Raw genomic sequence first — 72089 nt, forward strand, 5'->3', positions numbered from 1 at the left:
CTTTGTAACAGGTATATTACTAACCAGTAAGGTAGCCATTCCTCTACAGTTCTAAGTAGCAAGAAGACCCCCACTAGTAAAACTTGTAACTATTGCATAAATTGTCACTGTTCTAGCAGGTTTTGTATATGTAACTTTTCTTGTTCCAATATCTCTTCCAGGTACTAACCAGTATTATCGACTTCTTTTTCTCTGATAAATCCTTGCAGTAACCTTGGATTTCAGAATGCCACGGAACATTATTTGCGTAACCTGCTCCGGTAGTTTCACTGGATCCTTTTATATGGACTGCACCTTTGTTTGCAGGATGTGCAAACTACGTCAGAGCCTGGAAGACAAGCTGACCGAGGCTACAAACAAAATCAACAGCCTGACCTGAAAACTTGATGTACATTGTGAGTAATGTCGGACACACTGCAGAGGATATTGTCACTGCTAGGCCAACTGCAGTCCAGGTTGACCAGCCTCCCCCCACTGTAGTTACTTCTCCCCCCACTGTACAGAATGAGTTCCAGCCAGTGTGGAATGGTGCAAGGCTTACAAGGTAAAGGAGCATCAGTCCAGTAACAACATACTGGTTTCAGATTCTTGCAGAAGCAGAGAAAGAGCCCCATGAGGCACGGGCTGTGGAGGACTCTATCATCCATGGTCAGTTGGTTGAATTTTGTGGCAGGGCACCCTCTAAACGAAAGCATTTTTGTATCCCAGGCGCAGGAGTAAATGACGTAACGAAGGCTGTGGATGATGTTTTTGAGAGTGTGAAAAATGATAGCCTAGTTATCATTCATACAGGTACAAATGATGTCGTACAGACCCGATCAGAGTAGCTGACAGAGAAGTACAGGACGAGGATTCGATGCTACAAGGAGAAAACTAACATCTTAATTTCAGAAATACTTCCAAGGATTGGTACAGGGAATGCCTTCTTCAGTAAAGCATTTAATATAAATAATAGGGTCAGGTCACTTTGCCTGCAGGAAGGAGTTGAGTTCATTGACACATGGAACCAGTTTTACGAGCGGTGAACACTACTTACGAATGATGGACTACACTTGAATGCCATTGGTTCTGCCCGCCTCGGTTGTTTGCTTAGTGATGCTGTAAGTTTCTTCTGGAGAAAAAACAAGAATCAAGGGAGGCAAACGCAGATGTCATACGATCCGATGAATCGGTAAGTAATGGAAGCTTCATACACTGAAGAGGAAAACACATTAAAGCTCTTCTTGTAAATCCTCATAGTCTACGTAATAAATTTTCTGATTTAGAGACCCTTGTCTTTACTGAAGATTATGACGTAATTGGTATAACAGAATCGTGGCTAAATACTGAGCAAAGTGATTTTCTAGCAGAGTTTAATTTATCAGGCTATCACATTTTCAGTAGTGAAATGAAGAGTTGAGCAGGGGACGGTGTGTTGTTATATATTAAAGCAGGATTTCATCTAGTTGTAATTACCAAGCCAATTATTGAAAACATTGACACTATATATATTCAGCTTAGAAATGAATCTTCTCATAAAATCACACTTGGGTTAATTTATTGTCCACCCGGTCAGCCACTCAACATCGATAATGAAATCTACAATCAAATTGCCGAAGTATCTTGTTTGCAAAGCACTGTAATATCTGGTGATTTTAATTTACCAGTTCTAAAATGGGGAGAAGCACTATCCTCACACACAGGGTTAGACCTATATACAAACTTACAGGAAAGTTCTTTGTATCAATTTGTAAATGATCCAACACGTGGAGCTAACATCCTAGATCTTGTCTTAGCCACATCAGAAAATGTAGTGACTAATGTTACTGTAGGAGAATTTAGTATAAGTGATCATCACACAGTTACATTTAACATTAAAAACTGTGAAGACAAGGTCAGGCCCAGTTGCAAGGAAGTGCTTGACTTTAAGAGGGCAAATTTTAAGAAATTAAAGTCAATTGTTGGTGCAGGTAACTGGCATACTATTGCCGAAACTTTAGATATCAATGACACATGGAATTATTTTACAGAAACTTTCAACAGTGCTGTCAGGTTATGTATTCCAATGCACAACAGAAGGCCTGCCAAAAATTCTAAACCCTAATGGTGTAACTCCGACATTAAACATTGTCTGGACGCAAAAAATCTTGCATATAAAAAGTACAGTACCACAAAGAGTCAAAGTGATAAACGTAAATACGATGCCCTTCGATGAAAAGCCAAAAAATCAATTAAGTGCAGTAAGAAAAACCTTGAGGCATTTATTGCAAGTATCAGTAAAACGAATTCCGAAGAATATTTCGTTACATAAGAAGCAAAAAGGTAATAACTCCATCAGTCGGTCCCTTAATCACAGATAACGGTGAGCACACTGATGAAACTATGATGGCGAAAATTCTTAATACTTCCTTTGCTTCAGTATTTACATCAGAAAATATACATACGATTCCTGCTGTTTCCCCCATTCCTATAGAAGAGGACAACATAATCACTGACATTACAGTTAGTGATTGCGAAGTCATACTTGCAATTAACATTTTAAAAGAGAATAAAACACCGGGACCGGACAAAATATCTTCACGTGTTTCGAAGGAAGTACAGAATGAAATATCAAAACCTTTTTCTGAACTTTTTAACATATCACTTAAGAGCAGTAAGGTGCCACGTGAATGGAAACTTGCTAACGTAACCCGAATATTTAAAAAAGGCAACAAAGCCCAACCAGAAAAATACCGCCCAATTAGTTTAACATCGGTGATTTGCAAATTGCTTGAAACTATTATCAGAGACAAGTTTGTGAAACACTTATAATCAAACAATCTCATCAAAGATACCCAACATGGTTTTCGTAATAATCGCTCTTGCTTCACGAATCTGCTGGACTTTTTCAATGACATACTGAGCATGTATGACGACACTAAAGCAGTTGATGTTTACCTTGCAGTTGATGTTTACCTTGATTTTCAAAAGGCTTTTGACAAAGTTTGACACAAAAGACTCCTTAAAAATCTACAGACACATGGTTTCAGTAGCAGGGTCCTTGGGTGGGTTGAAGATTGGCTCACCGGACGAAAGCAAAGAGTTGTAATAAACGGAAAAGAGTCAGACTGGATAAACGTTACAGGTGGAGTGCCGCAGGGTTCAGGGTTAGGTCCTATTCTTTTCTTAACATATATCAGTGATATTGATGAAGTATTATGTTGTAAAATTTCAAAATTTGCTGACGATACTAAAATAGGTAACAGAGCAGATACAGCACTGCATAGACAGGCAATTCAGCGAGATCTTGATCGACTGTTCAACTGGGCCCAAGTTTGGCAAATGGATTTCAGTACTGATAAATGCAAAGTGCTAAACATTGGCAGTAAAAATATAATAGCTAGTTATAGCATGAATAATGTCCAACTTGATAAGGTAAACCATGAAAAAGACTTAGGAGTTATAATAACAAACGATTCGGAACCAAGCAAACAATGCACAGAAGCTGTGAAAATAGCCAATATATTGATTGGATTCCCTCTCTCATATACCTCTCCACCCCATCCCTCCATCTCATCCTCGGCCTCCTCCTTCCTCTTCCCCCCTCCACCTCACTCACATACACTCTCTTCGTCAGTCTTTCATCCTCCATCCTCTCCACATGGCCAAACCACCTCAGTGTGTTCCTCATAATGCTTCCTATCACATCCACATCCACACCACAACGCTCCTTTATATCCTCATTCGTCAGCCTGTCTCTCCATGTGACTCCACAGGCTCCTCTTAAATAACTCATTTCCACTGCTCTCACTCTTGACTTGTGTCCTTCCAACAATGTCCAAGCTTCACTTCCGTACATTAAAGTTGGTATCACAATACTGTCATGTAGTAACTTTTTCACTTCCATGCTCACTTCCCTGTTTCTTATCACTGCTTTCAAAGAACCAGCAACCTTTCTTCCTTGCTGTACCCTTTCAAGCACTTCACCCTCCAAACTTCCATCCTTACTCATCACACTACCCAAGTACTTAAACGTACTCACATTTTCCAATTCCTCACCATCCAACCTCGCTGTACATTCACTGACTTCACCTCTCTCAAAGACCATCACTTTACTCTTCCCAACATTCACCTTTAGATTCCGTTTCTTACACACTCTCACCGTATTATAAAAAGGATATGGAAAAACTTGAAAAATAAACTTGAGAAATAAACCGTATGAGGAACGTTTAGAAGCCCTGAATTTATTTACCCTAACTAAACGGAGGTTACGAGGAGACCTAATTCAAGTATTCAAAAAATTCAAAGGACATGATAACATGGCTGTTGATAAATACTTCACAGTTGATCACTTGAATTATACTAGAAGCAATGGGTATAATATAATTGGCAAACGATTCCAGTCGCATGAAACTAAGCATTTCTTCTTCAATAGAGTTGTAAATTTATGGAATAAATTGCCCTCCAATATAGTAAATTCTAATACAATACAAAACTTTAAAGGTCACCTGTATAAGTATTTGTCGACTAACTCCCAGCTTAATATGTTTACTCCTGAATAAAACACTTGTGTATGTGTATATATATATATATATATATATATAGAGAGAGAGAGAGAGAGAGAGAGAGAGAGAGAGAGAGAGAGAGAGAGAGAGAGAGAGAGAGCCTGAATCAATTTATGAATCAAATATAGTATATGCACAGACTAGGATATGCACAGATAGCCCTGAGTTAACAGTCACTACTCATACCTTCGACCTGTGATGGGCTGTGGATCACTGAGGGTCCCTGTTAGTTAAGTGACCATCATTGGGATTTTTTTAATGTACCGGGGGTCACTGCTTCAGGAGGTGACTTGTGTGCTTGTCACTCATGGGAAAGCTCCTAGTCTCAGTGGAATGAACGCAGCTGGGGCCTGGTTGATTGCTGCCTACCTTAATAGTGCCAGGTAAGGCTGCCACACCACCACAGAACATCCACATTGTGCACTGTGCAATTTCCACGTTGTGTCCGCAGATGCCCCGTCAACTCAACGTACCTGTACATGTTGTCATACGTTATTTATTATTCGATTAATCATTTTACTTTACTACTTTCTCTTTCAGGTTATTCATACATGCAGCTTATAGATAAAGTGTTCTAGAAAGTAACTTTTCCATTTCAGTCTTTCCTATGAAAATTCCCTGTCAGTTTTTCCATGCTGCATGGTGATTATTCTCACTTTTTCTTACCAATTTTAACTGAAGGGTTTGGATGTGGGGGGAGCCTTCTTGCTTTACTATCCTTATCCTTCAGCATGTAGAGTTAAATCTCATAGTCTACACTGTAACAAACAGCCTCGAAAGGACCATAAGGTCTGTTGCTGTTTTGCTTTCCTTTGTACTCCTTTGTGACCTATCTTGAGTTTAGTGAGGGATATCCTTACAGGGAGTATCGGTTACCAATTCCAGTTTGCCTGAGGCCTGGCTCATGATTCCCCAGTGCTCAAGCCATTCAAAGCTGCCGGCCACTCACCCAGTTCTTGTGTGGCACACTTACAAACCCCATAGATCCCCATTCCTTCAGCTTAATAAATTTAAAATTTTCCTTCCATTCTTCCTCCTCATCCACTTACCCTCCCGTTTTGGCTTCTGCCTTCTTCTATACTCTTTCCATTGTTTCCTCGCTTGTCCTTAATCTCTTCTCCCTTCAGATACTCTTTGCTCCCTTTTTCTTAAACGCGTCTTTTCATTCTTTACTGAGAGTTCTTTTTGCACTGGTGTCCAGTTTGCTGTTGTGTTCTCAAACTCTTTCCAAAGTACTCTTTCCCTCAGTACAGGGTATTCTCACTGCAGAACCTTATTCTCTTCTCATGAAGTCTCATCCTAGATTCTCCTCCTTCTCCTTTGTTATCATCTCTCATTCTCTCAGTGTGCACACTTCCTTACCTGATCTCACTCTCATCCCCTGATCACCCAACATCAGAAAGGGCTGTTCCACTTTTCTCCAGAAAAAGTCAGTTCCCTTCTTTTCGTCCCCTAGACATAACCATATAGCGATTAATGGATATGAACAAGCTGATTCGCTGGCACATTCAGATACTCTTTCATCTAGGACTTCTCTCCAATATTCCTAGTTCGACTCTTTCCCTGCTCTATCTTCTCTTTTGCATGAACACTGGCAATCCCCATGAGACCTACAGGTAAATAAGAAACTTTAGGACAGTCACTATTCTGCTACTGGTGACGTGTAAACCAGTACTACCTGTCCCATGGTCATTTCGTTGGCATCTAGTCCAGCACAGGCCAATTAGGAGGGTGGCTGGACACTCCACAGAACTAAAAACAAAAGGATGGATGAGCTATGTAAGCCAACTACCATCTATCAGGGTGGGTGGAGCTTGTTAGCCTTGATTGGCAATCTGCCTAGGAAAAGGAAAAGTTTGAATCAAAACCAGGCAGCCCTGGTAAGGGTATCCACGAACCTACCCATAGGCTAGTGGTCAGTCCTCCCCTGACTTCGGAGGTATGGGTGGGGTTTGCATCCCCTCCTTGGAAAACTTACATCACATATGATTTACTTAGAGGAAAAGGGATCAGGCTCAGCATGGACTCTCTGAGCCTGACCCGGTGTTGCCAGGGTTCCCTGCTCAGGTAATAGCCTGATGGAGCTTTTGGGGGTCCTGTCATGCTGAGTAAAGCGTACAGGACACCAACAGCTGCATGATGGGAGGAAGGACCCCCAGCCCCTATCCTGTTTTTGACTCGTGTGTTGGCGCTAAGGACACACGAACCTGTAGAACCAGGTGCAGGTTTAACCTTCAGAAGCCATTCCGAGTGTGGACATGGACCCTTCTAAGTATTTTGAGGGATGATCAACTGCCTTTGTTGTCACGAGAGTTAGAGCTGTTGGGGGTTGGCATAGATGCACTGTCTGAAATGAGGCACCTCAGCCATGGTGAGATCAGTAGCAAAGGTTATACACACTATTCTTCTGGCTGCGACGATAGTGGCCAGCTTAGGAGTGTAACTGCATCAATTGCTGCCCGCTTTGTCTGTTGTGCTGATAAGGTTACTCAAGTTGATGTATGTATAATGCTGGTGAGGTAGAAGAATTTGATGAGCTTCATCTCAATTTTTGCCATGTATGTTCCAACTGTGATGAGTGATCTGCAACAGAAGAAGCTGTTCTATGTTAATCTTGACTCAGTTGTGGAAAAGTGCCCCTTGCAGAAGACACTCTTGTTCCTGGGTGACTCCTGTGCAGTTACTGAGACTGATAGGGAAGGTTTCGATGAATCTGTGCACCTAGGTCCCCATGGCTCTGGAACGAGGAATTCCAATACCTCTTACCTTTTGGATTTCGCAAAGTCCCATTAACTGAGAATTGTTGGATCCTGGTGTCAGCGAACAGACCTTCACCACCGGACTTGGTGTCCCAGTAATCTAGAGGTTGAAAAAGAGATTGGTCACATCCTTATTAGTGTTCATTTGGAGATCCTTTAGAACTGCAGTTTTTTTTTAAGAGCTCAGAGTTCTTTGCTACTGATCACAGACTTGTTGTTGCCCCTCTAAAGCCACAATTCAAAACTGACAGAACCTCAAGATGCTACCCAACAGTTTCATCTTGAGAAACTCAGGGATGAGGAGGGTGCTTTTGAATATGCAGTTTCTGTCACAGACCGATTCAAAGTGCTCAATATTGTCAAAGACCCTGTTGAACAATGGCATACTTTTAAACGTGATACCTAGGAGGAATTCATCCGAGATCAAGGAGGGCTTTTGTCTTATTGGGGACATTGGGCACAATTGATTAGAGTTGTGCTGCCAGAATGGCTGGGGATGAGAGCAACAAAAACTTCTGTCTCAACAGCTGAATTGGGCACTGCAAACGAAAATTCACATCCACAACGCAAATCCACAAACTCAAGACATTGCTTTCTGCAACAACAAATCCTCAAAAATTTTTAAATTAGCAGTTCTGGAGATGCAAAAATGCATTACTCGGCATCAGTTTCATTTTATTCTGTATACCATTAGAGGATTATTACCCGTCCCCACCCTGAAGGGACCTGGGGACAGGTATTGTTTTCGCTCAGTTTGTCTGTTTGTTTATTTGTTCGTCTGTTTGGCTGTCTGTCAACAATTTTACGCTAAAATTACTGGTGCGATTTTGACTAAAATTACAGGGATGATGAGCTGTGACCTTCTCATCACCTGATTAAATATTAGGCGAAATTGGGCTGAGGCTCAGGCAGTAGGCCTGAAAAATGAAATATATATATTTTTTTTCACCATAACTCCTTTCAAATTCATCATATCAACATGAAACCAAAACCTAAAGGTCCATCTTTTTAATCTGTACCCGATAACATGCCTCATTACATCAGGGGTGTCATCCCTTAGTTAGTGGTAGGGAGGTCAGTGTCAGGAGAGTTGGACCTAAAATTTCAAATGGGCATAATATCGTCAATTTTCATACGATTCACTCCAAATCTGATATGTGACATCTTTGACTTGATATCATGCTGTGTTTATATGTCAGCACTAAAATGACTGCCGGAGACGGGTTTTCTGTGACATGGGCAGGAATGTTCAATGGTTTAAACATTTAAACACTTAAAATGTTTTTTCAGAAAGTTTGAATGGAAAACGATATCGTTTTATTAAACTGGTATTTGATTCTGGAAGTTTAAAATTTTCATCAGTTTTTAAACTTTTTTGCTGTGTGTGTGTGTGTGTGTGTGTGTGTGTGTGTGTGTGAACTATTGTTGCTCCTGAAACTCAACAACTTTTCGTCGTCAGATTATATTCTCCTTGGTCCAGTTCAAGACAATACCTGTTTTTGTGCATGTATAGTGCTTGTAATTTGCTATGAACCAGCGAGGCAAAGAAATGTAAAGAATGCAAGCATGATAAAGTGTAAGAATATATTTATACACTAAAATATGGTATTATATATCCTCTATTCGATATATGATATAGTTCAAAAGTTTAAGCTTAAGAAAACATTTAAAAGGGTACAAAACAATAGTTTGAAAATATTATTAAACTTTGGTTAAAAGGGTGCTTGAAAAAGTTTGACTGAAAAGGATTAAAATGGGTCAGAAAAAATGATTGAACATTGCTGGACATGGGTCTGCTTCTTGTATTAAGTTTAGGAAGATATTGTTCATAATCAAGAGGATAAAAATAATCTCTAGTTACTCATCCACTACAATTGTATCTTTATTTACTCTGTTATGACTAATAATAGGTGACTTTATGAAGTCTGGAAATTGTCTCAAGTAATGAATGGGATATATAAAATTATAGTTACAGTAAAAGTAAATTATGTATTTCATTTATTATTATTAGTATATTAGTATGTTTTTTACTGCAAAACAAGGGTAAACCCTTCACTGTTGTATATATATATGAAAAAAATTATTACACTTCACAGCTCACACTTGACAAGTTGACACAATAGTCCTTCTCTGTTCCTGGGCTCTAACCTCCTCAGTCCTCACTCCTTAGTCACAGTCCGACTCCTCCAACAACTGAGATAACTCAACATATAGTATTGGGGTTATAATTCTGTGAATGTTATACTTCCGAGTCTTAAAATGTGCCTTGCCTGAATACAATCATTGTCATGAAACTATTCGGATCTATGAACTGTCTTTACGCCCTGTACATACCTCTTGAAGTATGAGATGTTCACCTATAATTCATTCAGGCAGGTGTATGCCAAAAAGGTGGTACGTAGCACGGTTCCATTGTTATTATACACATCTGAGTTAATTTTTGATGTTACTTCAAGTTTTGGTTGAATAGTGTTGTTTTTCTCAAAATGAGGGAAATCAGATTTATGACAAAGAAGATGCTGAACGACCAAATCCACCGAGAATGTCATGAATTCGATCCAGGCCTGCTGCCCACTGAGAAAGACATCATAAAACTAATGATCTTCCATGTTCGCCCTCACGGTGCTGGTCATGTTCAACTTAGTCGTGAACAAGCTGCTGCGCTGGTTACTGAGTCATAGACCATTACATTTGGTGCAACATCTACACCAAAATCAAGAACAACGTGAAAATGATGATCCTGAAGTTATACAGAGAGGGTTTTTTCTCTCCTTCAAACCAAGAAGAACAGAATAACTGAATACTGGCGCCAGAATTGTGTTAAGCCATTGAACAACTGTGTGAGGGGCACTCTTTTCGAGGTAGCGACAGAGGACAAATCTTCCATCAAGAAGCAAGAGATGCTATATGGTGTCAAAATGACCAAAGATGAAGCAGTGTATCTGCAAGATCAGAGGACAGAAAGTAATATGTTTTGCGAAACGTTCGTGGACAGGAGTTGGAAGCAAATGGCACTGAGGAGGCAGAAGAGTGAAGAAGGGATGGCCAAACTGATGAGGAGGGAAGCGATTGATTTTGCATGACTGGATAAATTAGTCTGAGTAACCTCACATCAGATGACCAAGAAGACGAGTGTCCAGAAGTTTGCAATGATGAGGAATACCAACCAGTAGAAGAGAAAACGTCGTCCAAAAGCGGAAATTTGTGACAGACTCCTCATCCTTATCAATTGAGATGACTGTTCCTGAAGACTTGAATCATATACAGCACAGCCCACAAAAAGTTAGGCTGGAATACTACTGAGCCATTGACAAGTTGATGTCCAGCTTGCACATGTCAATGGCACAGGCTTCATCAGCTGTAGTAGAATATGGGAGGTGTATGTTCAACCTCAACTGGAAGGACCATGACAAAGATACCCATATCATTGATTTCGACACTGTTACTCACAAGAAAACCAACATTACAATGGGCAAAGCTATTGAAGCATTCACGCTTTCCCAGATTGTGCACGAGATGTTGGACAGTGATGAGAAGGTTTCGATCACCTACACGAAGATGGCAGCAGAACACATGGGACTGGAGAGTAATCCGTCCAAGGTGTCACGATCAAGGGGAAGTACTATCTTTTTCCAATGCTCAGCATTGCATCTGAGACAAAGGAGAAAATAGCTGATATGAAAGTGGCTGTCCTCTCAATATTGGTGGTGTGTGGAGGCAAACTCCACAAAGACTGTGGAGCAAGATCGACTTCATCATGACGGACAGTGTCAGCCACAACATTGGAGTCGAGTGAATGGTAGCTGAAAAGCTGGAAGTCAACCACATGCCTGACCATCTGCTCTGCCAAGATCATCCGAGTCTGATGTTCAACAGGGAGGTGCACAAGCTCTGGAGTGAGGTCGACAGGACTATTGGGCCAGAGAAGATAGACGCACGATTTCTTATCATGATGGCAGTCCCCAAGTATCTGTCACTGAGAACTGGCTCGAATGTCTTCTGAGACCGGTCTCCTATGACTTCGACCACAAACCATAGAACAAGGCAGACATGTTCGATGTGTTTCTCAGACTAAAGAAGAACGTGGCCAAGAGACTGCAGAAGGAGAGCCTCAACTCTCTTGTGTACAGCCTTGTGGTGGCTCTCGTCTTGGACCAAGATGTGACGAGTTTCTTGTTCAAGTTCCATTCGATCACCAATCAGCTGGCCTGCATAGTCATGTGTTTTGAGAAACTGGAATACATGTGTATCTTGGCCTCAGTGGGAGTGGCAATTGACATTCATCTGGTGGAACCTTTCATGTTCCTCACCTCTAGTAGGTCAACCACATATGACCAGATCATGGAGGCCTTCCCTCAGCTGTACCTGGATCTAACAACGACCTCTGCGGAGAGATTGCTCAACCCGTTTCAACCTGCCTTCTCCCTCGTGAGTGAAGAGAGGTTTCGACACATTCTCTACCAAGAGGAATTACTGAAACCAGCTGAGGCTGTGTTCCAGATGTACAGGGATGAATGCTGCCAGGTTCTGGATATCCTGCTTTCACGATCTGCGACTGGGTGGTCGAGGCAGAGAGGAGACATGTTTCAGTTTGGACTGAACGCCGACTCTGAAGCTCCCCATCAGCTGAATGAGATGGACCAGATGAAGCTTGATTCTGTGCTTATCAACAATCTGAACCCTGAAAGATCTGTAGGTGCCATCAACTATGGGTTGAAGTTGAAAGGGGCTACGCAGCTAAATGTAGTGAGCGGAGCCAACATCAATCCAGTTGGGTCCTGGCTGATTGAGGACAAAGAGATGGACATCAAACGGTTCAAGAAAATGACAGGCAGCTAAGGATAGCTCCCGCAAATCATGAAGGAGTGGGATGAGCAACAGCAGAAGTTGAACGAGGAAGGAATGGACAAGAGACAAGTAGCTAATATCTCCATAGACAGACAGATAAATGCTGATTTAGCTCATCTCATGGGCCTTGGTGGTCCATTCACCAATGCAGAAGAGGTGGACCGATACATGGTCAGCAACATCAGTGAGCAGAACAAGAATGATCAACTGTATCTTGAAATCAGGCATGCGAGGAACAGCTGCATGATATACCCGAAGCTGGCATATATCTTTGACCTTAAGAAAAGCCACAGAAACCTCTCCAACGAGACATACGCAAGTAACATCAAAGTGTACCTGAGGAAACTTACTTTCCACGTTGACATGGACATCAGTGATTTCAGCTGTGCCCTGAATAAGCTATTCTAGATACCTACAGACGAGAACCTCTTCATTATTGTGATGTATGTAGATTTTTAAAAATAAAATGTGATGCAGTGCTTATTTTTGATGACAAAATGACTTAAAACAACGATCAACTCCTCCCCACCCAAAAAAAAAGAAAAAATCAGAGTCTTGGAACTTCTCTAGTCTCGAAATTTACGATGATTTATAGAGAAATTGACGATTTTAGAGCACACACTGATATTCACGGATATTCAGGTGATTATTGCACGTGTTCCCAACTCAGTCTGCCTAAATGGCCTGCAGCTAGACATGCCCTATGTTCAGACCCCATGTACAGGGGGTCGAACGACATTTTAGGTGAAAAATAAGAACACTAGATTCGTGACGTGATGGAGCATCTTTTGAAATGCAGAGATTATGTAAAATTGGAAAAATCGCTAATCTGTCACCCCCCCTAATAGTATAAATGTCTGTTAGGATTATAACTTTTTATTTTTTTTAAAATAAAAGGTAGCCTATAGCAAAAATTGATGAACTTTTGTTTAAAAACAAAGAAAAAGCCCTTACTCCTCTCAGTTTTAAAAAAGGTCACCCCCCAAATAAAAAAAATGGATTACCATATATTTAACGTTCCCACATGCAAGTTTTATCACTTTCTTAACAACCTTTATATAGATATTTATAACTATATAGACTTGCACAGAAGATTTTAGATTTGTTTAGAACTTTCTAGAACAGTTTCTAACATTCTAGTATGGTTAAATATTGTTTAGAACAGTCTAGATTAATCTATTTATTATAAAACGGGATGGACTTCTTTGCATCTAACAGTTACTTTCGGAGTCTGCAGGTGAACAGTCAGCAAAATAATTGCTTAGTGTATTACTGTTACATGTTAAATATTTTTGTTTTTTCAGATAAGCATGATGTCACACAAAAGAAGTGATACTATCATACAGAAGAACAAAGATGTCTGAACCAATAATCTGGTGCGGTTCCAGCAGTCACATAGAAGAAGAGGAATTGTGAATTCAGAAGAATCTTCATTAGGAGAAAAATACAGAATGCCAAACCAAATGCAAGTTGTTAGACGTTACCAGTTTCTTGGAGCAAATATCAAATTAAGAAAAGAACAAACAGTCGAAATTTCCAAAGAAGTTACAAAATTGTGGGAGAATAAATTGAACTTTCCACATGTGTCAGATCAAGTAATACATGCATAGCTTGACAAGGTGCTAAAATCTTACAATGAATGTGTCAAAAGTGGAAAATATGATGCCCTAAATAAACTACTTGATATCATAAAAGTAAATGGTTAGTGGTTATCCACTGAAGATGAACAATTCTACCACCTGCATGTGCAAAGCAAAGGAGAAGTGGGGTACTCAACAGGTCAGGTTGCAAGTAAGGAAACCATTCACCCTTCAAAAAGACGAAAACTGGCTGATGAACCTATATTACCATCAACATCTTACGATCTTTCATCTAGTGGTAGTTGCACTGAATCTGATGACAGCGAATATAAGGATGATGATGAGACTAATCATCCACCAACCAGAAAACACAACAGAAGTAAAGTTGGAACTAACTTAATGACAGCTGCTGTAGTACTGTCAAATAAATCTGTTGAAATATGCAAACAATTGTCACATGATTGTACTGACATTCCAGCTCCAAGTCTATCTATTTATCTATTGTCAGACGCCATAATCCCGCAAGGGGTGGCCATATGACTTTGAGTTATTTGTTTTACAGGAAGGGGCACTAACCCTCCACCAACCCACTTGTTGACACGTAAGGAGCACGTATGGTCTGGTTATATGGTTACCGCCCAGCATTGTAAATGGTTTCTTGGCTTACAGGAAACCATTTGGCTTTTCACTCAATGTAAAGCCACCTATAAAGGAAAGAAAAGCAATAAGAATTGACAGGAAAGATGGGAGAAATACGAAGAGAGGAGGGCAGGCACAGAGCAAGAATGATAAAGGCTAAGCAAGAAGTAGGCGCACTACATCAAGTGAGTGGGTGATGGTCACCACCACCTACCACAAGCTCCAAGTCAAGCAGCAATTTACAAGTCAATATACAAAGAGGATACTACACTGAAAAAGGAAATGATAGAAAAGTTACAGTTGGAAACATGGTCTTTACATTTCAATGGAAAGCGGACTGATGAAAATGAGTACCAGGTAGTACTACTTAAAAATGAAAGGACTGAAATAAAATTGGATGCATTGCATTTGGAAAATTCAAGGCTGAAACTATTGCTGAAGGAATTGCAAAAGTTATTGATGAATACAACTTATGGCATCCAATAAAAATGATCATTGCTGATACAACTTGCGTCAACACTGGGAAAAAGAGTGGAGTTGTTGTCAGATTACAACAAATATTCTCGGACAAGACTTTCAGCAAACCACAATTTATCGGTTGTCAGCATCACATTCTGGACAGGATTCTCCGTTTGGTGATGGACGAAGAATTTGGTGCTAACGCCAATTTTCCAAACATCAAATATCCATTTGTGTCTCAGCTAATAAAGAATTATGAAAAACTAAAATCACAGTTTGTTAATGGAACAGAAGAGACCCTTGATCAGTCAGGATGGAGAGATGACATGAAGTTTTTATACCATTTAACACGTGTGTTTAGATTCTTTGAAGAAATAGGGCATTTTCCTTTTATAAACTTTCACAAAATTCCAAGTATCAGTAATGCGAGGTGGAATTCAAGAGCAATTTCTGCTAGCCTTGCATTCATTCTTCTACCTACAACAAGGAAGACTTTGGGGAAGATATGTAGTTTCATTTCGTACGAATGGGCAATGAAAATGACTTCAAGAACTTGTCAGAAATATTGAAACCATACAAAATAGCACTAAACTCACTTCAGAATCACTGGAAGCAGGAGCCATCCTTACTCAAGGTACCAAGAAGTAATCAGTGTGCAGAACGTGCAATCAAAGTGATGCAATAACGTTTTGTGCCAGCAGAAACAAAGCCAAACTGCGACTTAGATTTATTCTAGGTAATAAACAGTGATTAAAGTATTAATGCATTTGTAAAAGCTCTATTGTTGTTTGTTATTATTATACATGGAAATATACACTTGCAAAAATCGATTTTTTTTTCGGGGTGACCTTTTTTCAAAACTGAGAGGAATAATGGCTTTTTTTCTTTGTTTTTAAGCAAAAGTTCATTGACTTGAGTTACAGGAACATAAGGCTGTAAAAAAGTTATAATCCTAGGTCTAACTGTCTATCTATCTGTATTGATACCGCATGGGCAAAGTTGGTTGTCTCGAAAGGAAAATGCTAAAACTGTGTTCAGTTTCATTTCGTATGCTTCTTGTTTAATCTGTTATTTATCTACCTAATGATTTTTGTTGAGACTGAAATACTGGCACTGACAATGCTGTAAGTTTGACAAATTTGCAATTTATACTAAGGGTCATATTCTAGGTGGACTGCGAGTTTTCATAGCACATCTTGTACTTTTCATCTTGTTATTGGCTTGTATGCTAAACAAGTCTTTCTAGTATCGATGTAGTTTACATCAGTAGCAATCATCATAACATCTAAGAATCTGGAAGATAAACTGATCTTGAATTTGGCTTCATATTTTTCTTTATTTAATGGGGGAAAACATCTTCGCTGGTTTTTATTCATAGATTCTTATTTCTCACCCTCTCCCCAGAAAGCACATACAGTACATCATTATGATAATGTAGTGATGAACCCTCCAAAGTAAAGAATATTACTACATGCTCTGACGATGTTACGTTTTATTATTTAATCACGAGTACGAACGTTGTCCCCTCTTAGTTAGAACCCATTTCATTCCTGAGAGCTTGGTAAAAAGCCAGTGAATATCGAAAAAAGATGAATCTGATATTCAGCCCCTCTCTCTCTCTCTCTCTCTCTCTCTCTTTTATATATACCATCAAATGGGGCAATGTGCATTAAATTTCTACTCTTTTTTATACACTAAGGTTTGATATGAAAATTACAGAACATGTCAGGTGCTTTATTTAGTACTGTTTTAAACTTTAATCTTTAAGCTATATTTGTAAATTTTTTTTCGAAATCAAAAGGTAATTAAATGAGCTGTAAAGAGAAATGTGACAATAGGTGAAACATACATGTACTGGGGTGAAGTGAATCACCGATCTGCGGAAGATCTGCAGTTTCCCTTGTGGGTCGTCTGTAATGTTTGTCTCATCATAATTAATGATGTTGGAAGGTGGAACAGCTTCTAATTTCTTCTCAAGGTTGTTGAAGTACTCCAAGACAACTGCCTTGGATACTGCTGCCCGCTTCCTCGATATATTCTGGCACATGCGAGATGACAAGAGTTTAGAGTGCCTCTTCAAAAAAACCTGCACCCAGTCGGGGCGAGGAGGATTGTCTCTGATCTGATCAATCTTTCAGAAATGGCTATCGAGGAAAAACTTAATGAAATCCCGTAGCTCTTGCGAGTCAAACGCTGGCCAAAATTACCCAATACTGCCAAGTTCCTGGCCAACGTGAACACTTCATTTTGGAGGAGTTCTGTCTTATGTCCTGCTTTGCCAGGGGATTTGACAAACCCCAGGTAACGGCGTCCTAGCATGGCTGGGAAATGCCACAGTGACGAGCAGCCTGTCGCTATAGTAATCCACTGGTGATGTCAACAATAGCATGGGCAATCGCCTCTTCCAAATATTTTCAGGAGTCAGCCGACTTCCTTTTGTATGTCCTGACCGTCCTAGAAGAGAAAGAAAAGCCTTATTGGCCAAAACCTGATGTGAAAAGGCACGAAAAAACATAAAATATTGCCTCATATGGGTGATTCACATTGCCCCGTATGATTATTTGTAGTACCCCGAAGAATTTAACTTGTAATATTTTATCAAATGCTTTGTTGATAATAAAGTTTTTCTGTCCAAAACGTTATTTATACTTAATTTGTTCATATATTAGTTAGCTGTCTTCCAACTTGTATTGTCCTCTTCTCAGGAAACCTTATTGGCTACAGGTTAAAAAAAACTGAAGTTTATATAGAAACTTGAAGTCAGTCTGGCTTGTTTATTTTCATCATCATGGACAAAACATGATTGCAAATGACAGAACAGTAAAAAAGGAACAAAATGAAAGGCAATTATTAAAAATTCAATAAAAAAATAAGCCTCCCAGAGCTTTCGATTCGATTTGCCCCGTAATTATTCGTTTTGCCCCATGTGATTCACATTACCCCATTTGACGGATATATATATATATATATATATATATATATATATATATATATATATATATATATATATATATATATATATATATATTGTTACGGAACAGAGAAAGATAATGTACACTTTAAGTGAGAGTACTAAAAATCACTACAGTCCCGTAAAGTTCCAGGTTCAAAACAAAAGAGTTAGGTAAAATTACAAGTTAAAGTTTAATGCACAAACTAACAACAAAACATTCAGGACTCATAAAGATAATGTAATGGCAAATAAACAGGTTAAATATATGGTTAACTGCAATAGCCTCTATTAACACGAAATTAGCAAGAGTAAATTTATCTAAGTCAGCCCTGATAAAATGAGATACCAGATAATACTCAGTGAATGCCAGATAAATAATTACAGATACAAACTATTATCAAAAATGACTGACATAAAGAACCCTACACAAATTACAAAAACTTCACTAGGCCTACAAATTAAACTTATGCTATACAGTACAAGAAAAAATGCAACAACAGTTATACTCAAATTACACACAGCTGCTAGATGGTTGGAGACTTCTTGAGCACTCACAATAATAATATCTGTACAGGGGAGGACAGAGATGTGAACAAAATGAGGAGCAGATCTAAGTGGCCATGATGCAGAGACTGAGCTCATTATATAGGGGCCAGCAGAGCCTGATACAACTTGTAATAAGGACGCGCAAATGAAGCGATGGGGACAAACGGTCGACAATCCCGCACTGAATAACAGAAAGGACGACTTACTCTACTATAACGGTAGAAGGGGGGGACTGAGGCAGAACACGCTCGTGATCAAACATGCAGCATACTGTGCGTTAAAATTACACAAAGGATGATGAAATCATAGGCTATGTAACACCTCCCCACAAAGAAAAAAGAAATTTACAAAGGAAATTTCTTATTACTCTAAAACAATCTGTCTAAAGTCTAGATAAGCAATCTGCAATAACATTTTCTTTCCCCTTGACATGTTGTATGTCTAATGAATACTCCTGAAGAAGTAGACTCCATCTTGTCAATCTCTGATTTTTATCTTTAAACTTACTAAGGAATTTCAGTGGGTTGTGATCGGTATAAATGACTATGGGGTCAAAACCAGAACACAAATAAAATGAAAACTGCTGTAAACCCAAAATCAAGGCCAAAAGCTCTTTCTCAATAGTGGAGTAGTTCTTTTGAGGTGGAGTGAACTTCTTACTGTAATAAGATACAGGATGTTCAATACCCTGATCATCCTCTTGCAGCAAAACAGCCCCAGCTCCTGTATCACTTGCATCAACAGCCATCTTAAAAGGCTTAGCAAAATTTGGAGTAGCGAGCACTGGCTGACTTAATAGAATAGCTTTAAGTTTGTTGAAAGAGGATTCACAGTTATCGGTCCAGACAAATTTAACTCCCTTTTTCAGTAGGTCTGTAAGTGGTGATACAAGAATAGAAAAGTTAAGAACAAATCTCCTGTAATAACCTACCATTCCCAAAAATCTTTGTAGCTCTTTCCTACTTTTAGGACTGGGAAGATCAATTATAACCTGAACCTTAGCTCCTGGTGGTGCAACATGTCCATCACCAATTACATACCCAAGGTACTGAACTTTAGCTTGACCAAACTCACACTTTGATAAATTAGCTACAAGATTAGCCTGAACTAAACGGTCAAGAAATTTACTGACATGGCATAGATGATCTTTCCAGTTGTCACTGAAGATTAATACATCATCAATATAAACAACACACCCTGCCAAACCCTCTGTTACAACATTCATGAGCTTCTGAAATGTGGCTGGTGCATTCTTCATACCATACGGCATTACTGAACATGCAAAAGCCTTTCCTAATGTTACAAAACATGAGATCTCCCTAGCACGTTCAGTCATAGGTACTTGCCAGTATCCCTTTAACAAATCAAACTTACTTATGTACCTAGCCTTTCCGATCTTGTCTATGCAATCTTCTACACGAGGGAGAGGGTAAGTGTCTGTTTTAGTTATCTGATTAACACGTCTGTAGTCGATGCAAAGCCTATGTGACCCACCTGGCTTAGGGACTAGAGTGACAGGAGAACTCCACTCGCTCTGACAGGGCTCAATCATCTTGTGGTCCAACAGGTAGCCAAGCTCCTTCTGGATGAGAGGAACTTTCACTGGGTTCACACGGTAAGGAGGCAGTTTAATTGGCTTTGCGTCTCCAACCTCGACATCATGCATCAACACAGTATTTCTTCCTGGAGTGGCACGGAACACTTGCGGGTACTCCTGCAGTAATGCCGAAAACTCCTGCCTTTCCTTGGGAGGTAGATGAGAAAGCTTAGTCTGGAGATCATTCATGATATCAGGATTCTTCCCCAAACTATCACTCAGGCTCATACTGCATGGGAGAGCTTCACTTGCAGACTCGGGTGGAACAGCTACAGTGCAGACTGGATTATTTTCGTCCCGCCTGTGATATAACTTTAGCATGTTGATGTGACATAGTTGCTTGCTCTTTCTACGATCTGGTGTGGCGATGACATAGTTGACATCACTGAGTTTCTTCTCCACGAAATAAGGACCACTAAACTTGGCTTGAAGAGGTTGCCCATGAACTGGTAGCAGAATCAAAACCTGATCTCCTGGCTGAAAGTGGCGTAACCTGGACTTCTTATCATACCAAGTCTTCATCTTCTCCTGAGCAGCTCCTAAATTCTCTCTCGCCAGCTGTAAAGCAGTGGACAGCCGTTCTTTGAAATTCATCACATACTCCAGCAGGTTGACGTCATCTTCCTCCGACAGCCAGCATTCCTTGAGTAGCTTAAGGGGTCCTCTTACTTCATGGCCAAACAGTAGTTCAAAAGGTGAGAAGCCCAGTGATTCATTTGGAGATTCTCTTGCAGCAAACACAACGAATGGAAGACCTTTATCCCAGTCTTTCTGATGTTCCAAACAGTATTTCTTGAGCATCGATTTGAGTGTTTGATGATATCTCTCCAACGCTCCTTGGGTCTGGGGATGGTAAGCTGAAGACGTGATCTGGGAGATGCCCAACTCTTTCAGAGACTGCTTGAAAACATTTGACATGAAATTACTTCCTCGGTCTGACTGTACCTCCTTGGGCAGACCAAACTTTGTGAAGAACCCTAGCATTTCCTTAACCACGTTCTTTGCTGAGATATTTCTAAGTGGAATGGCTTCAGGATAACGAGTAGCCATATCAATCATGGTCAACACATAAGAAAATCCTGAAGAAGTCTTAGGAAGAGGGCCCACAATATCCACCAACACACGGGTGAAAGGCGCCTCAAAAGGAGGAATGGGAACTAGAGGTGCAACCTTTTCAGTCTGATTACACTTCCCCACAACTTGACAGGTGTGACAAGACTTACAATACCAGGAAACATCCCTGAAGATACCTGGCCAGTAGAAGTGTTTCAAAATGCGTGCCACAGTCTTCCTCACTCCAAGGTGTCCTGCCAAACTGGAATCATGAGCCACTCTAATGATATCCTGCCTACAAACACGAGGGATGACAACTTGATGTACAACCTCCCATTCACAGTCGGCTGATGCTGTTGGGGGTCTCCACTTCCTCATAAGTACTCCTGACTTTACATAATAACAAGTAGAAGCACCGGCTGACTCTTCCTCACTGCAAGCAGAGTTAGCTAGACCTTTCAACTCAGGGTCAGCAACCTGCAACTCAACCAACTCTTGACGAGACAAATTATCAACACTACGGGGTACTGCCTCATCTGGTGAGTGGTCCAAATTAGCAAGAAAAGTGTCAGCTAGGATAACATCATCATCATCATTATCCTCTAAATCACCAGTAACTTTAGACTTAGCCCTAGTGACAGCACATGCAGGGAACACATCAGGGACATCACAATCCTGGGTCGCAGCCACTGGCTCACTAGACAACTGAGGAGCTGGACACTCTTGACTTCCACCAATATCATTTCCAAGTAAGAAAGTTACACCTGACATTGGGAGTGTCTCAACCAACCCAACCATAACAGAACCATTAACAAAACCAGACTCTAAATTCACTCTGCACAGAGGAACAGAGAAGTAATTATTCCCTACACCTTGTAAGATTGCAGTTTCATCAGAGGAATTAAAATTAGAGCCTAGAACACTGGTCAGCATAAGGGATTGGCAAGCACCTGTATCACGATATATTTTAACTGATTTCCTGTCATTACTGTCCAGAGGACTGACAAAACCATCAGACAGGAAATTAGCACATGAACTCTTGAGAGTGTCACCCACGTTACTGCTCAAAAGAGGAGCTCCATCATGAGAATTTAAGTTACCCCTCAAAGCAGGTTCAGTTAACTCAGTTAAAGAATTCTGGGAACTCTCAAGAGTGGACACTAGACCAATTGACTGAATATTTCAAGACTCCTTTTTGTTCACATCACGCTGTCTCCTGAAACATCTCTCCGTAGTATGACCAAGCTTACTACAATAAGTACATTTACTTTTCTGAAATCTAGAGGTGGAGCTGGTATTTACTTCCTGAGAAACATCATCTTTATTCTCTTTCCTGTTACCTGTACGCTGAGTAGAGGCAACGTACTTACTCTCAGCTTTCCCTTTTTCTCTAGAATATCTCTTGTGAGTGAGAACATACTCATCAGCTAAAACTGCAGCATCAGACAAATTATCTATTCTTTTCTCATCAAGATATAGGCTTACATCTTTATAAATACACCTTTTGAAATCCTCCAGCAAAATCATCTGCTTAAATTTACCAAAATCAGATTCCACCTTCTTAGAATTTAACCACTGCTCTAACAGATCTTCTTTGATTTTTGCATACTCAACATGGGATTGCTTATCTTGCTTGTAAGTTGTCCTAAATTTTACTCTATAGGCTTCAGGAACAAGCTCATAGGCCTTAAGAATCAAGCTCTTAACTACATCATAATTATCAGACTGATCCTGAGGCAAAGATGCATAAGTTACTTGAGCTTTACCGGTGAGAACAGTTTGAAGGAGTACTGTCCAATACTCCTTAGGCCAATTAAAACCTGTAGCTACCCTCTCAAACAACTGAAAAATACTTTGTTAAATCAGATTCATTAAAAGGAGGGACAAGTTTAACATTTTTAGCCACATCAAAATCATCAGAGCTAGATGATCCAGTTCCACCTTGTTTCATGCGATACTCATGGTCTGCCTGAATCCTGGCAAGTTCAATTTGTGCCTGTATCTGTGCCTCCTGAATCCGAACCTGAGATTCCGCCTCCTTAGCCTGAGACTCAGCCTCCTTGGCACGTGCTTGAAATTCAGCCTCCTTTACACGAGACTCCGCCTCCTTAGCACAAGCCTCCTGCAGGGCTAGCTGTAACTTAGCTAATTCAATCTGCGTTTGCTCATTTGGAGGAGTTACATTAAACAAGCTTTTATTAATCATACCAACAATTTGATCTTTAGAATGATGAGAGTGAACTGCAATTCCCAATTGTTGAGCAACAAGCTTAAGTTCATTCTTTGTTCTGTTTTCTATATCACACACTGTTTGCACATTTGACAAAAAATCTTTGGCTTCATCAAGTGTAGAAATAGTAGCCATCGTGAATATATCACAGTCACAAAATATCAAACAATATCCTTATGATAATATCCTGAATATCCTGATATGAGGTCGCCAAATTTATGTTACGGAACAGAGAAAGATAATGTACACTTTAAGTGAGAATACTAAAAATCACTACAGTCCCGTAAAGTTCCAGGTTCAAAACAAAAGAGTTAGGTAAAATTACAAGTTAAAGTTTAATGCACAAACTAACAACAAAACATTCAGGACTCATAAAGATAATGTAATGGCAAATAAACAGGTTAAATATATGGTTAACTGCAATAGCCTCTATTAACACGAAATTAGCAAGAGTAAATTTATCTAAGTCAGCCCTGATAAAATGAGATACCAGATAATACTCAGTGAATGCCAGATAAATAATTACAGATACAAACTATTATCAAAAATGACTGACATAAAGAACCCTACACAAATTACAAAAACTTCACTAGGCCTACAAATTAAACTTATGCTATACAGTACAAGAAAAAATGCAACAACAGTTATACTCAAATTACACACAGCTGCTAGATGGTTGGAGACTTCTTGAGCACTCACAATAATAATATCTGTACAGGGGAGGACAGAGACGTGAACAAAATGAGGAGCAGATCTAAGTGGCCATGATGCAGAGACTGAGCTCATTATATAGGGGCCAGCAGAGCCTGATACAACTTGTAATAAGGACGCGCAAATGAAGCGATGGGGACAAACGGTCGACAATCCCGCACTGAATAACAGAAAGGACGACTTACTCTACTATAACGGTAGAAGGGGGGGACTGAGGCAGAACACGCTCGTGATCAAACATGCAGCATACTGTGCGTTAAAATTACACAAAGGATGATGAAATCATAGGCTATCTAAAAATATATATATATATATATAAATATATATACATATATATATATATATATATATATATATATATAGCCCGACGCCCTAATCCCGCAAAGGGTGACCGCAGACAAAACGCCTCCAAGTCACTCTGTCACCCACCATTTGACTCCCCTCCCCCCAACTCACCCCCCCTCCCTCATATACCTCTCAACTCCATCCCTCCACCTCATCCTCGGTCTACCTCTCCCTCTCCCTCCCTCCACCTCACCTACATACACCCTCTTAGTCAGTCTTTCATTCTCCATTCTCTCCACATGTCCAAACCACCTCAGTGTATTTCTCCTAATCTTTTCAACCACATCCACATCTACCCCACAACGTTCCTTCACTTCTTCATTCGTCAACCTGTCCCTCCACGTCACTCCACATGCTCCTCTCAAGTAACTCATTTCCACTGCTCTCACTCTTGACTTGTTCCCCTCTTGTAAGGTCCACGCCTCGCTTCCATACGTTAGGGTAGGGATCACAATACCATCATGCAGTGACTTCTTAACTTCCATACTCACCTCCCTATTTCTCATCACTGCTTTCAGTGTACCAACAACCTTTCTTCCCTGCTGTACCCTTTCACGTACTTCATCCCCCAAAGTTCCATCCTTACTCATCTCACTACCCAAGTACTTGAATGCACTCACATTCTCCATATCCTCACCATCCAATCTCACTGCACACTCTGTGACTTCATTCCTCTCAAACACCATAACTTTACTTTTGTTTACATTAACTTTCAGCTTCCTCCTCCTACACACTGTCCCAAAATCATTCACCAAACCTTGCAACTCCCATTCATCTTCACTCAACAATACTGTATCATCAGCAAACAGCAACACCGGAAGCTTCCAAATCTCACCCTCATTCATTAGGGCCACCCCCACATCCACTGCCCTACCTTGCACCTCCCTTACAACCCCATCCATATATATATTAAACAGCCACGGAGACATCACACACCCCTGTTTCAGTCCCACATTGAGATCAAAGAAATCACTCAGCTCACCATCCACTCGCACCATAGCCCTAGCTCCCTCGTACATACTCTTCACGGCACTTAACAATTTCCCCTCCACTCAATACCTTCCACATACCTTGCCTATCTATTCTGTCATAAGCTTTCTCCAAGTCCATGAAGGCAGCATACACTTTCCTTCCCTTCTCTAGATACTTCTCCACTAAACATCTTAGAACAAATATCTGATCTACACACCCTTTTCCCTTCCTAAATCCCCCTTGTTCTTCTCCAACTAGCTCCTCTGTCATATGCCTAACCCTATCAATGAGTATTCTACCATATATTTTACCAGTCACACTAAGAAGGCAAATACCCCTATGGTTACCACATACTTCTCCCTCCCCTTTTCCTTTGTACAGAGGAACAATCATACCTGATTTCCAGTCCTCTGGAACCCTTCCCTCTTCCCAAGCCAATCTACACAACTTCCATATCCACTCCACAACAATCTCACCCCCATACCTAAGCATTTCACCACACACTCCATCAATTTCTGGGGCCTTTCCCAGCTTAATCTTCTTCATCGCTTCCACTACTTCCGACCTACTGATCTCTTCCTCCCTCCTCTCATCTCTTCTTCTCCCAGCCATTCCCCAACCACTTATACTCACACTGCTCTCACTCTCTACATTCAACAAATCCTCAAAGTGCTCCTTCCATCTCCTCAATTTCTCTCTCTTCTCCACCAACAATCTATTATTCCTATCTTTCACTCCCCTACTATTTCCCCTTTCACACTGCCTTACTTTCTTTACCTCCTTCCAAAACAATTTCTTACTCTCCCTCCATTTCACACTCAGATTCCTCCCAAACTCTTCATCCACTTTCTTCTTACTCTCCTTCACCAGTCTCTTAACCTCCCTTCTCCTGCTCACATATACCTCTCTCTCTCTCTCATCTTCTCCCCTACCTCTACTCGCCAACCATTCACCATATGCCTTCTTCTTTTGTTCCACAGCTCGTTTCACCTCATCATTCCACCATGCTGTCCCTTCCACACCCTTGCATCTCCTCCTCACTCCACAAACAACCTCACACGCTGCGCTTATCTCTTCCGTGAATATCTTACATACGTCTTCCACCCCTTCCATCTGCTCTAGCTCATGCCTTCCCAATCTTTCTTCCACTATGCTCTTGTACTCTGTCCTTTTCTCACTATCTTGCAATTTCTCCACTCTTCTCACAGGAGCTGCTTCCTCCTGTCTTCCCCTTCGTCTCCTCAACCACTTCCTTTGCAGCTCTACCTTGGCCATCACTAAGTGATGGTCCGAGACTCCATTCCCCCACCCTCTCCAAACCCTTGCATCCAACACTTGTCTTCTCATTCGCTCATCCACACACACGTAGTCTATCATTGCCTTTCGTTCAACAAGTTCACCATCCATCCTCCTCATTACTCTCCATGTATACCGGTGGATCATCTTATGACGAAAGTAGGTGTTGGCTATTGCCAACCCCTTACCAGGACAGATGTCCACCAAAGCACTACCATTCCCATCTACTTCAGCTGGCACACCCCACTGACCAACCACTCCATCTACTCGTACATTCCCAACTTTGCCATTCATGTCTCCAATCAACAGCACTCTCTCGCTCCTCTCAAACTTGTCCATACATGCTTCTACTCTCGCCCAAAACTCATCTTTCACTCTTGCCACTCGATCCTCTGTCGGGGCATACACACATACAATCGCCCACGCTTGTATACCTACTTTCATCCTCACTCATACAATCCTTGCACCCACTGTTCCATACTCTCTTATATTCTCCTTCCACTTCTTGCTTATCATCAGACATACTCCCTCTCTTGCCCTCTCATTCTCACTGACTCCCGCACATATACCTACACCGTGTTCCCATTCTCTCATCCTTTCACCTCTCCATTTAGTTTCAGTCAATCCACATATATATATATATATATATATATATATATATATATATATATATATATATATATATATTGTTTTTGAAGGAATCACAAAATTATCATACAAAAAGTACTATAATGAAAAATGCTATTGTTCATCATACAGAAGGTGAATTATTGTATACCTACAGTATTTATAGTACAGAAGGTAACAGTGCGGGAGTGGTGGCTGGCGCCGGCGAACCGGCAACTCACCTAGGCGCGCCTGATGGGCTGGGCCATGTACATGTTTGTGGCCAGATTTGCATTTGCAGAAGTGATTCTGCAAGCGCAAAACCATAAATTTGCGTAGAATTTTTGGCAAATGCAAGTCCACAAACAAAAACATACTTCTGCAAATGCAAAATTTGCGATTTATGGAAGTGATTGCAGAAATGCTCCACTCTGCTCAACAGGTATAAGTTTTGTTGAAAATGGACAATAAGAAGTATGGCAGGGAAATCGCTGAGGAGATGGACGGTTGATTTCATGCTAATGAGCTTCAACCTGCTTACTGAGTTCGGAAAATCCCCCCCTCTAGACCTGCCTCTCAGGTTAGCTCTGGACAGAAGATGAACGGCTCGTGTCTGGGGTGAGTAAGGTTAGGGCTCGTCAGGCTGAGTAATTTGAGAAGCTGTTTTGGCTGAACCTCCCACTGAAGAGCATTCATCGGCGGGTGTACAATCATTCTCTGCTCTCCCACCAATTGATGATACCATGCCTTTTCTAGAGGAAGTCAAGAAGACAGTGGATTGGTTGAAAAGTTGTAGAGCACCTAATGTTTGTTGCATCCTGGTGGAACCAATCAAAGCTGTGTGATAAACAGGGCATTATATGCAGTCATAGAAGCCATTTGGCAGTCTAATGTCATACCCCGTGAGTGGATAAGGGATTTGGTTACTCCTTTCTAGAAAGGGAATGAAGACCAACGCAATTGTAGTAACTATCACTTTTTTACGGTTCTCGGTGTACTGGACAAGTTCTTGCCCAGATTCTCCTGATATATATTCGGGACCACTTACTAAAATTTTAAAGGCCTCAGCAAATTGGATTCATGCCCAAGAAGTCTACAGTTGACCGCATCCTAGCTCCCTGAGCACCAGCAAGGTCTGTTTGTAGCCTAGGTAGATCTCAAGAAAACGTTTCGAGCGGTATCATGGGAGGCATTTTCGATCCCTTGTTACTCCATGGGATCCTCACAGGGATAATCCCGCTGACTGCCGGCCTGTCTTCAAATCCTACTGTCAAGTGCAGAGGAGGAACATCTGATTTCTTCCCAGTAAATACTCGTACTGGAGTAAGACCATTATGTGACCTTGTTTCCATGCTTTTCAACACAAGTATGTATTGGGTACTTGGCCGAACTGTCAGTCAAAGTCACTGTGGAGTAACAATTGAGAGTTTAAGAGTTACTGACCTTGACTTGGGTGACGATGCAATTTTCCTAGCAAATCTGCAGGAGGTACTTTTGAGTGCCCTCAAAAAATTTCACCATAATGTAAAGACATTGGAATTAAAAGTCTCTTTGGTCAAGACCAAGTTCCAGGCATGTAGTAGGTTGTTGGATGGTGCAGTTCAGTCTGTCCAAGCAATTGGTGCGAATGTAGAGATCTTGGCAAGATTTGCTTGTCGGGATAGTGTGGTAAATACCAACGGTAGGTCAGAGGATGGGATTTCTCGTTTCATCAACCTGGCCTATGGGGTTATGTATGCATTCAGCTCAGGTATCTAACAGTGCCATTAGCTGTACAGAGGGAGGAAAATTTGCATTTTCAAGACCCCGGTGCTCCCTGTCTTACTTTAGGACTATGAGGCGTGGACACTAAACAATGACTTGAATTGGCGACTTGGCTCCTTTTGTGTTAGGTGTCTTCGTTGGATCATGGGATATCGATGGAACGATCGTGTACGTAATTAGTGACTACTTCGGTAGACTGAGACGAACATCATTACCTACATAATACATCAGTGCCAACTGTTTTCCTTCGGCTTACCCTACCCACAGGGTGATCTTTAAGAGAGTTTGCCTTGGGTGGAGGAGATGAAGAGAAAGGCCACGGAACTCTTGGCTGGAGCAGGTTTACATGCATGTCGAGAGATAGTTAGAGGGGGACGTGTTGCTGCCTGGAGGGCTGCACAAATGTACCCTTGTAGGTGGAGTAACAGGTTGAGTGAGGATATGCGCCCCACGGTGTTTGCCTACTCCCCCAACCCATGACGAACAAACATCATCGCATTAAACCCCCCCTTTTTTTCCTTGACACACTTCGACCAACCTCAGTCGTTGCTGAGAAACTTTTTTAGTTCGTCTTCACTTGGTCATATCCATATCACTCAGCGTCACTTAATGAGCAATGACCTTCAGCCGCTCTGCTCGCACTGTAACTGCCCAATGTCTATGTGTCACTTTCTCTTGATTGGTCGACAGAACTCCAACACCGTCATCTCAGCTTTTCCCTTCCTCTTCCCACTACTTCGGTCCCCGACTGATTACTGATTTTCCTAGATGACTCTTCCACCACTTCTCTTTCCAGTATTACCACTTTTCTTTTTGCTCTTCACATATTACATTTAATTTGATTTATCCCTGGTACCTTCCATATTAGTTCCATATAACCATGTTATTTCTGGCCGATACTTCTTCATTGTTCTTTCCTTCCTCCTCAACCTTTTATGCATGAGAGAGAGAGAGAGAGAGAGAGAGAGAGAGAGAGAGAGAGAGAGATTCTTCCAACCTCCTCATATGAATAATAATGTTTTGTCATATAATGTCTTCATCTAGCTGTCAAATTCATAGACTTAGGTACAAACCAATACAAACCTCATATAACGCATAATATACATATAGACCATATACTTTTAACAGGATGCTAAATAACGTGGGATTTTATGTACTCTTCCACAACGACATTTTTATCATAATGTCAAATAAAGTGAACTTTGCTAACTCCCTGTAAAAAAAAAAAAATCCTTGTGATCTTGTAGAAATATTCAAAGGACTATGATTTAAACATTGCATTGTACGTTTAGAATCGATATGTAAATGTTTGGTAATCTATTGTTTTATCTTGTTTGCCCATTTAGCTTTTATTTCAGTAAGTGTTTGTGTTATATTGTCTTGTTAACCGGTTATTATATGTCGCCGTATGGTATTGCTTTGAATCGAGAATAGATGCAGTTTGGAAAAGAGACACAATTATTAGGGAAAAAATAAATCTCTCAACCCGTTCTGGTAAGGAATAGAAAATAATACACCAGAGTATATGCCAAACATACTATCCCAAATGACCATATCCGAAGGAAAAAGATATCATGCACTAAATATATATATCTAACAAAGGCGTCCCCTACACCAGAGATATAATCAGGTATTTTCAGGAATTAAGCAATTAAAAACCCCATATTACTAAAGGGGAATGGCTATATTTTTGGCCGTATGTTTGTTCAGATGTGTTCAAATTGTACTCATATAAAGGTGATTTTTATTAATTTTTGCATTCCTTGTATATTGTGGGCATCCGTTAACAATTTACTATTCTAGATTATTTCGGAGGAGAGATAAGCTTTGCCCACTGACGCTAAGTCTCCGCTCTAACATAACCAGTATTCACTGATGGAGAATGTTGGCTAACTTCTTGAGCAGAATGGTCTTCTGTATATTATACACAGTAATGCATTCAGTTGGTGATAAATTTCTTATCTATTGTTTTTTCTAGAGAACATTTTCATTTATGTCTTCTGTTACAACGCTGCTGAAAATGGATTGAAAGTGCTTGCAATAATGTGAAGTAAAAGAAATGGATTCATCATTATTAAGTGCGTGTTTTATTGTCTGCCTACTGTGTTAATTCATAATGTTTCACTGGAGGACCTAAGTAATCAGATTTTCTTTAGATACGCGGTCAAAATTCTGTTACTCTGTGTCATGGTTGTTGCAGAATGGCAACATGTACAAATAATATTTTAATAGTTCAAGTAACTGAAAATTTTGTTGGGTTACATCACTTTGATCTAGCTAATTCAACTTGAACAGTTTTTAACCACTTTATACCAATCCTGATGGGAGGGTTGAGGATAAGGCAAGAACATGTCAAAATCACAGGGCAAGGTCAAAGTTCGAGCCACTTGCCTGCATGTTAATAAAATAACTAAAACAATTTTGTTCTTTTTTGTTCCAAAATTAGGGGATAGGTTGAATATAAACATTTTTTTTTTTTTTTTTGACGTTCAAACGTCAACTAATCATTACTGAAATTATAATTTTACTGCAATGGTTCTTTACAAATTGTATTCACCGTTCATGACTAACAGTAGCAGTATTACTAGTGGATGTATAAACATTGTAATCAAATCATTCCACCGAACATTTCGTTCTGATGTAATGAGCTATCGACATAAAATCCTGTGGCTAAACTAGTTAAAACGTGATGTAAAAAACTTTCCTAATGTGGCTCATTACTTCAGTAAATTTTGTTGGAGAAGATGGCTAATAAATATGTTAATTTAGAAAATAAAACTTTATTAAAACTGACTGTGACATAATCATGGCAAGAATATTTCTTTGAGAGCAGTGAGTTCCTATAATTTCGTATACTATAAGGGCTCACAATCACATAGATTTCAGTGCATGAGACACCTAACTTTTACGTTCATTACATTTCATACCAATAATTTTCTGCACTTTTCAGCTTTCAAACTGTCATGGGATCGCCGACTCGTTGGGCACCTGCATTAATGATTAGTCTTCTTATAGTCAAATCATCATCGGGGAAACGAATTCTCTCAGGTACTGTGTCTGCGGAGTTGGGTACATTTGGATATATAGATGACATCCAGGCATCAACTTTAATGAACCTTCTTGCTGAACGGTACACCCCAAAGTGTCTCAAAGCTGTGATATTGCTTGAACACGGTAATAAATCAAAGTCATGGTCAAATAGTGGGAGAAGCACATATCGAGAAAAAACACTACGCCACCTACTGGTCAACCCTCACGCAAAAAATTCAATGGAAAACATAGTTGTGGACCAAACAAAAACAGATGTGAAAATTATTCTCAGTCAGAAAGTTTCTCACCAAAATCAAGAAACACTGGATCACATAAAGAAATATACAGCAAGAGTGACTCCGTATTCCTGCATAACGTACATGATGCCAGAACCACCCGACTCCCAACTGCTGGCTTTACTAACAGATGCCTCCTCCAACAAGCTAACACAATATTTCCTCATCCATGCCAAAGACACCGTTGAGGCAAAATGTTTTCTACTGGATCAACGCCTGGGGAAGGAGCAAAACATGGCAGCTATTATCCCACAGACGAATCAGAACAATACCAACTGGCGTGTATTAATCCGCCAGCTATTGCACCCTTCAGGCTCCCCAAAAGTTCTCAGTGTAAACAACTGGTCCAGTGGTACAGGACTTCCAAACACCAATGACTTATTCCCAGACCAGATGGCTAATTTCTACAACACCAAACTTATAGGCTCCGCTTTGCAATACAGGCCATTTGTGGATTATGAGATTGTTGAAGGATGCAGGGTAGTGATACCTAAACCATCCATTGACATCAACATTCTGGATGCAATGGCTTATAAACTGAACTTCACCTACGACATCGTCATCCCCACTGACGGTGAATATGGTGTTCTCAAAGATGATGTGAGTATTGGAAAGTCTATCTTTCTCTCTCTCTCTCTCTCTCTTTCTCTTTGTATATATATATATATATATATATATATATATATATATATATATATATATATATATATATATTTGTGTGTGTGTGTGTGTGTGTGTGTAGTAGTAGATTCCTGTTTCATTAATCTTTTTCTGATATCTCTTTTAACTTGTAAACTCTAATGTCATTAGATTTTAGCATTTTGCAGTACTCAATCTTCGTTTAAGTTTATTACTTTAACTAGAATAGAGAAAGTGTCGAAATGTTGATAAATTTATGTATAATATTTTCATTCCTTCGGTTTTACTCTTCACTTCTTTTACATTCTGTCTCCCAAAGGAAGGGTCCTTTGTATATACAGTATGTGCAGTTTTGAAGAGGTAGTTGCGTATAAGTCTTGTAGTATCTTCGTAGCTTCTTGTAGTGTGTTTTGTCGATCAATAATGTATATATTGTACTCGTGGACGAGCAGTAGTTACACGCGAGTAGATTTGTAAGTAGATATAGTTCCCTTTGTCATGCAATGACAGAAGAGGTAAAGATGAGTATGGAACTATTTATAATTTTATTGTCTTGAACAACTAAAGTCTCTCACACACGGGTGAAGTATAAACTAGAGTCCCGCTGTTACCTTCCAGACTGTCTCGCTAGACCACACTTCTCTCTCCCTCTCTCTACCACCTCTCGCTTCTGTAGCTAGCCCCCTTCTGACCTCTAATTCCTCCTTCTTGTCTAGGAGGGCTTGTGTCACGTGTACTGGCCGTGTGTGAAGTTTCTAGAAGCCTGTATGTCTGTGTGTATGTAGTGCTTCCGGTGCACCTCTAGCATTCCTTCAGTAAAATTTTGCAAGCTCATTTTCTTTTCCCACACCTAGCTTGACTGGTGTTCCTATCTATTATGCTATGTATCATGAGTTGTATTATGATAATGTAGATTCTTACATCTACATATCATGCTATCTATTATGATTTGTATTATTATAATATTGAGTCCTGACATCGCTCGGTCACAGCAGCTGGAGAACCTACGACAGCATACAGTACATCAGTGACACACTCTAGTCTATTAATACATAATACTGATTATAATACTGTATATACATAACATTGATGATAATATTGTACTAACCTAATAATATTCTAGAAACATAATACACTGTAAACATATTGTATACATAATGGAGCAAATGCACAATAGTTAACCCCTTAACCGTGGGGCGTCACTTTCGTGATGCTTGGGAGCAAGGGATCATACCGCGGGGCATCACTTTTGTGATTCTGTGTTATTTTGAATTCGTCCGGGCTTTCAAGTGGTGGTCTGTATCATCTATCAGCACTGCCAATGTCCAACACTAGTCAGCACTCCTAATCTCATCTGTACTCCCATCCATTGTTGACAATTTAGCCATTTCTCCCCATTCTTGACTCCCTTCCCTACCTCCCCTCCATTACCCTATCCTCTCACCTGCCCGGCCGTGCTACGCTAAGTAAATCTTCCCTGGAATTTTTCACTGATTTCATCCATTGAAATAAGCCCTATGCCCTATTCTTATACCAAATAATATATACAAGAAAGAAATAAGGTAAGTGAGAGTGCCATACACCTAGAATTGACTAATTATCACCTGACAACACCTCACGTGCACTCGTTCGCTAAATTTCGCTGCTTATTTCCCCTTGAAATATGCCGTATAATCTATTTTCGTAATAAAAATATATAAAAGAAAGTAAGGGAGAAGCCTAAGTGATATTTACATTCACCTGGAACTACCCAATTTATTATGTATTGTCTTGGTTTCCTGCCAACCATTTCATTGCTATATATTAGCAGGTCTCACAAGGCTGAAGTTGGCAGTATTGCACTCACCATAGCCAGGCAGCAGGAGGCCACCACTATCAGTTCACTGTCGTCTTTCAAGGTGAAAGTATGTTGGATTAGGTCCTGCTAACTTCCGCCGCTTTTTAGCCCCATGCAAAGGGCCCTGTGACCTTTACCCACTATTAAACCTCGTGTGGAAAGAGGTAAAGACCTGACAATTGAAAGAGAGTGACTACGATCTTTCTGTTGAGTAAAACAGTGCAAGTGGAATTGTAAATAATGTGTAAACACCAAGTGAAAGAATGAATGTAAATATAAGTGAACAGTGGAAAATAGTTTTATAAGTTACTTCAAGTGACAATGCATTACACAGTGTAAATAAAACAGAAAAGTAAATAATGTAAATAAAATAGAGAACGTAAATAGAAATGTAAATGAGCAGTATTATAAGAATACGAGTATATATACTAGGAGTAATGAAAGTGAAAGTTTCACTCTAGCATGTATGAATACTATGAGTTATGAGAGTGAAGGTGAAAGTGACATTCACTCTCAATGCTAGTATACAGGACGAGAAAGTGAATGCTATGTGTTTTATTGAAAGAAATTGAATCCCTACAGTGACAATAAACTACTATTACTGAAGAAAACTTATGGATAAAGACTGTAGATATATATAAGTGTTATATAGTAATAGAAATATAAACTGTGAGTGTTTTTATGAATAATAGACAACACTAGCGGCGAACGATCGGAAGTGGGATGGTCATATGCCCTAGTAATTTTCATTGCTTTCACAGTGTTTTTTTTGGGGGAGGATGGATTCCAAACTTTTTGAGAATCATAGAATAGTGTTTCTAGTGATAATATCAGGCTGTGATAATCATATTACGAGTTGTCGGGAAGTGTAAAGTGGAGACTTCGTTACCCAACTTCAGAGGTCTCCACAAGTCCTACGGTACTCAACGAAGGCTCAACAAACACCCCAGGAGAAAGCTGAAGGTGTGTGCCATAAGTATATGTGATTTTAATATTCTAGGACTAATAACTGATTTTTGGCAAATATTTTTAGAGAGTCTGTCGGAGCGCGAATATGCCCGCGGGAGCCCCAAGTCAAAGCAAAACAAGCCCTCGGTTTAAGGGTTAAATTGATTATAGAATATTGTATAACATATTGTAAAATGTGTATGTATAACAGACATATGCATATAACTGTGCAATGGTTTTACTGCTAGGTCATTACATTACATACGGAGCTATCCCTTTAGTAATGCCTAATATTTCACCTTATATGATGATTCTGGGGAATACAATTGTAGTTACATTGTATGAAATGTTACATAATGGTTCTGTTACATAATTGTCTTTTTATTGTACATAATTGTATGGTATTGTAATTGTTACATATCGTTTGTAGTTACATAATTGTAGCAACTGTAAGATAATTGTAGTAAGATTGTAGTAATATTGCAGTAATATTGTAATAACATTGTAGTAATACAGAATTGTAGTAACATTGTATGAATTGTAGTGCCACAAATTTAGTATTCATGTATGTGTTTAGGGGTACTGTAATTTCTAAGTTAGATAGGGTGTAATCTGAATATTAGTCTATAAATTCCTGTCCTAAGTAGTAGTTCATATGTTAATGATTGATGTATGGTTAACTTTATTTTTATATGTATACATCTCTGTATCTATGCATGGGTGATGTAATTGTGATGGTTGAGCTATGGGAATTCCTCCATCTGATAGTGATGAATAACAGATGCGTGCAGCCTTTCCCCTTGTTTATGCGTCGTTGTTGGGCGCCAAGTTTAAACTTTAAACAGAATAATAATGGGTATGCAATTCTTTCCGTATCATAGTTGTGAAATGCTTACTAATGAAGCTGCTAGAACCCAAATATGTAAGATTAATAGTCAGAAAAGGCCAAAATAATGTCATTTGTGAGGATCAAATAGTCCCGCTTGCCTTAGCCGTCACTAGATGGCATAAGCTACCCCAAACTCAAGGCGGAATTGTGGTAAATTCAGTATTCAAATTAAGTAAGGATTGAATCCCAAATTTTCCCCAATTCAATCAAAAGTCCTAACGTCATGTGTACACTACTATATAAATAGTGAAGAGAATTAAAACCCACAATATTGCAAAAACACAATCTCATTTGATCTAGCAGTGGTGTCCCTTGGTGCCCGAGAGGCCCCACTCGCTGCTCAGACATCGTGTATAAAAGACGTTGGTTCAGGTGAGCTGTCCACATTCCTCCTTTCCCCCCCCCTTTTTCTTGTTTAATCCTTACTTGTCGTGAACTATATGAAGTAATGTTGTTAAAAGCTTAAAGTAGAGACTCGCTGCTCAGACATCGTGTATAACAGACGTTGGTTCAGTCCACAGACACCGTGACGTCGGGGTGTGCACGAGGCCATCTCGTGGTATTGCCCATAGACTCGTCTCACATACACACTTACACTACCCATGAATTATTTATAAACTGAATGGAGTAGAAATGGTATTATTGATCTATCAGGTGAACTTTATTATTTTTTTTGTAGATAAGGTATAGAAATTTGAAAAGTGATGTGATCATGTAACGGAAAGGCGAAGTTCAAACTCATCAACCGTTTTCTTTTTCTTATATTAATATGTTAGAAAATTGGGAGCGTTGAAGGGAACTTAGTGATTGTGAGCAAAAATGTGATTTTTGAGTTGTTCCTCGAGGCTAAACAAGCCCGAGTGATTATGTATTTTTGGTGATTATGCATTAACGATGATTATTTCATTCATTCATTCATTGCCAGACGCCATGTATCCCAAACGGGGTGGCCAAGGGCTTAGAGTTAATTGTTTTACAGGGAGGGGCACTAATCCTCCACCAACCCCACTTGACACGTAGGGATGCCAACAGCATCTGGTGTTCCCAGGCGGTCACCCATCCAAGTACTAACCAGACCCAACTATGAATTGTTAATAATTATGAATTGATAGTGATTGTGAATTATTAGTAAATTGCTTGATGAGATTATAGTACACGGACGAAATAGAACACGAGTGATAATTTTTCTTGGTTCTAGGCTATGCCAGCCCGAAAAGACAACTCAAATCAATAAATGTCCCAGTCTTGAGGCTATTGACGAGCCCAAGAATAACCGACAATAAAGAGTGAGGTATTTTGACCTTAGAAATCACTTGAATATTCCATTTGTTTCGCTTGGTGACAATATTGTATGATGTTCGTCCAAACCATGGTTTTATTTTACAACCCTTTTCCATATGACTGAAGGTCATGTAATTAAAAATGTCTGTTGAAAACCAGAATAGAATTATTAAAGTAGACTAAAGTATATGTCATTTTTATACCCAATCAAGGGAATTATGTCCTCTCATGCATAACTCACTCCCCTTCCAATTCAAGATTCCTCCGCTTTGGGAACGACGACCACACGTGGTACTGACTTAATCTCGACTCGGCCAAAACTATAAACGCTACCAAAACTATTGTAAACAATTAACCATTATCATATCAAGTCCAAACACCCCCCCCCCCTTTGTTTTACTGAAGTAAATATACTATAAATCATTAAGGGGAGACTAAGTCGAGTACCATTTGAATTATCAACGAGTAAGTTGAACAGAACCAACAACCGGTGGGAAATCCATAAATTCCCAACCATTACACTTGTAACACCGGTAAGATTATAAATCCTAACATTACCCTGATGAACAATAGTGGTGGGATTGTAAATCCTGTCATTACAGAATTGTTACATAATTGTAATGTTACATAATTGTATTTTTATTATACATAATTGTATTGTATTGTAATTGTTACATATAATTTGTAGTTACATAATTGTAGGAACTGTAACATAACTGCAGTAATGCAATCGTTTGTCGTTACATAACTGTAGTAATTGCAGTAATATTATAGTAACTGCAGTCCTGACATTGCTAATCCGGTCATGCTGCTGTCGGTGATAGTGATGATGTGCCTTGCCACTTGCTCATGGAGAACAATAACTTGCTCTTTGTTTCACTTATAGAAGGAGTTTATGCTGTATTGTTCCATTTGTATTAACAGTTACACCTATTATCATTTGTTTGTTATGCGATCTTACTGTATTTTGGTATGTATTAATTTTCTATAGTTTTCTTTTCTTCGTTTGCGTACGCTTTTTTGGTGTTGTCCGAGGTTGCATAACTGCTGGCTAATCCTTGAAACCCTTTTTAAAAGGCTTAGTTTATATTGCACAGATATTATTGAAAATATTATATAGCCCCATATTTTGTTATTCTACATAAAAATATATATACACTATATACAATATACACTCATTTGTTGTTCATTTGTACCTATCGTGGGCAATGCATGTGTCAGCACTGTGTGGAAATCTTTGTCTTCACGAATGTGTGGAAGATGTTCATTCTTGCTAACGGCATTTTGTGTTAACCATTTTTTTTTCTCTTTTCCCGAATTTCCTTGTAGCTAATTTAATTTGTCTGGTTCCACTAGATAGCTTTAATTTGTAAATGTTTATTACAGTTCTTTTCATCGCTCACTTTGAAGATGTAATAATGTCTAGTTGTATGTAGGTATAAATGGTAACACTCGTTGGTGGTAAATGCATTGTATAATAAATGAATGAATATATACAGTGTAGAATAGTTATTGTTGGTGCAAGTATTTAGTGAACGAATAATGCAGATAAATGAAGTATGTGTAGTTAAGTTGTAATAATACAGCACGTTTTATATGTTTGTGCAAAAGGTTTTGTCTACCACTGTGTCTATCACTGTGTATTGTATAAAGGAAGTAAGTATGTACATGGAGGGAATGGTGTGAGTGCTGGTGTCAGACACACGTTGATTGATGTGATGCGGTCTCAGCAAACGAGCACAGCAATGTGAACTTCCCACACTCTGGTAGCTGTAGTGATTAAATGAGTAGTGATGAGTAACGAGTGAAGATGGATGAGTAAGGTGAGTGGTAAATTAGGGCTCTGGTATTTGCTGCCATCGTCTTGACCTCTTCAATCTTGCGTCAGCATGGTGATGGAGACAGAGGTGGCGGGCGGTTGTCGAGAGGAGGGTGGGGTCAGGTGGTTGTGAGTCGTGAGTCGTTTCTCGCTTTTTGTTTGCTTGTTTTGTTTTTCTTTCTCGATGTATTCTCGGTCTTTTCTTCTAGTGATTTACTCGTTGTGGGATGAAGATTGCCACTACTTGTAGGTGCGTGTAGAAGATTATAGAGATGTCTCGTAGACTTGTTACTTGTAGATAGAATTTCTTTTTCTGCACTCGTAACTCGTTCTTCTTATTGTATACTCGCTTGTGGTTATTTGATAGTAGAATTGGTTTCTTGATAATGTAGAATCAACTGTAGAACTGAAGCTGATCTTGGTTAGAGTTTCGGCTGTTTTTGTAGAAATTTACTGTAGATTCGTGGACGAGGTTCGTACTTTCGCTGCCACCATATCTTGTAGAAACTTCATAGCTTCTTGTAGTGGGTTTTGTAGATCAGTTATGCATATAATGTACTCGTGGACGAGCGGTAGTTATACGTGAGCAAGGCTTGTAACTGGATAATCTTAGTTTCCTTTGTGAAGCAATGACGGGTAAGGTAAAGATGAGTGTTGGACTATTTATAATTTTATTGTCTTGAAAAGAACAACCAAAGTCTCTCACACACGAGTAAGGTATAGAGCCCCGCTGTTACCTCCCAGACTGTCTCTCTAAACCCCTCTTCTCTCTCCCTCTCTCTATAACCTCTCGCCCCTGTAGCCAGCCTCCTTCTCACTACTTACTCCTCCAGCCTCCTAACTCCTTTCTCTAGGAGGGCTTGTGTCACGTGTGCTGGCCCTGTGTGAAGTTTCTAGAAGCCTGTATGGCTGTGTGTATGAAGCGCTTCCGGTGCACCTCTAGCATTCCTTCACTATTATCTTGCAAGCTCATTTTTTTCCCCCACACCTAGCTTGACTGGTGTTCCTATCTGTTATGCTATCTATTATGAGTTGTATTATGATAATGTAGATTCCTACATTAATCTATCATGCTATTATGATTTGTATTATTATAATACGAAGTCCTAACAATACAAAGCATGTAGTCAATTTTAGTGATGCAGTTAATAAAAAAACTTGTATATTGTCAAAACAACGGCAACTCACGTGGATAAAATATATTTTTGCCTACATTCTAGTGTTTAAAATTTTATTGCCGTATGAAAGTGCATAAGTAAAGGGTGACAGGAGTGGAAATGAGTTATCTGAAAGGAAAGACAGAGAAACAAGTATAGAAGTGAAGGAGCACTGTGGGGTTGATGTGCATGTATATGTGTTCCGGATGTGTTGAAAAACAATTTTGAGACAGTTTTGCCATGCAGAGTGAATGCAGAGTGTTTGTGTGTGAAATGGAGAGGGAAAGGAGAAGGGAAGACCGAGGATGAGGTAGCCGGATGGGGTGGAAAGTTGCTTGACTGGTGCGGGGTTGAAGAGAGGAACGAATGATGACAGGGCTCAGGATGACGTGGAGGGATATGGCGTCTGGCTATAGCTATATATATACAGAGAGAGAGAGAGAGAGAGAGAGAGAGAGAGAGAGAGAGAGAGAGAGAGAGAGAGAGAGAGAGAGAGAGAGAGAGAACAATAAACCCTGCTTCTGCATGAAAATACTCATACACACGAGGTGAAATGGTCATTTAAGAATCGTCAAAAATGCTACTGCGTAACGTACTGTGCCATCCATTGCATCATCCAAAAAGAGAGGATGGCAGTTTAGAAAGTATTCAGGTAACCGAGTTAGGACAAAGTATTTTTGTATTCATGGGATCTCCGACACACAGGATACAGTTTCAAAATGAGTTAAGTTTAATAATGCCGTTTTTCTCAGACAGTCTTGTGTGTGTGTGTGTGTGTGTGTGTGTGTGTGTGTGTGTGTGTGTGTGTGTGTGTTAAAATAGTTAACCTCCATGCAAACAGTGATGAGCATTAACTCAAACATGAACCCTCATATTAAGGTAAAAATTTGCTAAATAACGCAGGGGCTGCATCATACATTAGCCTCTTTTAGGTCCACCAAAAATCTTTAGCTTCACCAAACATGAATGGCAAAAAACGAGCATTAGCTGCATCGAAATCTGATTGCTCCAAAAAATGGCTGTACCAATTTAATATAAATCCTCTGCAGCAAATATTACCTGCAACAAATATTGACTGCATTAAACATTAGTTGCACCAAACAAACATTAGCTGCACCAGACATTATCTTCACTAAACATTGTGGCTAATGTTGAGTTCGGAAAAGCCAATCCTTCCTTGTACTTTTGTCATGACGCAAAACCAAGCAAATGCAACTGATCCCATTTATTTTCTTTCTTCTGTTATTCCTCTAAAAAATTACTGGATTGGGATTATGAAAAAGGCAGAGATTGGATAATTCAGATGTCTTGATTGGCCATGGAACAAGAAAATCTATCGTTTTGAACTTGTTTCCTTTCTTAATCTCGAAGCCACTTGACAAATCATGAATGATGTCGACTTCGGATGAGCCACCTTCTTTTTGTGCCTGATCATGATACCGGAAAGAACAAATTTTCTGGATCCTATCTGGGTTATTGGTGATGTTCTACCTTCGTGAAGCACTCGGAAATTATTACAAAATGCTGGAGGCTTGTCGTGTTCCCGATTAAAGTTTTATAGATAATGGCCATAAATCATGGATCAGTCTCTTCCTTCATTTTCGGGGCCAAAGGATCAATATTATAAGCTGCGATAAATCAGAGCCATTAAATACTAGCAATCCTTGCATGGGAACCCCATCATTTTCAGACTGTATGTTCTATTCACTCAGTACACTGGTTTCCAAAATGTATCTCTCTCATCAAAGACACTTTCTTTAGTTTTCCATTTTTCAGAATCGACCCAGTTACTTGCATCCTGTCGTTTCTCATTCCTCATTTTGGGAACTTGCTTTCCGCTTCACTGTGTAAATAAAAGTATGTGGCCATAAATCCCTGTTCAATCTTGTCTCCCATGAAGAAGGGCCATTGGATTGGTGTGGTGGGTGATGGTGAATGCCAACCACTCCTTGTGCTTGGAAGGATAGCAGCGAATTCACCATACTTTATGGGACTTAATATGGCCCAGATTTTCGTCATTTGTCGGCGCATATCATGTAGCTCAGTTGCCGAACACAACACTAACCTCCTCCATTGCAGTTCTTCGAGAAGAGCCCCATATTTCAGTATTAATCTTATGTAACAAATCAGCACTTGAAATAAAGATATGGCAATTTTAACCGTGTAAAATAACGAAAATATATAGATCCCATCCTTGTCTACTTGTCTCGTCGGTTCCTAGGGCCATTGGACTGGGGTAATGGGTGACGTTGAGTGTGGGCGAGCCAACGTCGCCATTGGCCTAGTCATGACACAGGAGCGAGCCAATTCACTGGATCCTACCATGATGTACTTCATGGACGCCATCACCTTCATCACAGCCAAGAGTCCCCCGAGTGCGCCCTGGAAGAAGCTCATCACTCCTTTCCAGCGTGAGTTAAAGTAGGATATTCCAACATAATCAACATGTTGCTTTGTGCCCTGACTCGTATCTCTTTTGGAATTCACTACCTCGCCAGCTATTTCATCCTCTGTCCCCCTTCATCCCTAAGACTCAACCGCAAGTCTCACAGTACTCTGGTGCTCTTCTTGTCAGTCACGTGAGTCAAAGAAAGCAGTTCAACCTCATCATGAGGCAAAATCAGTGTTTCCAAAGTGTGGCAGACTAGGCCATTTCATCCCAATGACAGCATGATTTAATCTAAGTAGTTCCTATGTAAGTCACAGTAGGATTTTTCCAGCGAGTCAGTGTAAGATTTTTCAGTGTAAGTCAGTAGAGGAAATTCCAGTGTAAGTCTGTGTCAGATTTCCAACGTACGTCATTGTAGGAAACTTGAACATAAATGTAAATAATTCCAGGAAAAGACAGTGGACGATTTTTATGTTTATGTATGTAACTCCATTAGTCAGTGTAGGACTCTGCAACATTAAGCCAGTGTACGAAACAGAACCTGAGGTCAATTAAGAAAATTCCAGCGTGAGTCAAAGTGGAATATTCTTTCATACTTCCGAAGTAAGTCAAAGTGAGAAATTTCTATCATAATATCAAAGAGAATCGAAGCAGGCGATCCCAAAGCGTGTCAGAGTATTCAAGGATGAGTCAACTAGCTGCCGCTTTGACAAAATAATTCAAACAGTCAAAGTGTGAGTCATTTATACACAGTTTCAACATTACTCAAAGTACACATTTTAACATAAATAAAAGTGCACAATAAATGGCAATAGCCGAGTTTATAATATTATTAGGTTACCCTTCTTCGAGGTACAGTAGCCTGAGGGTTGGCCACTGTTTTCCAGTCCGAAAAAGATTAAGGGAGGTTCACCAGCCTGCTTCCTGTGGTGATAGTACGTGGCCGCAAAACATTCAGCCACCCAGTTCGTCACACACTCACATATCCTATCCAGACATCTTTGTCTTGATCTATCACGCCTGAGTACCATGAAAGACCAAGACAAAAATGGAAGGATTTGATAACCAGACGTATGAAGAAGGATTGTCTTGTGGTTTTGCATACAAAACTCGCAAAAATATTCCTCGTGGAGATAATGTCAAAGCAACAAACATACGTAGTGGCCACTGAGCTGCATTGTAAAATTTCCCGTACATAGTATGTTCCAGAATCTCTTCCCGTGCCACATTATATTATTACCTTTACATGAGATAATCTCTTTTACTTCCTTTACTACAAATTTAACTCGATGCAGTTGAAGTGCAGTGGATAATTGCATGTGTGTGGTGATGTATACGAGGGATGGAGAGATTTTTACAAATGATCTATGTATATCAGTTTTTTATTGCATATTAACTTATTAAGCTTCCTGTGGCATGAACGTATGAGTGTGTGAGAAAGTGTCAGTCTGAACTGGGGTTCTGCTCTATCGCATCCAGACCACCATAGTCTTCTTCATTTACTCAATACACCCTATTAAACTTTCCTTGCAGTTAAGGTGTGGATGTATGTGGTGATTTTTGTGTGATGGTGATCAATTTAAATTTCGTTCCCCTGCGTTATCATTATATTTCGTTAAGTTATATACTCCAGATTCTCTTCACACTTCCCCTTCAGTGAAGGTATGGGTGTGTGTGGTGGTGTCTGTGTGTGGTGGGGTTCTGCTCTACCATGTTTTCTACCACATTCAAGCCACCATCTCCTCCTCCCGCCTCCTGGATTCCCACGCCTTCATGCGCATCCTGGCTTCCTTCCTCAGCCAGTCCCTCTATGGCTACCTCTGGCTCTCAGCAGGCAGGGTGAGCATAAGTCTCACTAGCTATTCATCATAGAATGCTTTTATTCTGCACTTCTCAATACTCGGGATATAATCACACACACACACACACACACACACACACACACACACACACACACACATATCAAAGACATAGTCTCAACTGTCACTTTAGAAACCGGGGCCACATCCGGGTGCTACGGTACTTATTAATGTAATATTTTTTCTAACAAAATACTGAAATAGAAACTTTGTTTTCCTAACGCATCATTGATATTAAAGTTTTTGGCAATTTGAAAATATTACCCTGATATTTGATCACATAATCTGTTATAGTTGTATCGATGGTAGGAAGTTTATTACAAACTGCTCAGTGCCGAGTCTCGCAAATTCATTTAATACTACGACTATAATTTGTTTTTTCAGAAAAAGCCATGATGTCACGATGTCGACTCAGGACAGCTGAAATCTAATTTTATGTTTATACATTGAATTGCTGCCGTGTAAAAAAATGCGAAATAATAAATACAGAAAAAAAAGAAAGGTAACGAAAATCACTTTGAAAGAAATATAGCAGCTGCCATATTTCCTCAGGTGTTTCTCGGGTTCTGGTTCCTGTACGTCTTCTTGGTGACGACCCACTACAAGACCTCCCTCACCAGCAATTTAGCAGTGCCCTTCATTCCCCCACCGCTAGACACACTCCAGCAGCTCCTTGGGTCCAACCTGAAGTATGGTGTGACCGAAGTTAAGGTAGGTATTCCCCAGACGGACCAAGATTCCTATTCATTTGAAGTACAGGAAGAAGAGCTTTGAAATAGCTTATTATTTTATCCTCTTTCATTGAATACATTACATAATCTACCCTCTCAGTCATTCGGTTAATATAATTTGGCACAAACTTTAGTTTTTAGATTCTCAGGATTACAAGACAACCAAAACACAGGGGAAAAATTCCCTCATGCCCAGTTTCATTGAAGGCAGAGGTCTCAGTACAATGTGTGTGTGTGTGTGTGTGTGTGTGTGTGTGTGTGTGTGTGTGTGTGTGTGAGAGAGAGAGAGAGAGAGAGCGAGGGGGGGACGAAAGGGAGAGAAACTGTACAGGCTACTCAAAAGTAACTCCACAGTAAAAGAAAATCATTTGGACTCTTAATTCTCTCAACACTACACGAATCCTACCTACCAAGAAAGACCTAGCCAGTGAAAATAGCTTTTTATGGAAACTTTTTTCTAAGTAAGATTATCAGCATATTCCACCTTTCTTCTCATTACTGCTCGGAACACCAACTCTCCATGTCTCGCATCCCTGTGTATAAAATTGTGGACAGGGTCGTGCCATATGACAACGATAAGAACACTGTATATTTGAGTAATATAATATTCTTTTCTTTTTCTACATTCTCTAGATTCGTGCTACCTCCAATTCCACCTTCCCTGGTGCAGGAAATGGACGCTATTACGTTTTGGCACTGAAACAGCCGAATGGTGAAGTTGTCCGATCAATCAGACATCTATTAATCCTTGCCTGTTATACGAAAGGAGGAAAGCGGGCATGGAAGGAGTTGAGGGGCGGAAGAGAGATTCATATGTAGAAAAAAGGGAGAGGTGAAAAGATTAGTAAATGAGAGTAAGAAGAGAGCGGATGAGGAATCTGGAAGGAACTTCAGTGTAAAGTGGAGGGACTGTAAGAAAATGTTCTGGAAGGAGGTAAAAAGAGTAAGATAGGGTGGAAGTGAAGTTAGCAGGGGACTGAAAGATAAAAATGATAGATTACTAGTGGAGAAGGGAGAAAAAGTGAGCAGATGGAGAGAACACTTTAAGGAATTGTTGAACATAGAGGATGGAAGTAATGCGAGTATAAGTGGCTGGGGAATGGCTGGGAGAAGGAAGGAGGTGAGAAGACAGGAAGAAATCAGTAGGATAGAAGTTGTGGAAGCAATGAAGAAAGTTAAATTGGGGAAAGCCCCAGGAATTGATGGAGTGTGTGGTGAAATGCTGAAGCATGGGGGAGAGATAGTAGTAGAATGGATGTGGAAAATGTGCAGATTGGCCTGGAAGGAAGGTAGAGTCCCGGAGGATTGGGAGTCATGTATGATTATACCCTTGTACAAAGGAAAGGGGAAAAAGAATTGTATGGTAATCATAGGGGCATCTGTCTTCTTAGTATAATAGGAAAAGTGTATGGTAGGATACCTATTGACAGAATTAGAGAAAGAACAGAGGAATTAGTTGGAGAAGAACAGGGAGGCTTTAGGAAGGGAAGAGGTTGTGTAGATCAGATATTCATTCTTAGATCTTTAGTGGAAAAGTTTCTAGAGAAGGGAAAGAAGTTGTATGCAGCTTTCATGGATTTGGAGAAAGCATATGACAGGGTGGATAGACAAGGATTCTGGAAAGTGTTAAGAATATATGGAGTAGATGGGACGTTGTTGAATGCTGTGAAGAGTATGTATGATGGTGCTAAGGCTGCAGTGCGTGTAGATGGTGAACTGAGTTAATTTTTCTCTTTGAAGGTTGGTTTGAAACAGGGATGTGTCATGTCTCCATGGTTGTTCAATCTGTACATGGATGGAGTAATAAAAGAGGTGCAAGGTAGGGTAGTGGATGGTGGAGTGGCCCTTGTGAGAGAGGGTAGTGTTTGGAAACTCTCTGTACTGTTGTTTGCAGATCATACTGTGTTGTTGAGTGAAGACGAAGGAGAGCTGTAAGGCTTGGTGGATGAGTTTGGGAGAGTGTGTAAGAAACGGAATCTAAAGGTGAATGTAGGGAGGAGTAAAGTGATGGTCTTTCAGAGAGGTGAAGTTAGTGAATGTACAGCAAGGTTGGATGGTGAGGAATTGGAAAATGTGAGTACGTTTAAGTACTTGGGTAGTGTGATGAGTAAGGATGGAGGTTTGGAGGGTGAAGTGCTTGAAAGGGTACAGCAGGGAAGAAAGGTTGCTGGTTCCTTGAAAGCAGTGATAAGAAGCAGGGAAGTGAGCATGGAAGTGAAAGTTACTACATGACAGTATTGTGATACCAACTCTAACGTATGGAAGTGAAGCTTGGACGTTGCTGGAAGGACACAAGTCAAGAATGAGAGCAGTGGAAATGAATTATTTAAGAGGAGCCTGTGGAGTCACATGGAGAGACAGGCTGACAAATGAGGATATAAAGGAGCGTTGTGGTGTGGATGTGGATGTGATAGGAAGCGTTAGGAGGAATACACTGAGGTGGTTTGGCCATGTGGAGAGGATGGAGGGTGAAAGACTGACGAAGAGAGTGTATGTGAGTGAGGTGGAGGGGGGGAAGAGGGATAGGGAGGCCGAGGATGAGATGGAGGGATGGGGTGGAGAGGTATATGAGAGAGGGATGTGTGAGTTGGGAGCGGGGCAGTGAAGTGGCGGGGGACAGGGCGACGTGGAGGCGATTTGTTTGTGGCCACCCCGAACGGGATTGAGGCATCTGGCAATAGATAGATAGATAGATAGGAAAGAGGGCTGCAGGAGAGGGGCAGCTTCAGCCTACAGTCCACTGGGTTCACATTCGGATGAAACTTGGGCTACAATAACAACAACAGCACCTTCCTTACAACATCTTGTTATCGTTTATTTTTGTCTCTAACATATACCTGTAATTGTATTCAGCATTGTCACACACAATTTTTGTTTCATCTACCACTCTTACAATCAGGGAGCATTACACCAGCTCTTCTCCACATCCCCCATCCCACTGTACCAAAGACTGTGGAGGGACATGCAATTCTACAATGATGAAAACAGCATGCGCATGGTGGTAGAGGGAACCTTCTCTTATATACATGCCCGCAGTTTCCTCGTGCTTCAGATGTTGATGCACAACAGCAGCCCCAGGAGAAAGACTGGTCTATATGTGGCCACGGAGGAGTTCTTTCCAACTGGATCAGCATGGTATTTGCCCAAAGTAAGCGAAAACAGAAGAAATACAAGGCTTATATAGCATTCTCTTCCAGACATGGTGAGATTATTTTCTCTCCTTAGACAAAGACAGAAACTCATGAAATGCAGAGTTATAGTACATAATTTCTATAGCGCTGTAAGTATGAAACTACCGTACTGTATAAAACATAAAGAGGAACCTGTTGCTGGATTTCGATCATTTAATAACAAGGGAGTGAAAAGGTATCGACTTTTGAAAACGTGATAGTGTTAAACCAGCCCTTGACTGGTACGATAATCAGTGAATGGTACGGTAGTCAGTGAAGTTACTGCAAATAAAAGTGACAGCTTATTCGTGTAATGAACCAATTTGTCGCAATTAGTAGCAGCAAAATGCCTTTGTCGGTGGGCATGAGCAAGGCCATTTAAATTTGAAAGCATTGAAATGTCATCTTACACCCCGAGGATGCCTAGAATGTGCTGAAGGCTATCTACCTACCAAGTTTCATGCCTTTACGACAAACTGTCTGGCCTGTGGCCATCTTTTGAAGATCTTCAACATTCTGCACTTGGTGTGTGTCACGTGCCGCGTGCACCGCAGGGATGTGAGGAAACCTGTCAAAAATAAATCTTAAAGAATGGGGCTATTGTACAGTGCTTATCACGCAGTGATCGGTCCTGTAGTTACTGAGATATGTTTCTCAAAAGCTTTACAGACGGGCCAGGTCAGGCGGGGCAGGGTTGGGCCGCTCATATATGAGAAAATGCCAGTACTTGACAAGAGATTTGTGAGGGCTTCATCCTCACTCGTAACATGTTTTCTAATATATTAACCATTTGCAACCTCCTTTCACCGAGATGTAACGGTTTGGATAATTTTCAATTCTTAAATAAGAGGGGAACTCTGAAGTAGGGACCTCTGAGTTTCGCAACTATATGCCGATAAATGGGGGACGATTCACTTAGTCACCTCTTTCCACTAGCTACAACGTATGGCATCACTGCTCTCTAAAAGTTAACACTCAAGCTCTTAAAGCGAGTGAGGGAGTTATATTTTGTGGTGTGTGTGTGTGTGTGTGTGTGTGTGTGTGTGTGTGTGTGTGTGTGTGTGTGTGTGTGTGTGATCAAAATGACTAAGAGTTTTCATCTGATTTAACAAACATGTGGAATTGTTGTGGATCAGACAATGTGTCAGTGGTCAAGGTCATAGGGAGAAATCAAACGTTGACCAAGCATAGCCATTTTCTATCCAATTTAGACCAAACATGAGGGAAGGACTGAGGGTAAGGAGAGAGTGAAAGAAATGAATTTTTACATCAAACAGTCAAAGACTAAGGTCAAAAGGCAAGATCACAGTTCGACTCGTGTGTCCTTCTGTGAACAAAATAACTAAAACTCTTGATCTCATTTCAACCGAATCTGGTGGAAGGGTTAAGGATCAGACAAGGGGTTGTTTTATTGTTTTTGTGAACAATTTGTCAAAGGCCGAGGGTACTTGGCGATGTTAGCTTAATCCAAAGTTTGAGAAAGGTTCGCAGAAAGGCAAGGAAACAGAGCTTTTGTTGTGTGAAATATTTATCAAACGGTGAAGGCCAAAGTGAATGATCAAATTTCGTGGACTGAGGGCAACGTCAAATCACTCAGTTTAGAGCTGCTTTCGGCTAAATTTTATGACAAGGTTACCGATCAGGTAAGAATTAATTCGACATAGAGAGTAATCAGTTCAAGATAAAGGTTACTGGCACAGCCAAATGTACGGCCCTTATGTTTATTGGTGTGTGTGATCCTTCTTGTTTTTTTTATGCATCCTTATTGTCTATCACCTATAAACTATTATTTCGCTTTTGTATTTATTAATATAAATTATTATTGCATTCTGTGATGAAGTGTGTGTTGGCTGAGGGATGAGAAAAGGAAAGGTTGCTTGATATGAGTGTTTTTTAGGGGGAGGCAGGAGGGATACCGGACCGTTTCTTGGTTGAGGCTGGTTAAGACTCTCAAGTGGTTTTGACAGCACCTGGAAGGAAGTGAAGCAGAAAAAAAGGGTATGTGAGTTACCATTCAAAATGTTAGGTGTGCATGGTTAAATCCAGATGACTCCATGATATACATATTTTCAATTCTGTAGAAACTCACAGAAACCGTGCATTGGCTTACATCCTTCAGGGTGCACCGTACCTGAAGAACTTCAATGCGGTGATGTGGCGGTGTGTGGAGGCTGGCTTAATCAACAAGTGGCTATATGACGTATACGCCGTTTATGTGAAGGAATACCAGGACCAGAAGTCATCACAGGAGCAGGAGGACACAGCCGTTGAGAAGGACACCAGACTCGTAAGATTTAGATGAGAGAGAGAGAGAGAGAGAGAGAGAGAGAGAGAGAGAGAGAGAGAGAGAGAGAGAGGAGAATTAATCCAATTGTACGGTAGATTGTTATCTGCATAATTTTTCTGGCTACTTCCATACTATTTTAGTCAAGTGAAGAAGTTTCCTGCCTGACAAAGGTTTGAGTAAAACGATATTTCTTCGTTAAAAAAAAATCACTGCACTTTGCGCCAGCCAAGATTGCATTAGATCCACATCCTCTCTCACCATTGGCATTAATTGGCATGGTAATTATCGTGCAGCTTACTGAATGGTGACCTACGTCATACGATATATTCATATGTATTCGTATATACTGCAATAATTTTCCCTGACTCTAAAATATCTTAAAGTGAATGGCTCTGCTATTAAGCTAGTGGCTCGGAGTATTATGTAGCTGTGAACTGATGCCTAAAACAACCATATTTTGATTCCTTTGTGTTTCCTTCACTTTCCATGGTGTCTCTTCTCTTCTTGTCCAGGTTGTGTTCACCTTGAATCACCTGCAGGGAGCTTTCTTCTTGTTCTTCCTCGGCCTCGGGTGCGGGCTGTTGCTATTGTTTCTGGAGCTGCTGTTGGCCCCGTACACCTCATCAACCTGAAAATGTTGGATCAGTAATGCCTTAAAAAAAATAAACTTTTTATTGTATTCAATCTCTCTCTCTCTCTCTCTCTCTCTCTCTCTCTCTCTCTCTCTCTCTCTCTCTCTCTTTAGGAGCTTTTATCCAGGTTTCAAGATTTTCTTACTGGAGGGGTTTGATACAGCACTCATTAATTCCTCCGCTACCGGTACACTAAAATAAGCTTCGTAAAATCTTTTGATCTCTGAAAAAAATAGGCGTTGCGTGTAGAAAGGGCCCAGTGTGCCATCCCCGGCCAAACCTGTTTTATTGCATATATCACTATTTTCATCCCTCCTCTATGCGCTGGGCTTGGATGGAAGACCCTTGCTCCACTCGACGTATGGCTCATAGTCCATACAAAACAACGTGTGAATCGACCTTAGAGGCTGGGCAGTGGTTGTCCCAGGCAGCCTGCATAGAGACAGGGTCCAATATCCCATTAACTCAGTGAGCAGCGCGGAGGGTAGGGGTTGGGAGGGTGGTGACGGGGAGATGATGCCATGCTTGGCGGGACTTATATGCCAATTAACAGGCTGCTCATGAACACACCCCCTCTTTCACCCAATCTTCGCCTGGGATGGAGCCCAGGAACATGCCAGTCCGTTGCTACACTGGCATCTTTTTACGTGTGCATGAAGATCTTCGCACTTTTGCGCTTATTATCCAGGTTTACTGTGGTTTATTCTCAGAAAAGACTGTGAAAAGTCCTGAGTAAGTGTTTGCTTTAGTAAAATTTTTGTTGAATACACACAGACAGAGGGAAAATGCAAGTGAATGAGGGACACTAACAACAGAACTGTAATGTTATTATTCATAGTAACGCTTAATATTATCATCATTATTATGATAAGACTAGTATTGCCTTTATTATTATTGTGTTTGTTATATACAATACAGAGTGACTGTGAAAACATTAATGATGAATGGACTGACAGGGACAGACAGAGGAAGAATGGGAGAAAATGAGGGATAATAAGACCACCATTGTATTTTTTTTAATGGGAGGAAGAAGGAACCAAAGGCCATGAGCCCACAATAACAGTTCCCTCCAAGAGAAAAACAAAATACAAGAGAGAGCCAAATTCAAGATCCATTCATTTCGAGATGCCTGGACACACTGCGTTTAAAAGACTGGAGATCACAGGCAGCAGGAAATACAGAAAGAGGGAGACAGTTTCAGAGTTGACCTGTTGCATAAATGAAGGACTGGGAGTAACGGTGAACTCTTCCATTAGAGAGATGGACAGAAAAGGGATGAGAGTTTGCTGCTAGACGGGTGCTAAGTGCCAGTCGTAGAGGTGGAGGAATGCATGCAGATAGTTCAGAGGAGCAGTGACCATTAAAGTAGCGATAGAAAAGATATAAAGATGCAACAATGCGGCGAAGACAGAGGTTGAAGGGAGTCAGTAAGAGGAGGAGAGATAATGAGACAAAAAGCCTTTGACTCCACCCTATTGAGAAGAGCTGTATGTGGGGAGCCTCCCCACACATGAGAGTTGTACTCCACACAGGGGCAGATAAAACCCCTGTATAAAGTCAACAATTGTGCAAGGGTAAAGAAAGAATGGAGTCGGCTTAGCACACCCATTCTCTTGGAGGCAGATTTTACAAGAGATGTAATATGATCTTTCCAAGATAAGTCCTGAGTAAATGAAACCCCAAGCATGTTCAAGGATGATGCAGTATTAAGCTGAATATTATTAAACATTAGTGGGTACACCTGTGGAAGATTGTGACGGGTTGATAGGTGTAAGAACTGAGTCTTAGATGCATTAAAAACAACGAGATTATTTTTACCCCAGTCAGAGATACGAGCCACGTCAGACATTAGGTGTGCCATAGCCTCATCCCCTGTTTGTCGAGGTAATTGCTGAGATTGGCGTTACGGGAACTGAATGGAAAGGTGAAGGGTGGAGTCATCAGTGTATGAGTGGATAGGGTTAGATGTACAGCTTAGAAGGTCATAGATGAATAAAAGGAAGAGAGTTGGTGATAGGTCAGAGCCTGAGGAACACCACTATTGAGAGATCTAGAAGAACGATGGCCGTCTACAACAGCAGCTATAGAACGACCAGAAAGGAAGCTAGCGATGAAGGCACAGACAGAAGGATAGAAACCGTAAAAGGGCAGTTTGGAAATTAAAGATTTATGCCAGACTCGATCAAAAGCATTTGAGATGTCAAGTGCAATGGCAAAGCTTTCGCCAAAGTCCCGAAATAAGGATGACCAGGAGTCTGAAAGGTAGGTGAGAAGATCGCTAGTGCAGCGTCCCTGACGGGACCCGTACTGACGATCAGAAAGAAGGTTGTGATAGGAAAGATGCCTTACTCTTTTTCTATTGAGAATTGACTCGAAAGCTTTTGAAATACAGGACGTTAAAGCAATTGGACGATAACTGGACGGTTGGGAGTGGTCACCCTTCTTTGGGACTGGCTGAATGAGAGCAAACTTCCAGCAAGAAGGAAAGGTACAAGTTGACAGACAAAGGTGAAAGAGTTTGCCCAGGCAGGGTGTAAGCACAAAAGCACAGTTCTTGAGAACAACAGGAGGGACTCCATCAGGTCCATATGCCTTGTTAGTATTGAGGCCATTGAGGCCAGAACATATATCAGCTGAAGAAATTTTAATGTCAGCCATGAGGAAGTCAGAGGCGGGAAGCGATGGAGGAACAGCACCGGAATCCCCTAAGGTGGATTTGGAGGAGAAAGTCTGTGCAAAGAGATCTGCTTTATCGGTAGAAGAAATAGCTACAGAACCATCAGAGCAGAAAAGAGGAGGGAACGATGATGAGGTAAAGTTGTTAGAAAGGTTTTTGGCAAGGTGCCAGAAGGAGCAGGAAGAATTCGAGTTGGAGAGTTGACAGCATTTAGTACGGATAAAATTATTTTTAGCAGAGCGAAAAACAGACTTAGCACGATTCTGGGCAGAAACGTAAAGATGATGTGATTCATGGGTGGATTGGCTCCGGTACCTTTTGTAGGCCCTCTCCTTGTTGTGGACAGCATTAGAACAAGCGTGATTAAACCAAGGCTTTCTTGCGTTCGTCAAAGAATATGAGAAAGGAATGTATGCTTCCATGCCTGAGAGAATAACCTCCGTAATGCGCAAGGCACACTCAGATGGCTCCCGGCCATGGAAGAATAATCATTCCAGGAAAATCAAAGAAGTACTGCCTGAGGGCCTCCCAATCCGCGGCTCCAAAATGCCAGACAACGTTTCCATGGAGGGTCCACAGGCCCTGATTATTACTATCCTGCTTATTAATATTATTATTATTAATATGTTAACAATAAAAAAAAAAATATTATTATGCATATGAACATGTACCACCATTTATGAACCAAAACTGTGCCAGAAAATGCACTCAAAGTTTGGTAATAGCAGATGGGAAGAATTTGGAAATTATTAATTTTCAAGTATTTAGTTTTTTATTACGCAACAGTAACATAAATTTCTGAAGTAAAAAAAGGACTAAAACATTTCCATTTTCAAAAAGTATGCATTTCAAACTTAAAAAAAATAAATGAAGGTGCTAGCTCATAAAGAAACTGAGTAACAATCATTTTCATGTTGCCGAACTTTGCATTTTCTGGTGATTTTTAAAAGTGCCGAGTTGGACCTTTTCTACGTGGAACGCCTCTGAATGAGGGTTCATCGTAACGAATTGGATATATAAAGAAAAGTACTCTGCAACAAGAAAATTTTGGAGATACTTTAATTAGCCATAATGGGAACTAAAGATAATAGCAAATAGATACCAGTAAATAAATAAATGATAGACAAACAGCAATACTTTTATTACTCCTTGTATCAATTTCACTAACCTCTTCATTCAGGTGACATTGTCTTAAGCTTCCTAATCGTTGTTATGTGGGTTTAGTTTCCAAGGAACGATAATAAAAGCAGCGTCCAATTTTTGACAACTACTTCATGACCTCCATACAACAGAAGAACTGAAACGCATCATGAAACTTGTGATAACTTTCTTGAAATATTGTACAACAGTTTTGGCTGATTTGGATCCCCGTCAGCTATGAATAGAAATGGAACATACATGCAATGTGCCATGCGAAGAGAAAGAGAGATAGGAGAGGAGGTCTTCCCCTGTAGTATCTTGACCATACAATATGTAAATCTTGAGATGCATATATTGTACTCGTGGACGAGCAGTAGTTACACGTGAGTAAGTTTGTAAGTGGACAATCTTAGTTCCTTTTGTCATGCAATGACAAGAGAAGTTAAAGATGGATACTGGGTCTCGATTTGTAGTTTATTTTCTTCAAAGGTAAAACTCATGTTGAAAAAACAGTGTGTAACCAAAGAGCTAACTAACTTCTCACTGGTCCCATCTTCTCTTTCCCTCTGTCTACTACCTCTCGCTTCTGCAGCTAGCCTCCTTCTGCCTCTCTAACTCTTCCTTCAGTCTCTAGGAGGGCTTGTGTCACGTTTATAACCAGCATGTACGGGTTCTAGAACCTTGTGTTTGTCTGCGTGTATGTAGCACTTCCAGTGCCCTCTGGCATTCTTTTGCTGAACTCTTCCTGACACATTTCCCATTCCCACACCTAGCTTTACTGGTGTTCCTATCTATTATGCTATCTATTGTGAGTTGTATTATGATAATGTAGCTTCCTAGATCTATCTGTCATGCTATTTATTATGATTAGTATTATTATAATATGGAGTCTTGACATTGCTCGGTCACACCAGCTGGAGAACCTACGACAGCATATATCAGTGACACTAATCTATTAATACATAATACTGATTATAATACTGTACAGATATCTATCATGCTATCTATTATGACTTGTATTATTATAATATGGAGTTTTGACATTGCTCGGTCACACCAGCTGGAGAACCTACGACAGCATATATAAGTGACACTAGTCTATTAATACATAATACTGATTATAATACTGTATAGATATAATATTCATGATAATATTGTACTGACCTAATAATATCCTAGAAACATATTGCATTGTAAACATTTTGTATACATAATAGAGCAAATGCACTATAGTTAAACTGAGTAGGGAATATTGTATAACATACTGTAAAATGTGTATGTGTAACAGGCACATACATATATGCAAAAAATAGTTCAAAGTTAAGATTTTAGTAAAAGTTATTAATACATTGTATTTTATGTAGATATAATGATATTGGATAAATTCAATTGTTGTCCAATAATTTTCCATTTTTTAAAATATAAAATTAACACTATTTACAAAATGTTTACAGTTCAATCAGGGGGTCTCACTTGAATGTTCACTCTTCCTCCAGTAAATACTGACTCCAAGTTAGCAGTTCTTGCATGCATTCTGTGCACTGCGAACAGCACTACTGCAAATACAATAGAGAAGATCATAAAGACAGTAGGTGCTGGGCTATACACATATTATGAATTGAACATACTCAAACTCAATTCTTCCCAGGGCTTCATTGTTTCATTGATTAGTTGCACAGTTTCAAACTTAGGTGAAGCCATCTTGATACTTGTGTTCTAGTTTAAATCCATCTTAGGTAGAGGGTGGAAATATTTGTGTGTATGATTGAGGATGGCATAGTGACTGGTGGTAGATAAAGTGGACATGGGTGGTGTAAATACTGCACAGTAGTCTGGTGCTATGTATAATCCTGATGCTGAAGTATGAGATGGTGGTATATCTGAACAAATTATGTAAACTGATGTGTTATGAGTGAAGTAAGAAAACTGTGAGTGTCCAATGTGTTGATGGTGTATAGGTTTATCTGGAGGAAATGTGAAGTTGCAGTGGTGATATCTCATGATAGCCATTTCACAAGGGACTGTTCCAGTAGGCTGAAACGTAAAGAGGTATGCAGGACAAAGGTAAACAGCATGTAAGGATGTATGGCACTTCCGTTCAATCGTTGATTCACTGGCGAAAGTGACAGTGTTCCATCTCTTGGAGACCATGATGAGTTAGGTGTCTGTGTCGATGTTGATGATGACCAAAGTGTCATTATTTTCAGAATAATGTCAACATAAGAGCGGACTAACTTCTCACTTCTTCCTATCTAACTCTTCCTTCAGTCTCTGGGAGGGCTTGAGTCACATGTATAACCCGTATGCACACATGAACCAATGCCAACAAACCATTACTTCTACAATCAATTAAATACAATCGAGTATACAACCACAACGAATATATCACAAGAAAAAACACAGATCAAGCAAATAAAGGGTGAGATACGACCACCTATACCCCAGCCCTCCTCTCGACAACCGCCCCCCCACCTCCATCTCCATCACCACACTGACGTAGGAGTGAAGAGGTCAAGATGACGGCAGCAAATATCAAAGCCCACATTCACAACTCATCTTACTCATCCTTCATCACTCAGGTTACTCATCGCTACTCATTTACTTACCACAGCTGGCAATGTGGAAAGTCGATGTTGCTGTGCACGTTTGCTGAGACGACGCCACGTCAGTCAACGTGTGTCTGACACCACGCACCTCTCACCCACAGCTCGTTACTCATCTTTATTCACACATTCCTGCTCATACTCATTTATTCTCAACAGTTATTGAGTTGGAATTCGACGTTGTATGGTAAGGTTCGCTATGACTGAGGCAATTCCGCACTGCAATCAACACTGAGATCACGAAGCCCTGGAATTTCCGGGAGTAATATCATCTAGCAACATAGCCCTGGAGCTGCCGAGAGTGAGATCATCTATCAACACTGCACTTACCTTCCGAGAGTGACATCTATCAACACGTCTCTGAGACTCCGAGAGTGACATCATCTGTCTCAAGTGGGTGATTATACTTTACTTTTTTCTTCCCAGTGCTTTAAATTAGGTACAATCACCTCCTTTACTTATATATATATATATATATATATATATATATATATATATATATATATATATATATATATATATATATACTTAATATCTATCATTTATTACAACTCATTTACCCATCAATTCAGTTAAAACATAAATAAAAGAAGTGTTTCATAACACCATACCCTAGCAACATGAGTTCATTTTAGCTGAGTCACATGACATGAATATTTTTGATACCGCCCATGTTAGTGCCAGATGATACACAGTTGGCGGCCACTGCAGATCCATAATTAGGAGAACACAGGACAACATACTCACCCTACAAAATTCTCCACAGACTAAAGATAAAGAAACAAATACATCGTTTCCAGATGATTGGCAAACTCCACCTGATGTAGCAAGTGATGACTTTAGCTCTGACTTACATATCAATGAAAATTTACTTAAAAGAGTACATAGCTCAGGTAGAACTTTTTCCACTATTCCTTCACACAACAATAAAGAACTCGAAGTGAACTTAACAAAACAACCAACCAAAATGAATAACGGAGGCAATGCCACAAATCAAACATCCCCACCTCATGTTTATGTTTATCATGAGGATAATAACATCCCAAAATTCTCAGGAACAGATCAAGACCGCATTGATGTGATGTCTCTCATCAATCAATGTGAACAAATATTTCTTAAGAGACATGTAACAGATGAACAGGAGAAAACAACAATATTTTCCTCCTGGATTAATCAAGAAAGTTGTCCGTCAGATGATTTGCTCAGATCAGGTAAGCTTCTTCGAGCTAGGGCATATGATGAGTTTAAAGCAGAATTCCTGAAAAAATTCTCAGGAGGCATAAACTTTTTGCCAGGCATAATCCCAGAACTACATAAGATTGTGGATCTTGTAAGACAACACACAACAAATCCAGTATTGAGTGAAATAACAGCGGATGTTTTCACAGTTAAAAGAAAATTATTAGCTACCTTAGAAAACTCAAACTTGATAACAGAGGATGGAAAGATCTCACCAGTGCTTGTTGTAGACATCATTGGTTATGTAGCTGCCTTGTATAAATTACCTGATAGGGTCCTTAACCCGCGCCGTCCCGAGGACGTACTTCCACGTCCTCACGTTTTGTCACAGCTAATCCCGAGGACGTACTTCAACGTCCTGCAATTGCAAGGTTCATAATTTCCACAATTTTCAATTTTCGCGAGTCATTTTTGGTACGTATACACGGGACACCTGCCTCAACAAGATGCCAGGCAGAGACAATGCCTTACCCAGCATGACCTCTTCCCCCCCCCCCTGCATGCCCTTTTCTCAGCAATTCACCTGTTATCAGTGACCTGGCCAGTATAGCCATGTCATGCCACGGTACGAAATTCAGGGCCAGAGTGATTCCCCAATCAATGACAATGTGGAGGACAAACTTTACATAGCATTAGAGGAAGAAACAGTTAGAAATGATGATCAGGTAATGTGGCATAAAAAGGTCAGGTATTAGTGAGTGAAACAATGCTTATAATGCCTATATTACTGCTTGAAAACCAATATACTTTTGTACTACATATAAATTCGTAACAGTAAATAAATAAATACCGTTTATGAGTGGTGTGAAATAGTTATCCTCCCATAGAACTCGTTTTCTTTGGTTCCAGCCTGATAGAAAACCCAGTAAAGTAAGGAGGCTCTCCTACCTGTAATGAGTATTTTAAACCTCAGGTGAGCAATTTCTCTATGAATTTTCGATGTTTCTCACCAAAAGCGAAAGTTTTAGCAAAAAAAAAAAAAGGTCGAAAATTGCCCGGGATTGGGGGGTACCAGTGGTCGAAAAGTGGCCGGGACGGGGCGGGTTAAAATACCTAAGAGGATTCCTTAAACCCCAGGAATGTGCTTGCTAGATTTTATGAACGAGGTAGAGATGAATTGTAGCACAGCAGGGGTGACTGAAACAGAGTCAAATTCTACAAGAATTTTTTGACAGACACAGTATCGGCTACAACCACCCAAAACAAAGAACAAAATCGATCACGACCCGAAAAAAGACAGAACAAACAACCACACATTTCTAGGCAGCGTTTTCAAACACCAGGCCACAGGCAGTCACAAAAGTTTCCGCACAGTCCAAGCAGAAGCCGCACCACAAATACCACTAAATATGGGAAGTCAACTCGAGGATCACACTCGGGAGATCGGTCCACTCTATGTTATTATTGTGCGAACCCAGGACACACAAAGAATGACGGCTCTATCAAAAAAAAAAAAAAAAAAGATAAAAGTCGCAAGGGTGTGATCCATACTGTAGGCATCACCGGTCCCAAGGTCACTGGACCAGCAATTGAAAGACAGTAGAAAAACTAATTTCCATATTCAAATCAGAGGAAGGCCAAGTCACGACAAAAAAAAACGATCAGTCGTAAAGAAAACCAAGTCCAAAATTCACATAGGAGGCATGTTGGGAAGTGAGTGTATCTTGATACCAGCTGTATGTGAGGATCAAAACGTTTCTTTGTTCTTAGACACAGGCTCTCCAGTGAATTTAATAACATAAGAAGAATTAGATAGAATTTTTAGAAATAAGAAGAAAATAACTTTTCTGGAAGAATCTGATTTAGACTTATATACAGTAGATGGCAAACAAATTACATTAAAAGGAATGATGCGGTTAAACATCAATTTCACAGACACTACAAGACCAATTTCTGCATTTTTCTATATTGTCAAAAACTTAGCAATCAAAGCTTATATGTTACTAGGCTTGAGATCCATAAGAACAGAGAAAATAACTTCACTCTCACAAATGAATGGAATAGACTTTAATAATGAATTTATAGAAGAATTATCGATACCATCAGATTTCTCACCGATTAGTAAAACAGAAGCAAAAAGAATTGGAAATGTTAAAGGACTAAACAATAATACACAAACAGACAAGTGTATTGGTCAACTCACCCCCCCCCCCCAACCTCCCGCACTAGAGACCGTGGTAGCAGTACTGACACATCAGTTTTACCTGCCAATCTCACAAGTGATTTAGTTATTCCTCCTAACTCATATATGAAAGTTACCATAAAGAGTAAATTGAATAATAGTACTGTTCTTGTCTTGGAATAATTATGTAAAGTGAAAGAATTGTCAGTAGAAAACGCATTTTGTCAGATGAATAACGATGGGCAAACTCATGTACTCCTAATTAATCACATGAATGGGGAAGTACGTTGAAAAAGGGGACTTTTATAGTTATTACTGAAAAATGTCAGCTGGGATGACAAGTAAGATAAAATCTACGGATAGATAAAGCATAAAAGAGACTTTGATTCACTCAGGTGAATTTGATGAAGAGACTGATTTGTTATAACTGTTGGAAAAACGTAGGAAACAGTAGCATTACCTGGAGAACAATTAGGGTGTACTAACCTGATTAATCACAAAATTAACATGCACCCAGACACACAACCTATTTTTGTACCTGCCTATAGAGTCCCACAATCACAGCGTACACTTGTAAACAAGTATGTTGATGAAATGCTAGAACTTGGCATTATTTAGCCATCAATTTCCCCGTGAAATGCCACATTACTTTTCGTGCCTAAACGAAGAAATGCGTGCGGTAGTAGATTACCGTAAGCTAAATAATCACACAATCCCAGACCGATTTCCTATGCCATTGCTAAGTGACGTCCTGCAAAACATTGGACCAGAAAATAATGTATTTTCCACAATCGATTTGCTTAATGGATATTATCAAATACCATTAGATTAGGAGTCACGTAAATACACTGCCTTTCTCACAAATACAGGACATTACCAATACAAGAGACTGCCAATGGGATTGAAGACAGCACCAGGCACTTTTCAATGCTTGATGAATTATGTATTGTCTGGAATTCTAGGACAAGGAATATTCGTCTATCTTGATGACATAAATGACATAAAAGAACATCTCCAAAATTAGACCAACTCCTACAAAAGGTTGGTGATGCTAGTTTTAAAAATTAAGCTGTCTAAATGCAAATTTTGCTTTAAGGAAATAAAATTCTTTGGCCAGAAACAGTGGCGTACCTGAAGGGGGGCGGGAGGAGGCTGTTTGAAACTGCCCCCCCCCACCTGGGCCCCCAATTGAGGGGGGCCCCAAAAAGCCTTAAAACTTTATATATTTTTTTTATTAATATTTAAAAATGTATATATTTATCATCCCGACAATCCTGGCTGAGATGTTAGATAAGTTTTGAGAATGAAGGGACCTAGCCCCCCAGGGCCCCCAAATCTCTAGGTACGCCCCTGGCCAGAAACTGAATGCAAAAGGCATACATACATCCGATGATAAAATACAAGCAGTGAAAGACTAAACCACCTACTATAGGCGAAGTTAGACAATTTTTAGGTCTGGCAGGATACTATAGGTCTTTTATACAACAATTCTCTCATATAGCTTTTCCTCTATTCCAACTAGTCAAAAAAGATGCCGTATCCCAATGGGAAGAAGAACAAAAACAAGCATTTTATTAATTAAAAGATAAACTTACAAATGCACCATGCCTGGCCAATCCTGATCTCACGAAACCATTTATTACTTGCACAGACGCATCTGTTAAAGGATTAGGGGCTGTATTGATGCAAGAAGATAAGAAAGGAAAGAATCAACTAATTGCATTCGCCATCGGACAAATAAAATGTGCAGAGAAAAATTATTGCACTACAGACATAGAGGCATTTGCAGTGGTATTTGAATTATAAAAGTTTCGAGATTTGGTATACGGTTACGAAATTCACTTATTCACCGACCATAAACCACTAGTGGGTATGTTCAAAGAAAAACTCCTCTCTGGGAGGAGAGCAAGATGGAGATGTACAATCGAAAACTACAATGTAAATATTCACAACATACAAGGCAAAATGAATTAGTAGCTGATGCACTATCTAGGTATCCAAAGATAATTCATGTCGTGGCATTAGATATCAAAGGAAACATCCCAAACCATGATGAAATCACGAAAGCACAGGGACTTGATCCAACGTGGTCTAAAGTTACAGTATATAAAAGTTAGAAAGTGGAGATGACATACAATTACCCAAGCTACAAACACCTCTCGAACAATTCACAATAATCAATAATGCCTTATACAGGATCAACCCAGGACAACCGAAACACCGATGAAATAATAAACAATTAGTGGTACCTAATGACATGATACCTCAAGTATTACGAATGATACATGATAGCCCACATGCAGGACATCCGGGAAAAGACATGGCATTTAAACAAGCCCAGCTGTTATAGTACTGGCCATCATTACGAAAAGATATAAACAGTCATATAGACCGATGTGAATCATGTCAAAACACAAAGGCTACGCAATCACTCCTGCACCTATAGGTACCTAATGACGTGATACCGCAAGTATTACGAATGATACACGATAGCCCACATGCAGGACATCCGGGAAAAGACATTTAAACAAGCCCACCTGTTATAGTACTGGCTATCGTTACGAAAAGATACAAACAATCATATAGACCGATGTGAATCATGTGCAAAACAGAGAGGGTACCCAATCACACTTGCATCTATAGGGCATTACCCTGTACCACATCAACCGTGGGACGTTGTCGCAATTGACTTACTCAAGTTATCATTATCATATAATAATAACCAATACCTATTCGAAGCAACAGATCGTTTCTCACGCTTTGTAAATTTAGCCCCAATTAAGAATAAATCAGCAGAAACAGTAGCAAAAGCAGTAATAGATAATGTAATGTGTCGCTTCACGACCCCAAAGGTACTAATAAGCAATAACGGAGGTGAATTTAATTCTGATATCTTACGAGAAATATGTAAACAATACAATATCAAAAAGGTTAACGTATTAGCCTAACACCCAGCATCCAATGGTTTAGTAGAAAGACAAAACAAAAAGTATTGGATGTACTATGACACATTCTCAATGAAAATTATGCAAGCTGGGATGATTGGATTCCCAGAGTAGAAGCATCAATCAATGGATCTGGAAATAAGTCCGCAGGAGACACACCACATTTAATTATCTAGGGAACAAATAAGAAACTACCGTTTGAAATTCTCAAAGGTGAAAATCTGCCCATATACAACTATGATGACTACTCAAAACTCAGTTTACGTGAATTCCAGGATATACACAAGAGAGAGGAAAAACAATTATCGATGTCCAAGGAAGAAATGACGGAGGTATTCAATAAAAAGGAGAGAGAATCACCTATCAGCTTAGGAAACGTTTTCTATGGTATCATTCATACGAGACAACATATTATCCCACTGCTGCCACCAACTATGATATGTGGTATCTTGACCATATAATATGTAAATCTTGAGATGCATATATTGTCCTCGTGGACGGGCAGTAGTTACACGTGAGTAGGTTAGTAATTAGATAATCTTAATTTCTTTTGTCATACAATGACAGGAGAAGTTAAAGATGGATACTGGGTCTTGATTTACAGTTTATTATACTCAAGTTGAAAAAACAGTGTGTAACATAAGAGCTAACTGACTTCTCGCTGAACCCCTCTTCTCTTTCCCTCTCTCTACAACCTCTCGCTTCTGTAGCTAGCCTCCTTCTGCCTCTCTAACTATTCCTTCAGTCTCTAGGAAGGCTTGTGTCATGTGCATAACCCGTATGTATGGGTTCTAGAACCTTGTGTTTGTCTGTGTGTATGTAGCACTTCCGGTGCCCTCTGGCATTCTTTTGCTTAACTCTTGCTGACACATTTCCCGTTCTCACACCTAGCTTTACTGGCGTTCCTATCTATTATGTTATCTATTATGAGTTGTATTATGATAATGTTGTTTCCTACATCTATCTTTTATGGTATCTATTATGGTTTGTATTATTATAATATGGAGTCTTGACACGCCAGGTGGAGTACATTTGCCTGGCTATGACATCAGAATCAGAACAACCATCCACTTCATGAGCCCAAGCTTTTCTTTTTCTTACAATCACCGGACGATTTTATTCAGCTTTGTTTAGAACTGTTGAACTGGAGAGGTCTGACACAGTCTTCAGCATTGGTTTCATTACCAAGTGGTTTTCTTAAGCTGAATCTAATGGTTTGGAACCTAAAAGAGTAAGTTACGAAGAAAAGTTCTTACACAGCCTGGTCCTTTTTTTTTTTTTTTTTTTTGTGCTCCACTGGAGACTCAGTTACCAGTATTTTACGTGTTCTGGGGGATGTCTTGGTCTGCTTGTCTGGGCGTGCGTGTAGCACAGAGATTCGAAAGAATAAAACATGGAGGATAGCCACTGATAATGATGATAGATTCATTCTTGCAACACACAAGAAATCACCTGCTGCAGTGGAATTGGAGCACTATACATGAACCACCCTGCATTAACTACTATGAGTCTCTGTCAGCCTAACAAAATGTCAGTCATGACCTGAGTATAATACGGTGTTCCATGTTCACGGCCACAATGGTACTAGCCATGTTTTTTAACATACTACAGGTCAATCACTATCTTGGCGGAGATTTTCGTCTTTTCGCCGCCTGTTTAGCATAGTCCAGTGGCAGAAAGACACAACTGTATAGCTATACCTTCTTCCCTTAATACGTCTTTATGACTAGATCGATATTCTGGTGTTCAAGAAGTTTCCATTCAACTCCTCCAGTTCATAGTCTCTCTTGTGCTAAACAAAATAGGCTGACAGTTACACTGATAATACCAGAAAGCACTCAGACAGCGCATACCTCCGCCAATGCCATTGTCATTAAAAAGGATCCGGATCCGTGCATATAGGATCCAGATCCGCCCCCAAATTTAAATAATTGTTTCTTGATCCATGGCATACCTTTCCACATAATTTCATTTAAATTTATTAAGAACTTTCAGAGATATTGTGCGGGATACTCCTGATCCAGATCTGGATCCACCTCCAAATTTAATAATTTTTTCGTTGACCCATGGCTCACCCTTTCACAAAATTTAATCAAAATCTATTCATACCTTTTTTTTTTTTTTTTTGGGTGGGGGGGGAATCCTACTAACAAATCCGTGGATACAGGATCCGGATCTGTAGCACAATTTAATATATATATATATATTTTTTTTATCCGTGGCCAACTTTTCCACAACGTTCATTGAAATTCATTGAGAATTTCTGGAGCTATTGTGCAGGAAATTTCAGATCCTGATCCTGCTCTGACCCAAATTTAATCATTTCTTCCTTGGCCCATGGCCCACCCTTTCACATAATTTTATGAAAATTCGTTAATAACTTTTGGAGTAATCCTGCAAACAAACAAACAGACAACATAAGAAACAGAGACAAACAAACAAACACCGGTAAAGAACATAACTTCGCTGGCGGAGGTAACGACACGTTCTGGTAATGAATGCGTTAATGTCGGGTAAAATATTGTGAAGTTGAATGTGAATTATTTAGTTAATGATCAGGCACACAGGTAGTACTTTGACTTTGCCCTGTGACCTTGACCTTTACATTATTTTCCCCCCCTCCAAATTGGACCACATCATTCTTGCCTTGCAGTGCTCTCATTGCCTTTGAGAGCTTTGTAGGGTCCTCTCTAAACGAGATATTTAGTCTTATTTCCTTCTTGTTACTGATACAAACTGTGTCAACGTAGAACACAGTACACAGGTGTTATATTGCAAAATTTATCGCTTAGGGTAAAGTGTTACGAAATCTCCAAGTACACCTTAAATATGAATCTCTGGGATAACTGCATAGCATACAGTAGTGGGTGAAGCATGAGTATGTATGTATATAAAACTTTTGTTACAGCTGCATATCAGATTACCTATTTACACTTAAATCGTGATTCATTGAAGTACCAAATTCATAGCATGCAAATAATTGTCAGTACTGATGTGAAAATGTAAAATAAAATATGACGTCAGATAAAAGCCCACTGTTCAGAAATATAATCAGCTACAGGGAAAATATTCGATCATATATGAATGCAATCCAAGAAGGTGAATGTGGGTGAAGCGAATGGTGGAAAGATGCTGAGATAGCAAGATGGATGAGAGGTTGTTGAGCACTAAGATTTACTAGTAGGGAGAAAACAAGGTTCTGGAGAGGGAATCCTTTTCATTGTGCTGCCGATGCACCCGAACAGAGGACCTGTCCTATGGCAAAAATGTTCCTTCACATCCCTCGTCTCCCGAAAAAAAGCAGGATGTAGACTGCAGTCGACTGGGATCTGCGGTCGACTGGCCTCTCGTTCCGATGAGACTGGGGTTGCTGCTGGATACCACTACTACTAGGCTACTACTACTACTACTACTAGGCTACTACTACTACTACTACTAGGCTACTACTACTACTACTACTACTACCACTACACCTCCATCCATTGGGGAATTATATTGTGAAGATCAAAACCAACCTTCTGAAACAGTTCACCATTTGGAGTTGTAACGTGAAGGTTAACACTAACCCTAATATTACAATCCGTTGGCCCCAAGCACGCCAACGGCTGTGGTTACCAGCCATCTACTATTACTATTATTATTTTATTTTATATTTATTGATATTGCAGTGTAAATAAAGACATTAAACTATTGGAGTCGCAGGTCTATGCGACTCTCGACCACTGTAGCTTCGTAATCCATATCCGCCAGAGAGACTGGCCTGAGGGCTGATGATCTTGTGCCCCTGAGACATAGCAGAGCAGACCTCACGAGGGAGAATGACAGTTGACATCTCATCCAGGCCATAACAGAACTCTGCGGTTGACGTTTCTTCTCAGAAAGAACCTCTGCCAGTCTCGAGTAGAATCTCACCGCCTCTGGACCCATCCCACCTGATGCTGTGAACACAAGGGGAGTGAATCGACCGTGGTCCACATGTTGGATCCTTTCTTGATAATTTCTATTTTTTTCTTGTTCATTCCTTTTCTGTGCAGCTCCGAGAGACAGTTCGTGATGACATGCTGCCATGGGGTCGAATATCCTGATGTCGAAGAATGCCCTCTGCCCACGTGTCCAGAAACCTCAAGTTATAGATAGATAGATTCCTTGGCCTATGGCCCACCCTTTCGCACAGTTTCATCAAAACTCGTTAATAACTTTTGGAGTAATCATGCAAACCAACAAACAGAGACAAACAACCAAACGTCAATTAAAAAACATAACCTCCTTGGCGGAGGTAATGATATGTCCCCGTAATGAACGAGTTAAAGTCAGGAGTAAAATAGTCCGAAGTTGCAGGTGAATTATTTTGTTAACAATCAGGCACACAGGTACAGCTTTGACCTTGCCCTGTGACCTTGACCTTTATATGATATATATATATATATATATATATATATATATATATATATATATATATATATATATATATATTTTTCTCTCTCTCTCTCTCAAAATTGAACCACATCATTCTTGGCACGCCATGCTCTCATTGCCTTCAAGGGCTTCGTAGGGTCTCTCTCTCTGTGAGATATTTAGTCTTATTTCCTTCTTGTTACTGATGCAAACTATGTCAATGGAAAACACAATACACATATGCGAAATTTATCACTTAGGGTAAAGTGTTATCAGATCTCTTAGTACACCTTAAATATGAATCCCAGGGATAACTGCATATCATACAGTAGTGGGTGAAGCATGTGTATGTATTTATTTAAAAATTTTGTTAAAGCTGTTTTCAGATTACCTGTTTACACTTATATCGTGATTCACTGAAGTACCAAATTCATAGCATGCAAATAATAGTCAGTACTGATGTGAAAACGTAAAACAAAATATGACGTCAGATAAAAGCCTACTGTTCAGAAATTTAATCAGCTATAGGGAAAAAAGTCGATCATATATGAATGCAAATCCAAGAAAGGTGAATATGGGTGAAGCAAATGGTGGAAAAATGTTGAGATAGCAAGACGGATGAGGGGTTGTTGAGTACTAAAGTTCAGTAGCAGGAGAAAAGAAGGTTCTGGAGAGGGAATCCTATTCATTGTGCTGCGATGCACCCGAACAGAGGACCTGTCCCAATGCAAAAAAAAAAAATTTTTCCACCTCCCTCGTATCCCCCCAAAAGCAGGATGTAGACTGCAGTTGACTGGCATCTCCGGTAGACTGGCCTCTCGTTCCAATGAGACTGGGGTTCCTGCTACTACTACTACTGCTGCTACTGCTGTTGCTGCTGCTGCTACTGCCGTTACTAGTAATACAGCTACTACTACTACTATTACTACTACTACTACTACTACTACTACTACTGCTGCTGCTGCTGCTGCTGCTGCTTCTACTACTATTTTTTTTTTTTTCAATAAATCACCTCCACCCATTGGGGAATTATATTGTGAAGATCAAAACCAACCTTCCTCATACAGCTCACCATTTGGAGTTGTAATGTGAAGGCTAACACTAACCCTCATATTACAGTCCATTGGCTCTAAGCACACTAACGGCTGTGGTTACCAACAATCTACTATTATTATTATTTTTTTTATATATTTATTGATATTACAGTGTAAATAAAGACATTAAACTATTGGAGTCGCTGGTCTATGCGACTTTCAACCACTGTAGCTTCGTAATCCATACCTGCCAGAGAGACAGGCCCGAGGGCTGACGATCTTGTGCCCCTGAGACACAGCAGAGCAGACCTCACGAGGGAGAATAACAGTCGACATCTCATCCAGGCCATAACAGAACTCTGCGGTTGACATTTCTTCTCAGAAAGAAACTCTGCCAATCTCCAGTAGAATCTCACCACCTCTGGATCCATCCCACCTGATGTTGTGAACACAAAGGGAGTGAATCGACCGTGGTCCACATGTTGGATCCTTTCTTGATAGTTTCTATTTTTTTTTTTTTTTTCATTTCTTTTGTGTGCAGCTTCGAGAAACAGTTCACGATGACATGCTGCCATGGGATCGAATATCCTGATGTCAAAGAACGCCCTCTGCCCACGTGTCCAGAAACCTCAAGCACTGACATCCACTCTTGCATCGTTTGATGTGTTTGTTGTTTCGTGGGTGAGTGTTCGCCATCCAGGGGTAGCAGAGCTGGCTCAATCGTGACATCATGGCATATTTCCTGCAGCATTTTGGCAGTGAGGTCGCGTACTTCATCCTGTCGGATGCAAACAAAACCTCTCATATTGCATACTATTGCATGGTTTGCACCAAAGGCAGTGTCACAGGCACAGTGTCTAGGTAGGTTCTCTATTGGCCATCCATATCTTAAGGGTATGGTGTCAATAAATTTTTGTTTGCTGAAGTGGAAGCCTTTTGCCTTGACAGGCAGGGTTGTGAGCCAGTTCGATGCCCCAACCTCCTGTGCAATGTCAACTCTTCTGCACTGGTCTGGTGTTAGATGTTCGATTATGTGCTGCAGCTGGTCCATTTGTCTTGCTTCACACTCCATGCTTATCGGTGTCTTTATGTCTTTCTGCCTTTGGTGGTCGATTTCACTCGTCTCAACCTGGGCGCAAATCTTCTGTGACAAGGATTCGGTGAGCCTGAGTGAATTTCTGTGTTCGTAGCTTCCCACTTTGCTGGAATTATAATGCCAAGGCCTCTCATCCTGGGTGTTAGTGCTAGAAGGCCCCTCTCTTCTTTTGTGGGGATGTGGTCATTGGTTTGAGATGAGGAATGAATCCCTGATATCATCTCCCAGTGGTTGTAGCAGCTGCTCGATGTCTGGTATGGTCCTCATCACGAAGGTCCACTTGTGCTTTACGCCGTACGTAAATGCGCTTTATGCTGCATGGAGTTCTGTTTTTGTGTGGCTGGATAATATATGAATTTCTTCTATCCATGTCCTTACCTTATCACTCACATATTTGTCTTTGAATTCATTAGTTCCAATCACAGCACCTAGATGCCTCTGATCTTCCTTGGTTAGTATCACATTTATGCCTCTAAAGGATCCCTGTGCATCTTGATAGTAAGCTGGTTTCACAATCAAGATGGACTGACCTGCATTAGGGTAGTAACCTATTACGGGGCCATGAGATGTTACAAGGTCCCACCATTTCCTCACATCCTCCACCTTGCCAGCACTCGTGAGATGATTTGCATAGGCTACCTGTTTAACATCGGTGGCCTCATATTTGATCTGTTGTTGCAGCCCTGTCATCGCCAGGGCGTACATAGCCATGGCAATGGGGTCACCCTGGGTAGTTTCTTCTGTGGATTGGATTACACTGACATCGTGAGCAGCTGTCTTACCCACAATGTAAAGGTCTGCTGGTTCCTTGTAGGTGTTTTCCACATATTGGGCAAATGCTGGGCATTTAACCTTGATGTGCAGCACTGCCTCCCGGTTGATGGAATTAAATGCATTTGAGGCATCAACTAATAATACTGCCTGACAGTCCTCTTCCTCATATATTTTCCTCATGGAGTGGACCTGCTGGCCTGCACACACTTGGAGGTTGCC

The 72089-nt window shown here is 40.1% G+C and overlaps 1 protein-coding gene across 1 annotated transcript; it reads left to right on the plus strand.

Annotated features, from left to right (window-relative positions):
* The first annotated feature begins 32294 nt into the window (after positions 1-32294).
* LOC145401634 (ionotropic receptor 21a-like) lies at positions 32295-51845 on the plus strand. The gene is made up of 8 exons (XM_080273827.1): positions 32295-32807; positions 42999-43188; positions 44824-45005; positions 45578-45736; positions 46390-46468; positions 48809-48958; positions 51008-51213; positions 51726-51845. The coding sequence occupies exons 1-8, from the start codon at positions 32295-32297 to the stop codon at positions 51843-51845; spliced, it is 1599 nt and encodes a 532-aa protein (XP_080129953.1).
* The last annotated feature ends 20244 nt before the right edge of the window (positions 51846-72089 follow it).

The sequence above is a fragment of the Coenobita brevimanus genome, chromosome 56 (assembly GCF_032717465.1).
Source record: "Coenobita brevimanus isolate Jiangsu-jjx chromosome 56, ASM3271746v2, whole genome shotgun sequence".
Lineage (NCBI taxonomy): Eukaryota > Metazoa > Arthropoda > Malacostraca > Decapoda > Coenobitidae > Coenobita > Coenobita brevimanus.

Excerpts from the sequence above, each read along its gene's own strand:
- LOC145401634 (XM_080273827.1), top strand. The coding sequence starts at position 32,295 with ATGCCAGAACCACCCGACTCCCAACTGCTGGCTTTACTAACAGATGCC. Across the intron at positions 32,808-42,998 it reads ATGGTGTTCTCAAAGATGAT|GGCCATTGGACTGGGGTAAT; the intron begins GTGAGTATTGGA and ends GTCGGTTCCTAG. Across the intron at positions 46,469-48,808 it reads GGCACTGAAACAGCCGAATG|ATGTTGATGCACAACAGCAG; the intron begins GTGAAGTTGTCC and ends CTCGTGCTTCAG.